At 35.9% G+C, this 72,089-nt stretch overlaps 3 protein-coding genes across 3 annotated transcripts; 2 read left to right on the top strand and 1 right to left on the bottom strand.

Moving 5' to 3' along the window:
* The first annotated feature begins 27,800 nt into the window (after positions 1 to 27,800).
* Positions 27,801 to 28,368, top strand: LOC139844073 (histone H2B.3-like). The gene has a single exon (XM_071834287.1). The coding sequence runs from the start codon at positions 27,842 to 27,844 to the stop codon at positions 28,265 to 28,267; it is 426 nt and encodes a 141-aa protein (XP_071690388.1). The 5' UTR covers positions 27,801 to 27,841; the 3' UTR covers positions 28,268 to 28,368.
* A 2,988-nt stretch (positions 28,369 to 31,356) lies between these two features.
* LOC139841941 (zinc finger CCCH domain-containing protein 15-like) lies at positions 31,357 to 38,848 on the bottom strand. The gene is given in 5 exon segments (XM_071832127.1): positions 31,357 to 31,662; positions 32,556 to 32,735; positions 36,877 to 37,001; positions 37,004 to 37,207; positions 38,833 to 38,848. Coding segments are annotated over 5 exon segments (831 nt in total).
* Positions 38,849 to 38,862: 14 nt separating this feature from the next.
* LOC139844072 (DNA ligase 1-like) lies at positions 38,863 to 44,951 on the top strand. Its single transcript, XM_071834286.1, has 16 exons — positions 38,863 to 40,437; positions 40,521 to 40,637; positions 41,554 to 41,655; positions 41,739 to 41,855; positions 41,931 to 42,161; positions 42,253 to 42,347; positions 42,432 to 42,519; positions 42,650 to 42,781; positions 42,861 to 42,973; positions 43,066 to 43,167; positions 43,255 to 43,388; positions 43,885 to 43,958; positions 44,079 to 44,135; positions 44,253 to 44,330; positions 44,430 to 44,507; positions 44,660 to 44,951. The coding sequence occupies exons 1-16, from the start codon at positions 39,646 to 39,648 to the stop codon at positions 44,729 to 44,731; spliced, it is 2,382 nt and encodes a 793-aa protein (XP_071690387.1). The 5' UTR covers positions 38,863 to 39,645; the 3' UTR covers positions 44,732 to 44,951.
* Positions 44,952 to 72,089: the final 27,138 nt, after the last annotated feature.

Genomic DNA, 72,089 nt, shown 5'->3' with positions numbered 1-72,089 from the left:
GCAATGTCCCCTGACATGCTTTTAATTATGGTCTATAACGTGTCGGATGCAATTACTATCCTTTGTAGGAGCAATAGTAAAGCTCACCCTTATAATTTTTCGGTCTGGCACAAGGTCCTGTCTTTGACCATGCTATGCAACCACCGTTCTTATGGTTGACACCCGATTTGGTTCAGGTGACCTAATGAATTCCAGGTGAATTCCTAGGATTTTACGTTCAATGGTAATGAACGCATTGAAAAATGGGTTTTCAGAAAACAAATCGGTTTGAAATTTTGATCAAAATATTTTCTCGTTCAAGCTCGAGTTTAGATATCATTGAATTCCATGAGTTTGTAATTCTCAATCTTTAATGTCAATCTCAAGGATTGAGTAATATCAGTCTTAAAAGCTGATTTTTGATCTTTAAAGGAGATTATCCTTTCTGGGGATCTGATTCATTAGTCTTATCCAGCTAATTTGCACGGCGTCCTCCTCATTTTACAAGACAGATCCTCTCATGGTTAGGATAAGTCTGACCACTTGGCGACCCTGTTTGATTCTGAGGTCCGTGGATTTCCTGCTGATTTTAGAGATGACTTTTCTAGATTTTTCGTCAACCTACAGCTGGTCTGGACGACAACTTCATGACCTAAATCAAGAGGCGTGTTTCTTTTTCGGAAGACTTTACTTCCTTTTAATGATGGAATTGATTCATCGTGTAGATCCATCTTTCTTTCAAATATAATACAGTAAATCGGGTAAAACTTATTAAAATCGTCCAAAACAAAAGTATCTTCAATTATTTGTTACAAAAATATGTGACTTATGTTTTAAATAACTTGATAAATTTTTCCACACTTGGCTTTTATTTTCTTTTATTTGCCTTTTTATTGTCCTCTATTCCATTTTAAATGAATTCTAACATTTTGGTTTGTTTCTCAATTTATGTCCTTTCCGAGGTAACAATAATTTCGGTGTTAACACCTAGTTTTATCGTTCATAAATATGTATAAACATGATTTTGAGTTCATTTAATTGAAAATTTTGAAAATTTTTACTAGAATTGGGTAGTCAGTATATAAGACTAGGGCTGTTCTTTATTATCAGAGAGTACTAGATTCTAATACAACTACTGCTTTACTAGTATTTCTAATGGTAACCAAGTGTTTAAGTTAAAAAATTTAAAATCCGAAAGAATTTAACCCCTTCCCACACTTGAGATCTTGCAATGCCCTCATTTGCAAGAAATTAGTAACAATTTAAATTATTGAGGGTGATTAGCGTAGAAAAATGATTAAATTTTACCAAAGTTTCCAAACATATTGGCGTTTATTTGCTGAATGATAAATGGTGCACATCATTTGTTCATTTCGTCTTGTTGTTACATCACATTTATTTTTCATCTTGTTGTCAAAATTACTAGCTTTTGCTGAACTTAATGCCAGTCTTTGAAAATGCGCTGTTTTACCCTGTTTTGTACAATCGACAATATACATACATACAAATATAAACATGCATGGCAATTTGAAATGGGACTTAATATCCCACTTTCAAATCCTAAATGTGAAATACTAGTACACAATAATAATAAAAATGATAAAAATTACATAAATATATCCAATAACATAAGTTTAAACATGAATAAGTAAAAAGATAAAAACATAAAAATCATAAAAATAACCAATGGAACCAAATCAGTCTGGATAGGGGTTCCAGTTCATCTCGTCAGGTGGGTTCCATTGTTGGTTATAGGTGTTCTGATAGGCTTGGTTATAGTCATACAGTTAAAGGGTGGTCGGATGTCGGGGTTGTGTGGCGGAAAATGAGCAGGTCGAGTAGGCAAGTAATTATTTGGTACCTGATATGATAGCTGGCTCATGATTTGGTGCTGATGAACTAACCAGCTATCGTGTTGGCGTCGCCTATAATCCTCGTATACTCGCTCGGAGTTCCACTGCTCGTACATACTATGTCTGGCCGTGCTCGTCATTGCTTCCTCATCTATACGAACGTGGACGTCAAGAATAGCATCTCGAAAGACATCCCTAATGTCTTCCGCTTTCTCTATTTTCTCGTCTGAGCCTCTCTCTACCTGAGGATTATTACCTTCATAGGGCAATGTCTGGTTGCGTCTACTCTTCAATACCTTAGCACCCACATAAACCCGCAATCCTATGGTCTCATCCTGTTCTCTACAAATCTGTAATGGACCCCCTTGGTTCCTATCAACACCTAAATACTCTCCAATGAGAGTAACAAAAATACCTCCTCCTATTATACTCCCGTCCTGCATTCCTTCTACCATTTTAGATAAATAAAAACCAACACAGTAAGGGATATTAACAAAGCTTCTCGGGTCTCGAATACACTTTAGGTAAAATAAATCATGTAAGGTCATTTTCTCCTTATTGTGACCTCTCTGTGTAATTGAGTTAGCCAAAAATCTATGAATTACACGAAGCTCGGCTTTGTTAATATGTAAGTAGGAGTGTTTTCCTCCCAGTATAAAAACATTATAGTTTGACATACGCCTCCAAACGGCGTTCGTGTCAAAGTTCCTATCTACCCTTTTACCACGATAAATCAAACTCATACAATCGGGTAGTAGCAATTCACTAGGAGTGTAAATCTGTAATGCCCTGACCATGTCCATCATGGACATTCTGTACATCCTACCGCCAAAGATAAATCTAAGAAAACTTATATCATCTAACCTATCTACATCTACATTTAACGCTATAGTACTCATCAGCTCAACACACCATTCCTTATATATAGGTCTACGAATAGTGAAAAGACGTTCCCAATCTGTAAAAGAAGAACTGCCATACCTTTGAATCAAATGCTGTCTAACACGGTCAGCTAGATGGACCGTTTCCAAAGGATTCCAATCAATTACTCTCGGCACCTCTACCTCTTTTGTTACCAATTTAAATTTATTACTTTGATATGATGGGTAATCTCTCCATCGTCTATCGAATCTCAAATTAGGATGCAATGTGTGTTCAGGAATCGTTGGGTATTCTACAGGTGGATGTGGCGAAAATACTATGAATTCATTAGGTAACTGTAGCGGGTCATAATAAGGTACGTACTGATCAGGCTGTTGTTGTGGTTCCTGTTGTGGTACTTGTTCAGGTTCATATTGCATTTCTGGTTCTGGTTCTGGAGCTGGAGCAGGTCGTCTAGATGATGATGATCCTGAACCTCCAGTATCGGCTTTCTGCAAAACACATTAAACACAAAATTTTGCATCCAAATATGCATTAGTGTTAGCAAAATAACAATTTAAAACAATCACAATAACATGTTAAATCAAAATTAAACTTATACACATTTTCACATTTTTTACAATTCTATACTTTTTCAAATAAGCACATATGGAAATGTAGACAAAGTTCATAAGCATTTAACTCAAATAATATGTCAAAATAGTCATTACTAACAATTAAACAAATCTCAAATGGCAAATATATCAAATTAATCAAGTTCATGAATTTTCGCCTAAAAAGTCCACTTTAATCTTTAAAAATCATGTTTAGGATCAATGTTTGGATCATTTAACTACCTAAACATGTTACACTACTCAATTAAGCAATAATTCATGACAAAAATCGGCCATAACCTATTTATATCAAAAAGCCCCAAATTGCTCAAGAACACAAACCCTAGATTTCTAAAAATTTTGAAGTTTTTGGCTTCAAATCATGTTAAATAGCATCAATCTAGGTTATACATGCATAAAATACTAACAATTTATCACTAATTACACTAGAAATCAACAAAATTGCATTAGGTAAAATATTGGTAATTATCACAAAAACTAGGAATTTATAGAGTTTAGGGGTGTAATTTTTACCTTCTTTGAAAAGCTTCTGAACAATTTCATGATTAGAGCGAAAAATTTGACGAATTACGGTGAATTTTGGTGAAATTTTGAGAGTATTTTGGGGTATTTTCGTGTATTTGTGTGTGTTGTGGTGTGAAGAACAGCTCGCTGATAGTTTTTGATCCTGGCCAGTTTTTCAGCTCCATGCGATCGCATGGAGTTGAAGTGTAAACCCCATGCGATCGCATGGGGGTCCGGGTACAGTGAAAATTGTTTTTTTTTTTTAAACCTTATACTAAATAAAACATAAAATTAATAAAATTTTAAAAATTTATTTCTTTTTAGGATGAGGGCGTTTCGGGTCGTTGTCCTAGTCCGTCCCTCGACAAAATTTTAAAATTTGTCAATTCAAAGCGCGGTTTTTAAAAGTAAAGATTTTTTTGGGTTTTTTAAATATTTTTGGCATACTTTAATTCAATAAGATTAAAAATAATGATAATAAAAGTTCTCGTCCCTCCATTGGGTAAAGCAATTTCGGTTCAACGACCTAGTCTTCAACTCACGACGAATTTTAAGAATCATATTTTTAACTTAGCGAAATAAAGTAAATTTTTGTTTTTAAATTCACATCAAACTTAAATTTAAAATGCATAAAATTAAAAATTCATATTAAAAATTTACACCAAACTTAAATTATATTTTTGTTTTTATACATACAAACTTATATTAAAAATATTAATTTTTCAAATATTTACAATTTTAAATATATTGATTTAAAAAGTTTACAATATTATTTTAATATTAATATATTAATTTTAAAAATATGGTAAAAATAAAATTGAAAATCTTTTTGGTCTTTTATCCCACTTTAATCAATCAAATATTATCAAAAATATACGCCCCTATTTTCGGTAAAGTAATTTCGGTTTCATAACCTAATTTAGCTCATGACGAATTTTTGAAATATTTTGGGTTGATTGATTAAAGATATTTATACCTTAAGAATAAATGGTAAATTTCGCAGTGATGTAATAAATTTTTGTATGATATCAATAATTTCGGTCGTAAGACCTAATTTCATCGAATACCAATTTAATACTTTATAGCGAACAAATTAGCCTTTATTATCAAAAGGTTAAAAATAAAAATAAAAATGAAAACTGTACATACTTACCTGTGAGAAAGATTTCTTAATGATATGCTCTAGCCCACTCATAAGATAGTCGGACTAATTGGTTTTTCATGGCTACATAGGCGTAACCTCGAGCATTTAACGTTTTTTCTTCTAAACATATAAACGGTCCGTCTCTGCATAAAGTAACGAACTCGGTATTGGAATATGTCTTATTCGTCGAGCATTTTCCTTCGTGTGACCATTTTCCGCATTTGTGACATCTTTCAAGGTATCGTGCTCTTCTTTTCGCTGCGGATTTTGATTTTCCTTTACCAAATTGTAACTTATTATTTTCGCATCTGGAATCTTTTCTTACTCCGTCCAATTTACCTCTGATTAATGATACTATTTCACTTGGAAGGGTGTCATTATTACGTTTAGTGATCAAAGCGTGTAGCATTAGACCATGGTTTAATTCACAGGAAGTCTTCATCTCATAAAACCTATAAAAAAAAAAATCAGAATGGGGGGAGAAGACTAGTTCTTTAGGGTCTGCTAGGGAAAGACCATTCGGGTTCCATTTTTGAGAACTACACGAAAACAGAAAATCTAACTCTAACAGAAATACATATTATCCTTTAAAGACTTGATTCTCCCCACACTTAGTTAGCTGTGGTGTTGAAATTGTGATTAACTTCGTTGTCAACTTCCATCGGACTATCTATGTAATGTTTAACTCTGTGACCATTAACCTTAAATTCAATCCCATTTGAATTTATTAATTCTACTGTTCCATATGGGAAAACTCTTTTGACTATGAATGGTCCAGACCATCTTGATTTCAATTTTCCAGGAAATAGCTTGAATCGTGAATTGAAAATAAGAACTCTGTCTCCTTCTTTAAATTCTTTTGAACTTCTGATTCTTTTATCATGCCATTTCTTCGTTCTTTCTTTATAGATTAACGAATTTTCGTATGTTTCATGTCTTAATTCTTCTAATTCGTTTAATTGACTTAACCGTAGACGTCCAGCTTCATGTAAATCAAGATTACATGTCTTCAAAGCCCAAAATGCTTTGTGTTCAATTTCTACTGGAATATGACATGCTTTTCCGTAAACGAGTCTAAAAGGTGTGGCTCCAATTGGAGTTTTGTAGGCTGTTCTAAAAGCCCAGAGTGCATCCTCCAATTTTATGGACCATTCCTTCATATTTGATCCTACGGTTTTCTCTAGAATACGCTTTAAAGCTCGGTTGGTATTTTCAACTTGTCCACTTGTCTGTGGATGATAAGCAGTGGAGATTTTATGAGTTACTCCATATCTTTTGAGAACTTTCTCAAGTTGATTATTACAAAAATGAGTTCCCCGATCACTTATTAAAGCTTTCGGTGTTCCAAATCTTGCAAAAAGACGTTTTAAAAAGTTGACTACAACTCGTGCATCATTAGTCGAGAGAGCTTGTGCTTCCGCCCATTTAGATACATAATCAATGGCAACGAGAATGTAGAGATTATTATGAGATTTTGGAAATGGACCCATAAAGTCAATATCCCAAATGTCAAATACTTCACATACTTGAATGACATTTTGTGGCATTTCATCACGTTGACTTATTTTTCCGGCCCTTTGACATGCATCACATGATTTGCAAAGAAGGTGTGCGTCTTTGTAAATTGTAGGCCAATAGAATCCAGCATCATAAACTTTTCTTGCTGTGAGTTGAGGCCCATAATGCCCTCTTGTTAGTCCTGTGTGACAATGGTTTAAGATTTTACTAGCTTCATCTCCGAATACACATCGGCGTATTATTTCACCGGGACAACTTTTAAACAAATGTGGATCTTCCCAGAAATAGTGTTTTATATCACTAAAGAATTTCTTTCGTTTTTGGTACGACAATCCTTTTTCAAGGAATCCAAATACTAAGTAGTTTGCATAGTTTGCAAACCATAGAATTTCATTATAATCTATCTTCAATAGATATTCATCAGGAAAGTTGTCTTGTATGGCCGATTCATTTAGAACTTCTAATTCGGGATTTTCAAGACGAAAAAGATGATCAGCGGCGAGATTTTCTTCTCCTCTTTTATCTCAGATTTCAATATCAAACTCTTGTAAGATCCAACGGATTAATCTTGGTTTGGCATATTGTTTCGAAAATAGGTATCTAAGAGCAGAATGGTCGGTATAGACCACCGTTTTTGCTAGAACGAGATATGAACGAAATTTTTCAAAAGCAAAGACAATAGCAAAGAGTTCTTTTTCAGTAGTTGAGTAATTTGTTTGTGCTCCTTGTAACGTCTTACTCGCATAATAAATAGGTTGAAATCGTTTTTCAATCCTTTGTCCTAAAACGGCTCCCATTGCAAAATCACTTGCATCGCACATAAGTTCAAACGGTAAATTCCAATTTGGTGTTATCATGATCAACGCATTAGTGAGTTTTTCTTTAAGAATATTAAAAGATTTGATACATTCATCTGAAAAGATGAATGGAGCATCCTTTTCTAGGAGTTTATTCATAGGAGTGGCAATTTAAGAAAAATCTTTTATGAAACGTCGGTAAAAACCGGCATGCCCTAGAAAACTCCTAACTCCTCTAACATTGGTAGGATGTGAAAGTTTAGCAATTACATCTACTTTAGCTCTATCCACTTCAATTCCTTCTTTTGAAATTTTATGTCCAAGAACGATGCCTTCTTTAACCATGAAATGGCATTTCTCCCAATTAAGAACTAGATTTGATTGTTCACATCTAATAAGCATTCATTGAAGATTAACTAGACATGATTCAAATGTATCACCGAAGACTGAAAAGTCATCCATGAAAACTTCCATGCATTCTTCTATCATGTACTGAAAAATTGCCATCAAGCACCTTTGAAAGGTTGCAGGGGCGTTGCAAAGTCCAAATGGCATGCGTTTGTAAGCAAAAGTACCATAAGGGCACGTGAATGTGGTTTTCTCTTGATCCTCGGGTGCTATTGGAATTTGAAAATATCCGGAAAAACCATCAAGAAAACAATAGTAACTGTTTCCGGCTAATCTTTCCAACATTTGATCAATAAAAGGTAAGGGAAAGTGATCTTTTCTGGTGGCGTCATTTAATTTTCTATAATCAATACAAACACGCCATCCTGTTACATTCCTAGTAGGAATAAGCTCATTTTTCTCATTTGTAATGACAGTCATGCCACCTTTCTTAGGCACTGTAACAACCCAACATTGATTTACCAAAAACACGACACAAAAAAAAAATCTGTGACTGCCCATCTGGACGGCGTCCAGAAATCGGGACAGCATCCAGCCTTTACAACTGGGACGGCGTCCAAGGATTTGGGACGGCGTCCCAATGAACTAAAAACTACTGATCAGTTTTTGTTTACACGCGAGCGAAAAACTTGCTCCCCAACACTTTTCAACGAAACCATTTTCACAATATGACATATTAAGTAAAACTAAGATATTGCCACCATAAAAACAAGTTTTACAACCTCGGGCTCACAATGACCCGTTTTACAAATAAAGTAGCAGTTTTGACCCATTTATCTCTTTAGACGGATTAGAACTCTACAACCCAACCCGATACCAAGAGCATAATCCCGGGGACTACCAAAACCCCCATCCGCGTCCAATTATCCGAAAGCTACCCCATCAAGCCCAACCGCTCCTGCACGTCTAGTCTAATAACTAGCTAGCATCAATAACACAATACCTGTAAAAAGGTAAACGACGAGAGGGGTAAGCCGAGGCTTAGTGAATGCAATAATTATACACATACATATATAATATACCTACTTGCAAACACTTACTCACATACCGCATACATGCTAGCAACACAATTAGCTTATCATCACAATTACAAGCTATAACCTCCAATAATCAAGCTAGCATAACAAAAGCATATATAATATGAACAAATATAATATGCTTACGCTACAACACAAATAACCATGGTTAACCAATAATACAAGGGAACGGCGCTCGCGAAAACGCCATCGGTGTTCACAACATCCGTTAGGTCACTTAACACCTCGCACCACTAACCCCTAGGGTGGTACCTTAACACCTCGGCACATCACCCCGAGTGGCATCTTAACACCTCGATGCAACACTCATTATTTTACGGAGTGGTGTCTTAACACCTCGACACTACACTCCTAGGTGGCATCTTAACACCTCGATGCTACACCCGAGTGGCATCTTAACACCTCGATGCTACACTCTTCACGTGAAACATGGTGTCTTAGCACCTCGACACTACACATTTCACGCTACAACAAATAGACACATTATATACCTACACATATAATTATTCCACTCACCTTATCACGTCGGTGGTGATTTAGCACTTCCGCATGCTTCGAGCAAGGTACCTAATACATAAGTACACATTCAATACACAACTTGTGGAATTAACCACAATACTCACTCACACCCAAAACCGCCCATAAAATGGCCAAGACTCATCTTTAATTACTAAAACTAGTGATGTAAGTCTACTAACACCAATTAGCACAAACTTAGGGTGTTTCATACCCATTTCACCCAATTAGGTCAACCTTAACTCATTTGACCCATTTCAACACTTATACATACCATTTTAGCCAAACATGACCCATTTACAATTCTTCCATCATTTACAAGTGTATTAATGACTAATCAACACAATTTAACACTTACAACTTCAATTCACATGGCCAAACCCTAGATCATAGCTATTAGGGTTTTCCTTATCTCAACATAACCCAAATTCACCCATTTTACCCCCAAATGGGTCTTACAAGTTCGAACACTCCTAAAATCACTAATACTAGTGATTATACCCCACTTACAAACCTTAAACATGCTTAAATCATTAACCAACCCAAAACCCGCAAAATATCAAAATAGTGGGTTTCCATAAACCCTCTTCATCATCTAAAAGGGTTTTACAAATAACAAGCTCAAACCCTAAATGTACACAAGAATCTTAACAATGAAATTCGGAGTTGAGACTTACCAATACTATCAAAATGTAGCCGTGAATGAAAGGAACAACTTTAACTCTCGAGCTTTGACCCGAAATGCTCATCTTCTTCACCAAACCAAGCTTTTTCACTCTAAATTAACCCTCTCTCTCTAAAATAAGATGAGAGTGTTTTGTGTGGGTGAGAATGAGCTCCAAATGGAGTTCTAGATCATTTTTGATGATCCCAAACCGACCCCAAGTGAAAAGACCCAAATACCCCTTTTAATTTGAGTAAAATAGAGTTGCTGGCCCGTCAGGCCTTCTGGACGGCGTCCAAAAAGCTTGGACGGCGTCCTAACCTTCATTGTTGGATGGCGTCCTAAAGTCTGGACGGAGTCCCAATGAACTGAGTCTGAAACTGAACTTGTTTTTGTCGTAACTTTCAAACCGTAACTCCGTTTTCGACGAATCAAATATCGTTGGAAACGTAATGAGATTTACTATCCAATGGTAAGGTTTTAGAACATCAACTCCAACTTTATTTGGGATCCAAATATAAACTTACATGCCTCGTATTTCGAATGTTGTTCGAAATAACTCGTAACTGAAAAACGGGTGTTACAACTCTCCCCCACTTAAACTGGATCACGTCCTCGTGATCCGCACCTATAATAGAAGTTAAGCAGTTCTCCCTCGAACATCTCCGCTTCCAATGTGGAGTCACACAAGTAGTACTTGCATCCGCACTCTCGCTTCGTGCACTAATGCATCATAATACAACAATATTGGGTAATCAACCCACGAGTCGAAACAACCGTAACCGTTGCTCCTACGCCGAGTATCCAAACTCATACCATACACTTCACAATCGTCCTAAGAGTAGAACAATTTGCCGACAAACATCGTCGTCACGTCTCACGATATTACGAAACACAACCAAGCCCGACATCCATAACATCTTCTACAAATCCGAAGATCTAACCACACGCTAATAATCACTAGCGTGCACTACCGCAACAAACGATAACTCATACACTCAACGTCCAGAGTTTCCATATAGGAAAATACGAAAATCACTACATATACCTTCAAGTTCTCTCGGCTACAACTCACCACAAGCTACGTCCGTAACCATATCACTCAATCAGTCAATCCGCACACGACCAATCCGTCACTGGATTAATCCAGGACAACAATAATACACCATGTGCTGAGCAAAACATCAACACTCGACGAGGGTTCCTCCTCTAAACCCTACGACACAACCACACCAGACGGCTTCCTAGTACTAGCATGGAGACTAATCATATACTAGAATCCCGTCAAGGCGAATTATCATCACAAAATTCCACAATTCGCCACACGATTTACAAAAATATTTACCACGCCGGGTGAACTTTCCTACCTAGACCGTCCGTTAAGGATGGTCTCAACATTTCAATGCAACTAACAGTCGCATCACTAGGGAGCACACTCTCGCAAACAAATAACATATGCGTGTCTCGATGTGAGACAGTCAAAATCGACACTCTTCGCCTCACATTCGTCCATAAAGTGGAATAATCCACTGACAATCTTCACGATTGCGTTTCCCGACAGGGAAAATACGATATTCGCCACGATATCGAACTCGTTCTTATTCAATTATACTGTCCGGGTTTCACGACAACCCAGATTTTTCACTACGGGAGCACCCGCAACGACACTTCATTTTCTCACTCCGGGATCTCAAACTTCACATTTGGTCTCATACCGCACATTGGTACTACACGACCACCTTACATAGGAAGTCTTACACTTCCTTCGATCCCATCATCACAATCTTCACGCATAACATTCTTGAGTTGTAACTCACAATCGTAAAGCACGATCTCGAGTCGACATTAGCAACCCGTCACTCTTCCTCGTTAGGAGCTTCGAATACCCATTGAGGCTTAGCACGGTACGCTCCAACATTTCACTATACATAACACCACTGGAGTTTTCCTCGGGCGGCAGTAAAAACTCCCCCACTTAGGATTTATCTCCCTATTCTCACCGCCAAGATGATAACATCCCGCGGAATTGTAATTCCACGTCACACATGACCATCCTCATAGTTGGTCATAAACATCAATTCAACGCAAATTCGCTTTAGGCTCTCAGAGCCGACATGCACAATCACTTGAGACGTCGTACACGCGATGACATCGCACATTCATACCATAATTCACAACTAACTACCTTAATTGTTTGAAAAGCAAACTCCACCAAAGTCCTACATATGCCTCTAAGCCTAGGCATATGTCACGCCGCTTACTTAGTCGTGATTCTCAGTCGAGATCACCCGACCTTCCACTCAACGAACTTTTTCAACAATTGCTCACTCTCATGGAGAAGAGTGACCAATTTCGACACCATAATTGCGTCCACCACAATGTCAACACTTCATCATATCCTTCGGACTAACCGACCATTAAGTCCGTCACCGGCTCACCGGTCATCTCTACCCGTCTATCACTTAAGAGCAACAAGATTCGCTCACCCGTCACTTCATAAGAAGTATTCGTCACAATGCTCTTAAACTTTGACTTTTGCAACCGTCGAATTACCATCACCCGTCGATCACTATTATAATCTCCGATGCTTCCAAGGGTATCTCACGGGCACCCTAAGCACAAAGTGATCACACCACTACCGGAGTTGAACATTACACTAGCAGGTATAAAAAGACACCTGACGCAGTGTCATGCAGACTCCTACCACAATCAAATGAATTTTAGAAAATCGATCTTTAGGTTCCATACACCCGATGTCACCCATCTCTCTATAATAATGACCCGAAGTCATACCTACCCGAAAACCTTACTGTTTATTGTCTTATCGAAAGTTCCTAGCGATCACACGATACCCGCAATTTCCACAAGGCCAAACGATATAGCCTAATGAGGCCCTTCATCTAACACAAGGAGATGCTCGGGGATACCAAGTCTTACACCCTTCTACATCTCGATAAAACCACTACTACAAGGGATATTCCATTAGGAATGTTGCCCTATAATCTACAACACACTAACGCAATCAACATTACATGGGTCCCACTCCCATGAGTTTAACGACCCGAAGACTCCTCGATTCGCCAATTCCAAGGCGACTCACAATTAGAATCCTAACACGATTCTCTACCCACACACTCTACCGAGTGTAACTCAAAACTACAATCATTAGACTTGTCGCATTCCATTACGGAATTCAAGTCCTCGTCGCACACACGCAAGCGTAAATCGGTCATCCTAGTTACGATGGGTAACTAAAACCAATTACAATCTCAATAATGCACCCACTACTTAGGGTGGCTAAGCACGCACCAAACTCGTGAGTTAGCTCGCTCACTTAACTAACCGATTCCATCGTACACTTCCCGACTCACAAAGAACCTGATGTGATAACAAGCACATCACTCGAGACTACTATCACTTAGGAATTAATAAAGATTCCTCATTTATCCCGAATCTACCCCAACCATGCCACGTTTCCTCCGTTCGGTACTCATCATGTCATGCTTGATGTCAAGATACACTTTCGTAATAATGGTGATCGGTCACTATTACAAATGCGTACCTTACCATTTCCACATGGTCACGCAAAGTACTTTACCCGGACTGACGCAACATTCACACAAAATAACACGCGATAACTCCTAGTACCCGAATGACCAAAGTCCTTACCGTGAACTTGATCACTCAAAACCGCCAAACATACGAATCTCCCCAATAGATTCATCCCTAGGATACCGCACAAAAGATACCTGTATATATACACCTATATACAACATAATAATAAATATACACAAGTACACCGCAATAACACGTCATCCTACAGCCTAGGTGACTATCACTAAAACAACGTCCCCGTTCGCCTACTTACCTTAGGCACTAGCAATCTAAGGCACTAATTTACACGCGAAATAAGGCCCCCACATAATCACACTTTGGACAAAAACAAGTCCTAGTTAGTCACCTACTCTAAGGCACTAACAAATCTCAATCCGACCCGTATTCCTACAAGTCCCGCAAATAACGCACAACTGCCAATAAGTCTAAGACTAGGCACCTATTCCAAGGTCACCTAATTCCCTTAGACTATGCTCTGATACCACTTGTAACAACCCAACATTGATTTACCAAAAACACGACAAAAAAAAAAAATTCTGTGACTGCCCATCTGGACGGCGTCCAGAAATCGGGACGGCGTCCAGCCTTTACAACTGGGACGGCGTCCAAGGATTTGGGACGGCATCCCAATGAACTAAAAAGTACTGATCAGTTTTTGTTTACACGCGAGCGAAAAACTCGCTCCCCGACACTTTTCAACGAAACCATTTTCACAATATGACATATTAAGTAAAAGTAAGATATTGCCACCATAAAAACAAGTTTTACAACCCCGGGCTCACAATGACCTGTTTTACAAATAAAGTAGCAGTTTTGACCCATTTATCTCTTTAGACGGATTAGAACTCTACAACCCAACCCGATACCAAGAGCATAATCCCGGGGACTACCAAAACCCCCATCCGCGTCCAATTATCCGAAAGCTACCCCATCAAGCCCAACCGCTCCTGCACGTCTAGTCTAACAACTAGCTAGCATCAATAACATAATACCTGTAAAAAGGTAAACAACAAGAGGGGTAAGCCGAGGCTTAGTGAATGCAATAATTATACACATACATATATAATATACCTACTTGCAAACACTTACTCACATACCGCATACATGCTAGCAACACAATTAGCTTATCATCACAATTACAAGCTATAACCTCCAATAATCAAGCTAGCATAACAAAAGCATATATAATATGAACAAATATAATATGCTTACGCTACAACACAAATAACCATGGTTAACCAATAGTACAAGGGAACGGCGCTCGCGAAAACGCCATCGGTGTTCACAACATCCGTTAGGGCACTTAACACCTCACACCACTAACCCCTAGGGTGGCACCTTAACACCTCGGCACATCACCCCGAGTGGCATCTTAACACCTCGATGCAACACTCATTATTTTACGGAGTGGTGTCTTAACACCTCGACACTACACTCCTAGGTGGCATCTTAACACCTCGATGCTACACCCGAGTGGCATCTTAACACCTCGATGCTACACTCTTCACGTGAAACATGATGTCTTAGCACCTCGACACTACACATTTCACGCTACAACAAATAGACACATTATATACCTACACATATAATTATTCCACTCACCTTATCACGTCGGTGGTGATTTAGCACTTCCGTATGCTTCGAGCAAGGTACCTAATACATAAGTACAAATTCAATACACAACTTGTGGAATTAACCACAATACTCACTCACACCCAAAACCGCCCATAAAATGGCCAAGACTCATCTTTAATTACTAAAACTAGTGATGTAAGTCTACTAACACCAATTAGCACAAACTTAGGGTGTTTCATACCCATTTCACCCAATTAGGTCAACCTTAACTCATTTGACCCATTTCAACACTTATACATACCATTTTAGCCAAACATGACCCATTTACAATTCTTCCATCATTTACAAGTGTATTAATGACTAATCAACACAATTTAACACTTACAACTTCAATTCACATGGCCAAACCCTAGATCATAGCTATTAGGGTTTTCCTTATCTCAACATAACCCAAATTCACCCATTTTACCCCCAAATGGGTCTTACAAGTTCGAACACTCCTAAAATCACTAATACTAGTGATTATACCCCACTTACAAACCTTAAACATGCTTAAATCATTAACCAACCCAAAACCCGCAAAATATCAAAATAGTGGGTTTCCATAAACCCTCTTCATCATCTAAAAGGGTTTTACAAATAACAAGCTCAAACCCTAAACGTACACAAGAATCTTAACAATGAAATTCGGATTTGAGACTTACCAATACTACCAAAATGTAGCCGTGAATGAAAGGAACAACTTTAACTCTCGAGCTTTGACCCGAAATGCTCATCTTCTTCACCAAACCAAGCTTTTTCACTCTAAATTAACCCTCTCTCTCTAAAATAAGATGAGAGTGTTTTGTGTGGGTGAGAATGAGCTCCAAATGGAGTTCTAGATCATTTTTGATGATCCCAAACTGACCCCAAGTGAAAAGACCCAAATACCCCTTTTAATTTGAGTAAAATAGAGTTGCTGGCCCGTCAGGCCTTCTGGACGGCGTCCAAAAAGCTTGGACAGTGTCCTAACCTTCATTGTTGGACGGCGTCCTGAAGTCTGGACGGAGTCCCAATGAACTGAGTCTGAAACTGAATCTGTTTTGGTCGTAACTTTCAAACCGTAACTCCGTTTTCGACGAATCAAATATCGTTGGAAACGTAATGAGATTTACTATCCAATGGTAAGGTTTTAGAACATCAACTCCAACTTTATTTGGGATCCAAATATAAACTTACATGCCTCGTATTTCGAATGTCGTTCGAAATAACTCGTAACTGAAAAACGGGTGTTACAGGCATGCATTGAACTGGACTTACCCATGGACTATCAGAGATTGGATAAATTAAACCTGCATCAAGCAGTTTAATAATTTCTTTCTTAACAACATCTTGCATATTAGGATTTAGTCTTCGTTGGCATTGCACATACGTTTTATGACCTTCTTCCATAAGGATTTTATGTGTGCAATACAAAGGACTTATTCCTTTAATATCATGAATCTACCATGCAATGGCTGGTTTATGAGCTTTTAGCACAGAAATGAGTTGAGATTTTTTCATTTTTAGTAAGAGAAGAGTATTATTACAGGTAATTCAGATTCACCATGTAAATAAGCATATTCCAAATGGTTTGGAAGTGGCTTTAACTCTAATGTCGGTGGTTCTTCTATTGATGATTTATATCGATATCTGTCTTCTTCTTTTAGCATTTGAATTTCTTCTGTTGTTGGTTCATATCCATTAACCATTAGTGTAGCTAACATTTCAGTTTCATCAATTGGTTCAGTTCCTTCTCCTAAAGAACATTCTCATGTTCCTTGTAATTCTAAAAATTCTTCTAACAATTCTGCATGTGAATCTATAGTTTGAATATAATAACATGTATCATCTGCAGATTGCGGTTGTTGCGTTGCTCTATCAACTGAAAAGGTAACACTCTCGTCCTCTATACTTAGGGTTAGTTTCTTACCAAACACGTCTATCATTGCTTTAGCCGTGTTTAAGAATGGTCTTCCTAATATGAGAGGTACTTGAGAATCTTCTTCCATGTCCAGAACAACAAAATCTACTGGAAATACTAAAGTACCAACTTTAACTAGCATGTTTTCCATTATCCCTCTAGGATATTTTATTGATCGATCGGCTAGTTGTATACTTATTCTTGTTGGTTTCAATTCTCCAAGGTCTAGTTTAGCGTATAGTGAATACGGCATTAAATTTATACTAGCACCTAAGTCGGCCAATGCTTCTATTGAACTAAGACTACCCAGAAAACATGGAATTGTGAAACTTCCTGGATCAGATAGTTTTTCTGGTATCTTATTCAACAGTACTGCAGAACAATTAGCATTCATAGTAACAGCCGAGAGTTCTTCTATTTTCTTTCTATTTGTGATTAGATCTTTCAGGAAATTTAGCATATCTAGGCATTCCTGAAATCACATCAATGAAAGGAAGATTTACATTTATCTGTTTAAACATATCCAAGAATTTAGATTGCTCGGCTTCAAGTCTCTCTTTTCTCATTTTACTCGGGTAAGGAAGTGGTGGTTGGTATGGTTTAACATAAGGTTTAGCCTTAACTGTGTTATCTTCATTAACCTTTTCAACTACCGGTTCTTTTTCCTTATCTTGTTCAGGTTGTGGTTCTTGTGGAGTAGGAATAGCTTCATCAAAAATTACAGGTATTTCAGGTGGTTTAAGTGTAATACCACTTCTTGTGGTAATGGCTTTAGCTCTTTCATTCCGGGGGTTAGCATTTGTATCACTAGGTAAACTTTCCGGTTTTCTTTCACCTATTAACCTTGCTAGGTTGCTCACTTCTTGTTCCAAATTTTGAATAGAAGCTTGTTGATTTCTAAATGCTTGAGCATTTTGTTCATTGGTTTGTTTCTGAGATGTGAAAAACTGTGTTTGAGATTCAACTAGCTTTGTCATCATATCTTCTAAATTTGGCTTTTTATCATCGGTTTGTGGTGGTTTGTTTTGAAAATTAGGTCTTTGCTGATTGTAAGTATTATTAGATACTTGTTGATTGCTAGGACCTTGTTGGTTGTTGTATGGAACATTTTCGTTATAATTCTGGTTTTGATTATAGATTGGTCTTGGCGGTTGATAATTATTCTGATAATTATTTCCAGGCCTTTGATTTATGTATGAAACATTCTCTCTTTGTTCCATTGTTAATTCAATACTGAGACAATCTTTTGTCAAATGTGGTCCTCCACACTGCTCACAACTAATTCGTATTGAGTGTATATCCTTAGTCATCTTTTCCATTCGTCTTTCGACAGCATCTATCTTTGCAGAAATGGAATCTAAGTCATGGCTAGAATCGGCTCTAGCTGCTTTAGATGATCTAACGATATCTTTTTCTTGATGCCATTCATGTGAGTGGGAAGCAGTGTTATCAATAATTTTGTAAGCATCAGTTTCGGTTTTCTTTATAATAGAACCACCAGCTGCTATATCTATGTCTTTCCTTGTAGTGATGTCGCATCCTTGGTAGAATATTTGTACTATTTGACAAGTATCTAAACCATGTTGCGAACATCCTCTCAATAACTTTCCAAATCTGGTCCACGCCTCATATAGAGTTTCATTTGGCTTTTGTGTGAACGTAACAATTTCTCCTTGAAGTCTCACGGCTTTAGATGCCGGAAAGAATTGTTTAAGAAAATTTTCAACTAAAACGTCCCATGTATCAATCGCCCCTTTAGGTAACGATTCTAACCAATCTTTGGCTTCTCCCTTTAAAGTCCAGGGAAATAACATGAGATATATCTGTTCATCCTCCACTTCTCTTATTTTAAATAGAGTGCAGATCCTATTAAAGGTACGAAGATGTTCATTTGGATCTTCCTTCGGCGCACCACTAAATTGGCATTGATTAGTTACCATGTGTAGAATTTGTCCTTTGATTTCATAATCTGGCGCATTAATGTCTGGTTGAGTAATTGCGTGACCTTGGCCAGTGCGTTTAGCTCTCATTCGGTCTTCCATACTTAGAGGTTCCAGATTCTCCATGATTGAATTTGTTGAATCTGAATCACTATAGAATTTTGATTTAATGGTAGGTTCCTCAACAATCTCTGTTTGAATGATTGGTGGTTCCGGAGGAAAGATTAGTGGTTCAGGATCTACGAATTGTCCCTGAATATTCTCCGGATTCTCAATTGTGAGGTCGGGTTCAAAAAATGGATTATCGGAAATTTGAATTGGAGTACTTGGTCGACTGGATGACGATTCTAAAGAAAAATCAACGGCGACAATATTTGCTAGATGTCTTGATCGAGTTACAGGTGGTGAACGTACAAAAGGTGGTGAACGTTTTGCTCGGTGCATTCACTGAATATCCTATTAGTTTTTTAAAAAGAAAGAAAAATTATATAAGTTATCCAATTAATAGACTTTTCTGATTTTGCCCACGTTTTGAATAGCCAAAAGATGCAGCAGAGGGGCGTGATTCGTTTGGTCTCAATATAATTGAGTACTGTTTGGCTCCAATAACCCGGTCCACGTACAAATCCAACTATTACTACGAACCAGAAAATTTTGATGTCTATCAATTTAACCACTTAAAATAATTTTTTGTAATTTAAAGAAATTTTAGATAAGAAATAGAAAAATTCTATGTCCTAAAAACTAGAATGACGAGAAATAAGTAAGAAAAAGAGCGCGTCGAAAAACGTTGAAAAAATAAAAGATTGAAAAATAATAGGCGTCGCAAAATAAAAATAAGAAAGTAGCGTGTCGAAACTTAAAAAGGAACTAAAAACTAAGAATTAAAAGTTGCGTCTTAAAATATTAAAGCTTAAAAGTAAAACTATATCCCAAATGATAATAACTTAAAAAGGTACTAATAAATAAAAACAGCGTCGCAAAATTCTAAAGCACCTAAATCTTAGTCTAAAGAAAAAGTACTTAAGGAATTTTACGGCAAAGCCTAAAAATCTAGAAGTAAAAATAACTATGGCAAAAACTATGACTTAAAACTAAATACGAGCGAAAAATACAAAAATTACGCTAAAACAAATAAAAAGGAACAAAATATAAAAATAAACTAAAAGTTGTAAAAATTACAATTTTTATAAAAATATTATTTTTATATTATTTATTTAATAAAACTATTAATTTTATAAATTATTTAAACTAAATATACAAAATAATAATAAAAACTAAATTATATAATAATAATACCCTAATTAGGGTTTAAATTAAATAATAATAATAATAATAATTACTCCGTAATGATTGCAGTGTTCAGTCAAATGTCGCGTGTCAGCAGGGCTCATGCGATCGCATGAGTTCTAAGTTACCCAGCCATGCGATCGCATGGGCTAGGGTTTCGGGCCAAAGAGTGGGCTGCTACAGTACGGGCCGAATGTTTTTATTTTTTTTTATTTTTTTTCTGTTTTGCTGTTTTGATTTATATTAAAACAAAATATTTAAATAAAATTTATATTTTTACAAACTAAAATAAAAATAAAGAAACTTTATAAAACTTATATATTTAACAAACTCTTAAAAATATTTATATTTTTGTTTTTCTTTTTATATTTTTGAATTTTTAAAACGTATTTTTACAAAAGCGTATTTTTTTATAAAAGTAAACTAATTTTTTTTTATATAGCGTTGCGCTTCCGGCATTTAAGCAGATATGTTCCCCGGCAGCGGCGCCAAAAATACTTGATGCTATGCTAGGCGTATATGAAATAGTGTATATTTTACTAGGAAAAACTATTAAATACGATACAATTTTACACAAGATATTTATTTATTTATAGAATGGATATACCTAAACCTTGCTACAACACTTATAAGCAGTGTACCTAATCGTACAGTAGTGTAGTTTTTAGTAAGTCCGGTTCGTTCCACAGGGAAATCTTTAAACAAAGCTTAACGCTATATTAGTTTTAATATATAAAAATACAAATATATATATATATATAAGTAATATTATTATTATAAAAGGGGGTTTTTACCGTTTAATGACCGGTTTGTCGATTTTTAAAACTTTAGTCACAGTTAAAACCTAATGTAAAATATTAAATAAATAAAAGACTTAATTTAAAGCGTAAAATAAATAATGATAATGAAATTGCGATAAATAAAAGTGCGATAAAATAAAATTGTGATAATTAAAAAGTACGGTAATTAAAAGTGCAATTAAATACGATGGCAATAAATAAAAGTGCGATAATTAGAAGTGCAATTAAATATGAAAATAAAGGAATTATGCTTATTTAAACTTCCATAATCATGATGTTTGACTTGTTGATTTTAGTTTATTCCCATGGGTTAATTGTCCTTTGTCCTGGATTATTTAATATGTCCGTCTGGTTTTTGTCCATAACAGTCCATCAGTCATAAATATAAAGTGCGAGTGTCCTCGTCAAATTATCCTTATATCCGAAGTCAAATATTCCAACTAATTGGGGACTTAAACTGTAACAAGGTCTTAATACTTTGTTTAATAATTACACCAGGATATCGACTGCGTGTAACCCAAGGTTTTAATACTTTGTTATCAATTATGCCAAGTGTCCTTGTACATAATTTCACCCCTGTTTTAATAATTCCATAGACTATTAATCCATTCCCGTGTCCGGTTAAATGAACGATTATTCGTACATATAAATATCCCGCCCATCGTGTCCGATCGAGTGTATATGGTTATTTATAGGGACGTCCAATTGTAAATCTTTATATTAAAATCAACAAACTATCATTTAGTTAAACAAATATAAAGCCCATTAATAGCCCATAGTCTAATTTCCACAAGTGTCGTTCTTTTGTCCAAACCCCAATTATGGTACAAATCCCAATTACCCAAATTTAAATATTTAGCCCAACATCATGATTACTTCGGTATTAAATAAGCATAATAATAACTTAGCTACGAGACATTAATGTAAAAAGGTTGAACATAACTTACAATGATTAAAAATAGCGTAGCGTTACACGGACAGAATTTCGACTTACACCCTTACAACATTCGCTAACATACCCTTATTATTGGAAATTAAAATTAAAATTATAATATATATATATATATATATATATATATATATATATATATATATATATATATATATATATATATATATATACACACGTTGAGAGAGTTGGATGGAAAAAGATGTGTTAAATGATGCACCAAAGCTCGAAATTTATAGGCATGTGAGCTGAAAAAGGGGCTCATGCGATCGCATGAGCTTTGCTCTTCAAGGCCATGCGATCGCATGGCCAGCTGGGGAGGCTCACATGTTGTTGTTTTCTTCTGCCGACGGTTTTAATTAAATATATACAATATATAAATAATTTTAAGAATTATTTATATATTATATTATATTTATGTGCATAGTTGACTTGTAATTATTAATCCGTTGCGTCGAGCGTTGAGAGTTGACTCTGGTCCCGGTTTCGGATTTTCAAACGTCCTTGCGTATAATTTAATATCTTGTACTTTGCGTTTCGCGTCTTGTACTCTTGTAATTTTGAGACGTTTCTCATCAATAATTGGAACCTCTTTGATTGTACTTTGTACTTTTGAGCTTTTTGGTCGTTTGCGTCTTCAATTCGTCGAATCTGTCTTTTGTCTTCACCTTTTATTATTTTAACGAATATCACTTGTAAATAAAACAATTGCAACTAAAAGCTTGTCTTTCTTGAGGGATAATGCTATGAAATATATGTTCGTTTTTAGCATTATCAATACTCTCCGTAAGTACTTCAGATTTAAGTTGAGATCCATGGTAAAATTAACAAAGTAATGTCCCTGTTGTGCCTCATACTATTGTCTAATATGTTGTACCCAATTTAGTGAACCTGCAAATCAATATCGATATGCTTAAATGCACTGTTCGTTATCACAAAAAAATTTACATGTAAAGTTGGCTGAGTTAAAAAAAAAAATATACTTGGACTTACCTTATACTTCCCGTACAATGAGCTTCCTTATTTCACAACGGTCAAAACAAATCATAAAACCTTTAGTTATATGCTAAGTTAAGCAATTACTAAATTTAGGCTCAGACATGTGCATAATATCATACGGGAATAGAATGTGATTTGTCATGACTGCAAACAGTAGGTTGCCACGTCAAGATACGTATTCATCTTCCCTCCTTCATTAACCATCTTATCACATGTTTATCATCACAACCAATATGAAAGTATTTACTAAAGCAACCGAAATACCCTCAAAAAATTGTGAAAGGACAACTCATGACAAAAGAACAGTAACTAACTTTTATAAATAGTATATTAGGATAATAATATATTTAGGGCTCAAACATGTGTAAAAATTAAGCAACAAATAATGAGTCGTAACGGCTGCAACTTATGTTGTCTTGCCAATTACAACCCCATTTATTATTATTGCTTAATTCAGCTCCCACATGTTCATCATCATTGCCCATGTAGGTGATACAATTAATAATTCAAACATTGAGCGAAGGGATCATCTTGGCTGTACCAGATTTGTTGTCGTGCCAAGATATGACCCGACTCCTGTCCATTTTCGGGATGTAGTAATAAGCATTCGTCATCGAGGATGGCTCCAACCGATATGCCTAGCTAAGATACACGTCATTTATAAACATGAGTTGTCATGGCTGCAAGTCAGTTGCCCCAATCTGAACGTTACCCTGTCAGAACAAAAATTCGTTCAATCTTATTGCCAAATAAAGGAGTCACGAATCTGAACGTTACATCTTGCAAGTTTATTTCAGGAAGAAACCCTACACATGCATCAATCTCAAATAACAAAACAGTTCAGCAAGTGTATCAAGTTCTCAATTCTGAATCAAAAGATTATAATCAGAAATATGTAGCAATATAATTCATATAAACACTCCAGTACACACATAACAAATCCATTTAACCTATTATATTCTACCAAGTTCATATAATCTAATTTACCCTAATATATATATATATATATATATATATATATATATATATATATATATATATATATATATATATATATATATATGTATTTAAATAAAACATTTAAGATATATATGACACTACACACATTACAGCAGCGAAAATATCAGGCATAAGCATGATAAAGATACATTCGATTCATATATATTTTTTATACTATACTATGTACTTTATTATTACTTATAACAATAACAATAACAATTATAACAAAACCACTCAGTGCCAATTTGATTGACAAAATATACAATAGTATCAAACAAATCTAATCATATATAAGTTGCATACAAAAATTTCTAACATAAGTACATTCAAACCCTAAATAATTTAAATCACTTTAAAAAAACCCAAGTTAATTATATAGGTTGCATATATACGAAATTTCTAAGATAAGTACATTCAACCCCTAAGTAGTTTAAATCACATGAAAAAACCCCAAATTAATTAACAAAGTGAGTGATGAAATTTAACATGGCCAGCTTTATAGAAAAATCTTTTAGTTGAACCTTCCGACAATGAATCCATACGCCGATACAATCACAATCATCAGGGTTTCAATCGATGTTAGGCGTGAACCGATGATGTATTTCAGTTTGTTTGCGTCAGTTTCCGATAATGAATCCATACGTGGATACAATTACAACAATTAGGGTTTCAATCGATGTCAAGTGAGTACGATTTCACCGGCATATAAGCCAAATCCGCGAAGAAACCGAAGGTGTAAAGAAACCCACCTTAACCGGCAAAGGAGTAAAACCGGCTGAGAAACCGAAGAGTGGACAAACCCAACGTACCCACATTGTGAAGGTATTGTGTACGGAGACTGTGATTTCACCGGCAAAGAAGCGAAAACGCCGGAGAAACCAAAAGGGTTCGACAGAGAAACCAAAGGGTGAGATGAGCCTCACCATTTGAAGTTAAGGATTAGGATTATAGAACGAAGGGGGGAAAATTAAGCGGGTCATGGAGCGGGTTAAAATTGTTAATCGGTTTGAACAGTTACCTTGGCCAATCAAAATGGGATACCATTTACCACAATTAGAATATTGAGTTATATACGAATCAATAACAATTTTAGACTTTTCATAATTTGGGGTCTTGAACACTCGCACACCATCTAAGAGGCTCCTGGTAAAAAGCCCAGATTAAACCAAAAAAGCGTCTTAAAATAAAGTTGGTGTAAGGTGCGTAGGGGAAACAATTTGAGACCTTTGTGAAAGATCTTGATTTACTTGTATGCGTTACTTTGAGTCGTTTCGGCCTTTGTTAGGCTTACTTTTTATGTTGTTTCTTTTGTTGATTCTACATTTGGTTTTATGAGTTTTTATTGTTTGGTGTTTCGTTTTAATTTAGTTGTTTTGTTCTAATGTTTGAGCTCGGGTTTGCATTGTTAGCGTTCAGTTGAGCTCGTTAGATTTTCTTTCTTCGTTGTTTTTTGAGCTTTATCTCTTTAACGAAGTAGATAAGTTTTGAACTTTTGATTATATATATATATATATATATATATATATATATATATATATATATATATATATATATATATATATATATATAGTGGTAGGATCAAGAGCGAAGTAACCAATCGGGGGGAAGTGGGGGGAAGCAAAAACTTTTTTTTTTCGTTTTTTGAAAAAACTTTGTTCACGAACATTATAGATGAGATGAAAATATGGACATTTAGTAGAGACACTTTGTGATAAATGTTCTTATTTTGACGGGAAAACGCTCGAAGAAGTAATATATAACAATTATCGTGTTTTTTGAGCATATGTTGAGGTTTTAGCTATTGGGGCTTAGATATTAGGGTTTAGATATTAGGGTTTATAGGGTTTAGATATTAGGGTTTAGAAATTTAGGGTTTAGATTTAGGGTTTAGATTTAGGGTTTAGATTTAGGATTTAGATTGAGTTTTTAACACGAACGGTTTAGAGTTTAGGGTTTTGGGTTTATGGAATATATATATATATATATATATATATATATATATATATATATATATATATATAGGGGCAGGATCAATGGGGAAGTAACCAATCGGGGGGAAGTGGGGGGAAGCAAATTTATTTTTATTTTTTTCGTTTTTTTTGGATTTTTTTTTCCGGCATCAAGATCACATTAAAATATGAACATTTAGAAGAGACACTTCGTGATAAATGTTATTATTTAGGCGGGAAAACGATCGACAAAAATAACATTCAAGATAATATTGTTCGTGAAGAATATAACGTTTTTTTCCATGTTTTGTGAAGTAAAATTTAGCCCGATTTAGAGTTTATGGTTTAGGGTTTGGTGTTTTGGGTTTATTCCATAAACCCAAAACACCAAACCCTAAACCCTAAACCCTAAACTCTAAACCGTTCGTGTTAAAAACTCAACCTAAATCCTAAATCTAAACCCTAAATCTAAACCCTAAACCCTGAATTCCTAAACCCTAATATCTAAACCCTATAAACCCTAATATCTAAACCCTAATATCTAAACCCTAATAGCTAAAACCTCAACATACGCTCGAAAAACACGATAATTGTTATATATTACTTCTTCGAGCGTTTTCCCGCCAAAATAAAAACATTTATCACAAAGTGTCTCTACTAAATGTTCATATTTTCATCCCATCTATAATATTCGTGAACAAAGTTTTTTCAATAAACGAAAAAAAAAAGTTTTTGCTTCCCCCCGCTTCCCTCGATTGGTATATATATATATATATATATATATATATATATATATATATATATATATATATATACATAAAGTTCAAAACTTTTCTGAAAGAAAAAATAACAGAAAAAGAAATGGTATTATGTAGTTAGACCGACCTCTATCCATTTTTGGACCAAGCCCTATAACTTAATTATTATGGTGCGTTTGATAAATCTGAATAATTTAGCACTGAATGGTTTAGAGATTTTGAATAACGTTTGCTCTGAATGAAAATAAGTTGTTTGATAATCGTTTTAAATGAACGATATAAATTGAGTAAAATTACCTTATTAACGTGTTACATGAATAAAAAATATAATATATTTGTTGGTCACACGTTTTGGATGTGATTTGAAAAGAATATTACAGAAAAATTAGGCTCTTAATAGTTAAGAGAGTGTTTTAACTCTGAATGGTTTAACACTGAATTTTGAACCATTCAGCACCATATGTCATTCAGAGGTCAGAAAAAAGACACTAAATGATGAATAGTTTAACATTCAACGTTGAATTATTTCATTAAGAGACAAACAAACCACCATTAGGCCACTCCCTATCGTAACTAAACTATTCATCCTCTTAACCTTCTACATCAGCGCCACATCAACACCAATATCCTATAACTAACTCATAACTAAACACTCCCTATGGCTAAAACAATATTTCTCTTAATATACAACGTACAAGCAATAAAGCATCAAGTCCAACAATAAAAAGCACTTAGACCCGCAATTTCTATAACTCTTCCGTTAAATCTATGGTGAAAGCGGGTAACTAACGCGGGTAACTAAGTGGTGCCTATGGTTAGTTACGGGTAATGAGCAGGTAATGGGCGGGTAACTAAGTGGTCTTACTGTATATACAATTACAATTACGGAGTATTATGTTTTCCCCGATCCCTGTCAATCTATCCGTATCTAGATCACCACACAACAAAATCAACGGACAATATTCCCAATCCACCACAACTAAAACCACCCAATCACATCACACTATCCAACAAGTATATAAACACAACACGGCACCCCCAATTTCATCACATCACGCCTTGATAATAAAACCTCCAAACTTTTTTTTGTTCTCTCTAAAACAGCAGAAATGGCGCTAAAAGCAGAAAAGAAGCCCGCCGCCGAGAAGAAACCAGCCGAAAAAGCTCCTGCTGAGAAGAAACCAAAGGCTGGAAAGAAGATACCAAAAGAAGCCGGCGCCGGTGCCGTTGATAAGAAGAAAAAGAGAAACAAGAAATCTGTTGAAACGTACAAGATCTACATCTTCAAAGTGTTGAAGCAGGTGCATCCTGATATCGGAATCTCAGGCAAAGCAATGGGGATTATGAATTCGTTTATTAACGATATTTTTGAGAAACTGGCACAAGAAGCTTCTAGACTTGCGAGGTATAACAAGAAGCCGACGATTACATCACGTGAGATTCAGACGGCTGTCAGATTGGTGTTACCTGGTGAGCTTGCGAAGCATGCCGTTAGCGAGGGGACTAAAGCTGTAACTAAATTTACAAGCGCTTAGAATGTGGGTTTTAGGGTTTGGGATTATGTTGTTTTAGGGTTTTTAGAAATTTAATGATAATGTGATTCGGAAGTCATGTGGTTTTGTAATCGAACAATTGAATGGAATATAGATTTTATAATTTTTCGATCATTCATTTTTATTACGGAGTAGTATTTTTATATTAACTGTTAACTGTTCTTATAATTATAATTGGATTATTGATATCAGATAAATTTGTCGACATTCAAAGGTTATTTGAGTAGTATAACTAGCATCCTTAAATCATGTCCTGGTGCTGCAGTTACTCCATGCTCACTAAACCTCTGTTTTTGCACAAAGTTTAGTTAGCGAATGATCCAAATACTACCAAAATCTATTTGATCGCCTAGTAGTGTGTTAACCATGGGGAGCTAACGGCATTTAGGTTTCACCTTGCTCATGCCGAAATTCGCTTTCAACACTGATTAGTGCTATGTTACATCTATTTTGTTTTTACATTTATTTATTTTGTCCGTTTTGATTGATATGCTATAAGTAAAACTCATATCTATGTAGGCATGTAGCATCTGTAACAAACAATTAAGCAACAAACACATACAAGAACTAGCTTAAAGGGAAATAGGTTATTTGAGTTCTATTATACACGTGTCAACTGTCAAGTAAAACAACTAGCTTAAGGGGAACTGCTCAACTGGGCCAAACTCTGTTTCAAAGTTACCCAACGTCTACAGTTAATGGATATAACATCTTAAATTATTTTATTGAATTGAAATAGAAACTATATTGGTTATCATAACAAAAGAAAAACGAACAGCTTGTTTTGGCACCAAGGTAAGTTTTATACACTGCTTGTTGACATTGGGTGAAACCTTCCATTGACTGCGACAAAATTTTTTTTTACTTGACCATAAGGTACAATCATATCTCCAATATTTACCTGACCATAAGATTCACCGGTTGATACCCTTTACCCAAAAAAAAAAAAAAAAAAATATATTTATTTACTTAGTTTAAAATCCAATATTTGTGCCTGCGTGGGAATAACCTGTAATGTATACCCATTAAGTAAAGGGACGGAGCTGGCAGCCTGACGCCAAAACACAGGTTCAAAATAATTACTTACTAGTAGCATGTAGTTAAATTTCATTGATGTCGTTTGACAATTATCTATCTGTGTTACTCTTGATAAAGATTGACAAAGTTGATAGATTCGTTTTAATCTATACTAACGAGAAGTGTTAATTTTGACCCAGCAGGTTCCTTAAATGTACCAATGACACCAGGGAAAACTTACATTTACACGAATACAAGTTGATCGTTTTGTATCGCTTGCTAGAAAATTGGCTTTAGATGACATGGCAAAAGTCATCCTGGGAGGTACTGTGGTAACGCCAATATCCAATCACCGACCTCCACATAACATTCCAAACATCAAGTATCCAATCACCAACTTCCACATAACATTCTAAACATCAAATACTTGAGAATTGACATCTTGACTACAGGTGGAAATAGCAGCGTCGGATTGAAAGAATCATATTTTAGTATGGCCGAATCAGTAAGTCGTGGTGTAAGGTGTGTGGACTAAAGATTATAAACATACATTTTACAACATCAAACCAGTGTGACCTATTTGACATTTCCGCTTTTAGCTAGTTTTTTTTAACTCGACCTATTAGAGATAAACCGAGCTCCAATTGACTAATTTATCATCGAATAACGATACAAAGTACCGATAATATAGACCACAGGAAGTCATGATAACTTGAAATCATGAACTAATATTCCATTGCCCAACCATATTGTTTCACATTAATACAGTGCCAGATGGCATAAACTTTTGATACCGGTATGCTATATGGCACTACATCTACATCTTACAGAAAACATCAAAACCTCATACCCCAACACTCGTGAAATTGTTGATAAGACCAACCGCCTCCCCACGTATCCCAAGTGTACGTGAATTTTCAATTGGGGCTTTTTATATACTTGCAGTTTTGTCATGAACAAGTCCCTCGAAATTAAAAGTGGGCAAAATGGGCGGGTCAAGATATTTACTTCTCTAATAATGGTCAACCACATTTTCACAGTTATAAAAGAACACAACTAACATGTTAAGCGCTCTCATATCCCAAAGAATGCCATATAGAAGAAGGTAAGGTAAAGGGTGCAACCTTTCAGACTAAATGAACAATTGAGCCCACCCTTTTTGTGATCTGGACCAGTTTCACTCACTTCCAGTTTAGCTAAATCATTAAACCTATAGTTACACACCTGAAATAGTTGAGGACTACATTGTACAGCTCAGTAGCTTATTCAAATACAAACTAATATTTTTAGTCACAGAGTGATTACCTAAACGTGAGATAATATAATCATGGATGCTTAGAGACTAAGAAGGTGTATACCAATCAAATAAAGTTATATGAAGTCCACATAAAGCACAATTTCTTGGGCATTTAACCAAATACAAGATTGGGACTAAGTTTGTCCAATAGTATAGACCTTCGTAGTCTCTTATTCGGTCTACTAAAATGGGTTTAAGCCACAACTATACCCAAAGTTATTCGACCTTAAATCTATAACTAATACTCTAATGCAGTATGTCAGTATCAATCATGTGACATTCATCTCAACTAGTTTTTCATGTTATAACAATGTTGACATTCTAAAATCCATGTAGACATTCTACGAGTTTGATAAATATTTATGTCTATCACATTCAGAAAACAAGTATCATTTAGAAAACAGTTAAAAAATAACAAGTTAAGAGACGATGATTCGATGAATGATACCACCAAACAAATTCAATCGCTTACCATATTTAGATATTACAGAACTTCTTTTAGGAATCCCTTTCAACTCAATTGACGGTTTAATGAACACATAAAAACTGATTACTAACAAGAGTTCATGCATCTCAGCTTTATATTTACTTCTGTATAACAGTTCTTTTTTTAGCTTTATTTTTATTCATTTGTTTAGTCACTATAAAAAGGATCTACTTATTAAGAAATATAAACACCTGTAGTTTGAGTTGATGAACTTAGAAGAAGTAGTTCCAGTACCCAATTAGAAATACAAGGCAAGAGAGGTAACAGTAGTCAGTTATTGATACTGCAACTCATGAGTTTCTCCTCCTCAGTTAGAGCATGACGAAAATGACAGCGGTGGCCATATGGGCACGGGTCGCCAGCAAGGACTATTCGACAGACTTCTGTTTTATAGCGTGGATGACGAATGACTGGACGAAGTTCTTGAATGCCATGAGCAAATTGACAGTGATCTCCATATGGGCAGGCACCAGTTTGCTGCCATTTGTTGCAGAGTTCAGTCTTGGTCATACCCTGATTGTATAATTGAAGTTCCAGTGGTTGCTCCTCTTTCTTTCCACGTACATAAACCCTTTGCTGCGATTATAAACATCACAAACATAGAGTACACAAATGAACAAATAAAATAAAGATGTTTTGAATAAGGTTGCAATAAAAGAATAACTTTAATGAGTACAGTACTAGTCATCACAGAACAAATAAACAATTCATAATGATACACAGATTACAAGTTCTCAATGTCATAGCACTGTATCTGTATGTGATGAAATCAATTAAGGATTTTGACACTAGGATGCGGCATGACTAATACTGTAAAGATCAGTTAGCCAAAAGATAGTACAAGACCTACTGCATTTTAAGTTGTTTAAATTGATGAATGTCATACGTAGGATATACATGATCCCTATTTCGGTATCTACTGATTGAAGCATATCATTCTCAAATACATTTAGAGCCAAAAGATATGACACAATTTGGCACTATTATCTTCTTTACCTGATACCGACAAAACTAATGTGCACTTTCCGCATAATTCAAACCTAAGAAAATGATCTTTTTGGACCGAAGTAGCCTTGCAAGGTGCATCGATAAAGAACTGCTTTATATGCTAAACAGATGTCAAGAATGTTGCACCAACTCTACTTTAATGATTGAAATAAAAAACATATGTGTCACATCCAAATATTTAGCTTTTGCAGGAACGCTAAATAAACTAAAATCGAAATTGTCAAAGACCCTTACCAAATATGTAATCATGTCTATCATTTTTAGATACTTATTGTTGTTTAAGGTTAATGGGAAACTTAACCATTAAAAAAGTAAAAGACATCTGCGTAATCAAAATAGTCGGTTCAAGCCACAGACAAAAACAATTTGGTAATGGGTCAGCTAATAGCTTACTCATGAGGTCAACATCTTTAACAATATAAATTAAACCGAAATATATATGAATAGGACCACTATATTACCATTTCAGAAGCTTTTTTAACCCGATCCTCAACATGAGCCCGTACAGTACTTCCACCAGCAACTTGAGCAGTTTTCAAGTATCCATTAGATCGAACAGAAATACTTTTAGGCAACTTAACACGCTCCACATCAGTTTTCTTTATCGGATCCACATTCTCCACTTCAAGTGCCCCTTGTTTCTTATTTACATTCATTCCTTTCTCTCAGATTCTCATCCTCCCAAAAGGATCTATATTAGAACTGATCATGCATATTTTAACCGTGGGGTTTAATATGCCTGCTCAATACATAAGGAGGGGTTTAAGGATCTTAGAACGTGGCTCTCCGGTCCGGCTACCGTGAATAACCCTGGCCGACATGACGATGTCGGCGGGGTGGCCAAGTGATTAAGTCCACCTCTGATAACGGTCGTCGATCAAGAGGCCCCAAATAAGGTCGTAGGTACTAGCTTACGAAAGACTAACCTGTTAACCTTGAAGAGATGCTGAATGCTGCGTCAATTACACGCTGATAGGTCGCGCCAGCATTCTTTAAACCGAAAGGCATCTTCGTGTAACAATAAATACCCTGCGGCGTATGAAAAGCAGTCTTGTCCTCATCTTCCGCAGCCATTAAGATTTGGTGATAACCCTTGTATGCGTCCAGAAAACACTTGTACCTAAATCCCGATAGTGATTCTACCTTCCAGTCTATCTCCGGGAGAGGGTAATTGTCCTTGGGACATGCCTTATTAATATCTTTGAAATCAACGCACATCCTCCAGTTACCGTCAGCCTTTTTTACCAATACAGGATTTGCAACCCATGTCTGATAACGCACTTCCCGCAGAATGCCTGCTTTGACAAGGTTGTCCACCTCTGTGCACAACCAATCACTGCGGTCTAGAGCCATATGCCGCTTCTTTTGCCTAACGGGTGTCAATGATGGATTAGCATTTAACTTATGTTCCGCAATATCACGCGGAACCCCAGTCACGTCTGACTCACGCCACGCGAAAACATCTGCGTTTGCGGACAAAATTCCATGCAATTTGGCCTTTGTTTCGGCTTACAAGCCTGCGCCGATTTTAATTCGCTTATCCGGATGCAAGCGATTTGCTATGACTGCACAATTTGCCAGTTGTTCTCCCACGCTAGGAGTGCTTATAGGCGCAACTGAGCCACACAACTCGGTTGTGTGATGTGACGCAACCGTGGCAACGCCTCCTACTGAGGGGAAACTTGATCAAACCATGCACTACCGATGGTATGATGTTGAAACGCCGTATGAAGTTTCTCCCTAGCAGTGCTTTATATCGTGAAGTTGAACGAACCACATAAAAATCGACCAATTCATGCCTGATCATCTGCGGGTTCCTGTCATCCGCAAGCTCTACCATTAATTCTATTCGGCCTAGCGGCCACGAGTTTTCTCCGGAAAACCCTGATAGCGTAATATCAGGCTGGCGTAACTGCGCTTTGACTTCTGCCGGAAGGAAACGATAACAATGCTCATACATAATATCGACACCGCTGCCAGTGTCAACATGCATGCGCTTAACCTGGATTCCGCAATCAGGGATGCGACACTTGATGATAATGGGCTCATTAATAGAATCAATTGACATTACAGGAGGGAAAGTGATTGGGAGAAGCTCCCAATCTTGGTGATCATTGTACTTTCTCCGCTGGCTGATTTTCTCTGCGTCAACCATGTTAATGGTTAAGTCGGAATTTTTCGCTTTGTCAACTTTCTGCCACGCGAAAGTCTTAGACTTCGAAGCTTCTTCTGCGGCCTTTCCCTTGTCCTTTTTAGGTGGTTTTAGATGATCCAATTTGCCCGCGCGAAGCGCCTCCAGAACCCGTTCCATCAAGTTTTTACACCGATTGGTGTCGTGACCATAATCGTCATGAAATTCACAATACTTTGTTTTGTCCCGCTTACCAAATTCCGTAAGCGGAGTTGGGACCGCAAAGGTCGCGCACACCGGTTCGGTTGCTAAAATTTCTTTTGGCGTTTTGGACAAACTTTTAAGCAGCGCATAGTTCTGATTATTGATGCCGCGCTGATTATTGTTTCGATAATTGCCACTTGATTTCCCTTTTTCATTCCTGATGGGACCACCGCTAGGATACCTTCCACGAGAGTTGTTACCACGATTTTGATCGCGCGAACGATCATCATCGTCCTTCCTCTCGTTGCGTGAGCTAGCTGTTGGAATGTCATTATCTTCGCCACTCCGCATATAGTCGTGGCATTCATTAAGCGCCCCAGCATAAGTTGTTGGGACTGTATGGCGCAGACGCCTTACCAGTGTTGGATGACGTTCTGAGTTTATACCATGTATGAGTCCGGAAATCTGTTGCTCTGATTTGAGATCTGGTATACGCAGGCACTCATTAGTATACCTTGTGAGAAATTCGCCCAAAGATTCCTTGGACTTCTGCACGATGTCATGGCATTCAATGTGAGTGCGCTTGCGTGGTCTCTGATTCTGATATTGCAGCAAAAACTTTGTCCGCAGATCCATAAACCCTGCAATACTACCCGCCGGCAACTTATTATCCACTCACGACCAATACCCTGTAGTGTCATAGGAAATATCTGACACGCAACCGGATCCACCCAGCCTTGAGTGCGCCTTGCGCCTTCGAAACACTGTAAAAAATCATCTGGATCGGTCAGGCCATTGTAAGTACCCAACGTGCTAGGTATCTTTGGTGCTGATGGAAACGGGTATGCGGATATATGCGGAGGAAACTTTTCAAAGGTGGTCGGTAGCTCGAAGGGTGGTTTAACAGGATCCCCTTTCAAGTTTGCAAAGAAACGCTTCATCATGTCCTGAACAAAGTCAGGTTGTGAAAATAAGTGAACCATATCAGGAGGTGCGGCCTGCATGAATTGACTTGCAAGATTTGCCTGCCCTTGAACATTTTGCCAAGGTTGACCCTGCGTCTGCGGATATAACCAAGGCTGCTGCGTTGGAAAAGAGGGATAACTTGAAGACGCAGAGTACACAGGTGGCTGTAAAGGAAGCGAAACCTGTGGCGCAGATATCTGCGAAACTTGAGGATACACACTTAAAAGCCCAACTGTATGCGCTGTGCTTTGCTGCTGCGCTGTTATCGGCGCCCAATGAGAGTTTGCATCTGGGATGACACCAAATCCCCAACTATTAAGTAACGCCTGCGCATCCGCAGGAGTTAAAAATTGTGAAACTGGGCGCGGTGGTTGCCAAGGTTGCAACGGTGTAAATGACGAATTCTGCTGAATGTTCTGCGTATGCAGAGGTATTGAAACAGTGGTACTGTAAATAGGTACCTGGCCGCAGCAAACCACATGCGGCCCCTTTGTTCCACCGCTAGTGCCTGCAAAGATGACCCTTGGATCCACTGACGAAAAGTCCAGCCGCGTGGTTGTGACTGGTGAGTTTGCTCTTGGCGGTGTAACCTCGTCTGAATATATCGGCTTGTACCTCTGAAAGGGTTCGCCGGATATAGGTGGAGGGTATATCGTGTACCCCACCTGAATAGCGGCCCCCGTAGTCATAACCGGTGTATGTTGACTACCAGACGGTGCGTTCTGAACATCTGTTTGGGTATGTTCCGATGATTCCTCGGAAGTCATGATACTATTAAAGAAAAAATTCAAAAATTTTGTAAATAACGAGTCATACAATTCAAAACCTTAAAAGAAAAAGCAATTAAACAGTCTTGAATTAATTCGACTCTCAATGAAAGCACCACTTGATCATGCATATTTTAACCGTGGGGTTTAATATGCCTGCTCAATACATAAGGAGGAGTTTAAGGATCTTAGAACGTGGCTCTCCGGTCCGGCTACCGTGAATAACCCTGGCCGACATGATGATGTCGGCGGGGTGGCCAAGTGATTAAGTCCACCTCTGATAACGGTCGTCGATCAAGAGGCCCCAAATAAGGTCGTAGGTACTAGCTTACGAAAGACTAACCTGTTAACCTTGAAGAGATGCTGAATGATGCTGTTTTGCGTAATGTATCTCGTGTGTGATAGTTACGTAATATGCCGTGTCTGGTAAATGATGATTAGGGTTGTATTTATAGGCAAACCCTAATTCTAGAACCGTCCCAGATCACGTTAATCTCATCCATATCTGACTCCCCCGAATCACGAATATAATTATGGAAAAGATATTTACTTGACAGCTAAGCAACCGCCGTACCGGGAACAAAGGAATCAGATACAATCCGCATACCGCATAGCGCACACAAGCACACGCATACGCACACTATTAAGCGCCCGCATGCATATGAGGTGCGCATGCGGGTTGCGGTATCATTAAGAACTTAGGAACACATTCACATTAGCATGAGAACTTGAAGCTGCTGCATGATGTTGCTGTTGCAAGTGAGACATTTGCTTGCTTAATTCAGAATTCCTCACTTGAAGATTCACATTCTCTTGACGCAGCGCTTCGGCTTCTTTGCAGATAAACTGAGGTTAGTTAGGCACCAGTTACATCGCTCGATTAGGTCTTGAAATGGCGCGAAATCTTGTGAATAGTTACGGTCGTATTCAGATACAATCGGTAGTAACGTTAATGGTGCGGTTGTTGCATTTGGTGGTACGGAGAAGTGACGTGGAGGTGGAGTTGTAGGAAAGATTGATGAGTAAAGTTGTGCGTCGAAAGTATCTTTAAAGCATAATAATTATATAAAATAATTATTAAAAGTGAATTATCAATCGTTTCGTTGTCTTAAAGACGTTTTTCCGGTTTTCACTAACCGTACGTCTTTCTTGCGTTTTCTAAGTTTCTCGCATACTCCTAAACCAAAGTTTGAAATCAAGTAATATGTAGCACATATTAAAAATAGTATTTTCTAAGAAAAAGTTCTGGCTTATAAATTCATAGAATTTAACTAACGGTCGTTAAGTATTTAACGAAAAAGTTAACGGAAAAAGTCGGGTTGTTACATTTGGGTTAGACAAAATAATTTTTTTGACAAAAGGTTATGAATATTTGAGAGTATAAGTGATGAAGATGATGGTAAAATGGTGTATATGTTTATATAGAAAATGTAAAATGGGATATATTAGTTTTTTGGAAAAGAAAAAAAATAACAAACGGTCGCATGACCGTTGGGGTCAAACAAGAATCCGAACGAACCAATAATACGTCGCCACGTGCCACTAACAAAATTTATGGTTTCCGTCAATTAACTAACTAACGCCCAAAGTTAACGGAAACTGACGGCTCCGTTAACGGCCGTCAGTTTCTGTCAGATTCTCCACCTCATCTGACGGGATGGATCCGACGCCCCACAAGGATCGGTCTAATATTAGTAGTAACTAGTCCACTAAAATTGTTATATACACTAAATCACAACAGATTGCTCATTTTATCATTACTTGAGTTATTTTATCATGTCACAATACAAAATTTGATAACTATAATAGCATTTTTCTTCTTATTCTCTCCTTCATTGCATCTCTTTCATATAATAAACAAAATTAATAATCTATCTATCTATACCCCTTATAAATAGAAAAAAACACTCAGCATTTTTGAATAATATTAACGAGAAAACCTCATGCTTATACTCATTTTACATGGTTGAAACAGTTAAGTGGTTTAGAACTACTGAAATATACGTTGAAGTTTTTTTGTACATTTAAATCTTAGTAAGAGTCTTTGTTATGGAATTAGATACTCCTAGGTATATTTGACAAAACTATTTGGTAGCTGGTAACTGATAGTTTTTAGCTGGTAGCTTGTTGCTGGTAACTTTTTATATGTATTTAGTCGTTTAGCAAAGTAGATGAAACTATTAAAATAAAGAGTAAATTGATAAAAAATTAGAAGCTAAAAGCTAAATGCTACTTCTAGTTGCTTTTAACCTTTTCTTTTCCTCAAAAAGTTTTAATCAAAAAGTTTTAAGTTCTCTAAACCAAACGAAACTTTTTATTTAAAAGCTAAAAGTTCCAAAAAAAACCCCAAAATTTTTTAAAAAGCTTGTTGTCAAATATGATCACTAGTAATAAAGGACCGTTTACTTTTTTTCTCCATTAAGTTCTGTATAGGTGTAGCTAGCAGTATGGATATAGATGTCAGTATGAATATGATCAGTGAATAATAATTGTTGTTTATTTTTTGTGCTGAATAAAAGTCTGAATAATAAAATTGACTATTTTACCCTCAACCTAAATATTAAGTATGTCTACTTTGTTTTATTATATAAAAATAATGAACATAATGAAATTGGAATAATAATTGATAAAATTTTGCCATTGTATATATGGGGTTTTCAGAATTTGTACAGTCAGTATCCACCATTTGTACAATCACGAATTCTCCACAAACTTTCAGTTCATATCCCAACCACATTCATATTCATATATACTCTGTATATATAATATTCACATAAATAAAATTCATACTCAGCGTATAGCACTATCTTGATAACAATAAACAATTCCAATTCGTTACAATTCATACTTAAGTTACCATCTGATGCTATTGCTACCTAATTGCTCCGTTTCCTTCTTATTCTTCGAAGATAAACATGGAAAAGGTTCGACCTAACCTCAAATCCAAATCAACCATTTTTATAACCTCCATCGCAACTTGCAATCCCTAATTAATCTTTAATCATTATCACCATCATATATAATAACTTCAACCCCAACCCTAGCACGTGACAGTTACCGGAGGATAAAGTGACCGAAACCAGTGGAACAGGTGACGACATCCGTTTGGTTGAAAACCGTTAGCGTCCAAGGTTCACGTTTTGATTTTAAAGATGATCGTTTGAAGATGTGGATTGATTTTGATTGTTGTTGTTTTTTGTTTAGAAGCTGTGAATGTGAGTATCGAGGGTAAGAGGTGAAAATCAAATGACCATATGGGCACAACAGCCCTTTATTTGGTTTGGTGACTATTTTAATTTTTAACTTCTACGGAGTATGTCATATGTAGTTTATTTATTTTTATTTCCATCTTATTCACAACCCCAAATAATCAGAAATTTCCAAAGGGTTGAAATTAGGGCATCAATTCTCCCGCCAAACTCTAAAACCTTTCACCCAAACCCCAATTTTCACCACCACTCACCCTGCAGCTGCAGCTGATTGATGTTATCACTTCGGTCATACTGTCATATCGTAACCCAGACCACCATAACCACTGCAATTTCACGCTCAATCCCAATTTCATTTCTTAAACCATCATCATTAAATCTACCATTCACAAAGCCATTTTCACATTCCATCTTCAAAATGTCATCATCTCGTCCATCAGCATTCGATGCACTCATGTCCAACGCACGTGCGGCTGCCAACAAAAACAAATCCCAATCATCATCTTCTTCATTTTCCCCCAAAAAACGTAAAACCCTAGATTCAAAACCCCTAATCAATTCTACCCAAATTCCCAAACCAATTGAACCCAAACAGGAAACAGATTCTATTTCAGACCAAACCGAACAAAAGCCCCATGACCCAAACGGGTCTAATCAGGATCCCCCAAGCTCTAATTTGGAAGAACAAAAGAGGCTGAAGAAACAGAAGGTGATAACTGTTGATGATTGTATTACTCAATTGAAGAAGAAATCTGTTAACTTTGATCCTAAAACGGCAGCGTATTGGAGTGAAGGAGAAAGAGTGCCGTTTTTGTTTCTTGTTAGGGTTTTTGATGAAGTATCGAACGAATCGGGTCGAATTGCGATTACTGAAATGGTATGTAATATGCTGAGGGTTGTGATTGATACAACACCTGATGATTTGGTTGCTGTTGTGTATCTTTTGGCGAATAGGATTGCGCCTGCTCATGAAGGGTTAGAGCTGGGAATTGGGGATGCTTCGATTATTAAGGCGTTAGCTGAAGCTTGTGGTGCTAAAGAATCACATATCAAAAAACAATATAAGGTATTAAGTCTGTAATGTTTGCGGAAATTGGTTGTTGGGTTGATGGAAAACTTATGTTTGTGTTGTTTTTTTTATTATTATAGGAGTTGGGAGATTTGGGGCTTGTTGCAAAAGCGAGTAGGTCGTCGCAATCGTTAATGCGGAAACCACAACCGTTGACAGTGGCTAAAGTTTTTGATACTTTCCGGGTTATTGCAAAGGTTCGATTCATGCACACTAAATTGTTGTATGAGCTTGTTCTTGAACATTTCGTGTTTGCTTGTATGGTGAGCCTAGAATTACAAACATCTTATATATGTTTAGAATCATTATCCATAACAAAATGTTTTTGGATGAGCATTTTGAAAGTGATTATCCGGTATTCAGTAACCAACAATAAATAATCAGACATAGTGTAAAAGATTGTATTTGAATATGTTTGTGCTATTTGAAGTTGTAATGACCTAAAAATCAAGTGCTTGGAGAATTTGATAATACCTGCAGATAATATATCAAATAAACCAAGATGTGCATTATTGCGTAAAGAGTGAGGTGTATTCTTAAAATGGTAAATTATAGTTTACCATTTGATATTACCTGCAGATAATATATCAACTGATTATTTGGATTTTTTTTTTAAACATTGATGATTTGGACTCTAAATACTCAGATAGTAACAAACATAGTTGCAGTTGATGTAACTTGTTTCAGTTGATGTAATTAGATAATTAGCAGAGTTGCGGAACTTGGAAAAACTTGTTGAGTACTCGGTTAAAAGTTTGAGCCGAGTAATTGGTTAAAACTCGTCAAAATTTGGTCAACCCTCGTTCAACGGGGATTACTCGGCCAAAACTTGAGATTACTTGGCCAACACTCGAGATTACTCGGAAAATCGGTCAAAGTCAAAATTGGTCAACACCCGATTACTTTCTGAGCACCCCCCGAGTTGCCGATTACCCTCTTAAAATTCCCGACCAAGTCCCCGAGTAGTGATTTTTTTGCAACCTTGATAATTAGTTGTGGGTGTAGCTATAAAATGCTCTCATATCAATTTAGTTTGTTCTGGAGATCTTTTAATGTTTGGAAAATTAAAGGATAGTCAAGATTGAAATGTTTCTTCGTTTTATTCGTTAAAAGGAATCTGGGAAGGACAGTCAAGATAAGAAGAAGAATCACATAAAGGGGCTACTTGTCGCTGCAACTGACTGTGAACCTCAATATTTGATACGTCTACTTCAGGTTACATATATATTCGTATTTGAGAAAACTGTATTATATTTTTTGATATTGACTAAAAACTTCTGACTTTTTTTTTTCTTCAGACCAAATTGCGAATTGGTTTAGCAGAACAAACACTCTTGACTGCCCTGGGGCATGCAGTTTTCCTTACTGGAAAACACCCGTTACCTGCATCACACACAAATTCATCTATAGACGAGGTCAGCTTACGTTAACTATGAAACACATACTTTAAATCTCAATTCATTAGTAACTTACTTGTATAACATGTTCAGGCAGCCAAAATTGTGAAACAAGTGTATTCAGTAATTCCTGTATACGATAAAATTGTTCCTGCTCTTCTTTCTGCTGGTGTATGGGATCTGCCCAACACGTGTCACTTTTCGCCCGGTGTTCCGGTGGGACCCATGCTAGCTAAGCCTACCAAAGGAGTGTCTGAAATTTTAGATAAATTTCAAAATATGGAGTTCACTTGTGAATACAAGTATGATGGGGAACGGGCACAGGTAATATCTTATTTAGGCAAAAAAGCGCTGTAAAAAAGCAACTGTTTTTATCGTTAACCAATTTTTTTTTTTTTTTTTTTTTATAATACAGATACATTACTTGGAGGATGGAACGGTTCAGATTTATAGTAGAAATGCAGAAAGAAATACTGAAAAGTTTCCTGATGTTGTTGTTGCTGCTTCAAGGTACTTTTTAGTTTGTTTCCCTGTTTTCATGATGTATTGGGCCTTTTAATTGATTTTTCAACGTTGTCATAATGTGGTTTGCAGAGTTAAAAAACCCAATGTAACATCATTTGTTCTTGATTGCGAACTAGTTGCGTATGATCGCAATAAGCAAAAAATTCTCCCATTTCAGGTTACCCGTTCTTCTTTTGTGTTTTCTTATCATGTTAGATTTGGTCAATATCTGCTGTCAAGTATTGACCTTTTATAGTTTTGAAAATTCGTTCACGTGTGACATTGTATTTGCTTATAACTGTTTATAGATTTTGAGTACACGTGCACGCAAAAACGTTGTCATGAGTGAAATCAAGGTTGATGTATGCATCTACGCCTTCGATTTGTTGTATCTGAACGGGCAGCAGCTTTTACAGGAACAACTTAATACTCGTAGAGAGGTAATGATCTCTGTACCCATATTACCACGGTGTAAACCCAACCCATTTTTTTACCTCGTTGGTTTATTGCTTTTTTCAGCGTCTATACGAATCATTTAAGGAAGAACCTGGATTTTTCCAGCTTGCAACAGCCATAACGTCAAATGATCTCGAGGAAATTCAAACGTTTCTAGATACTGCTGTGAATGCCAGGTAATAATACTAATATGCTTCCATTTAGCTCTAAAGTCCACTTTGGTTTAAGTACAGTATTTTAACTCCGAATTTTCCCGTTCTTTTATCAGTTGCGAGGGACTGATTATCAAAACTTTGACTAAAGATGCTACATATGAACCTGCAAAGAGATCTAATAACTGGCTCAAGTTAAAGAAAGACTATATGGACAGGTATTCAGTATCGCTTAATCGCTTATCTTGTTGTATATATTCTCCAATACGGCTTAAGTAAAACGTTACACATTATGTTTTGTACAGTGTCGGTGACTCACTAGATTTAGTACCCATTGCTGCCTTCCATGGCCGAGGAAAGCGTGTAGGTGGCTACGGTGCCTTTCTTCTTGCATGTTATGACACCAATAAGGATGAATATCAAACCATTTGTAAGATCGGTAAGCACCGTTTTTCTTCTACGGGAGTTGATTGAATAATTAATTGAACGTATGATTTGGAACTAATCAATGAGAATTAAATAATAAGTTGATATAAAATGTTATGTAAGAGATTGTTTTGTACATGCTTTTTTTTTCCGCAACAAATATGATTATTTGATGCATAGTTACCGAGGAAGACGGTTTTGCAAAAAAGAGGAGATACGTTGATATGTGATTAGTAGTCTCTCTAGTTAGATTAAAAGATGGGTAAATAATTGTTCTTTAAAAATCGGTTTGGTTGCAATCTGATTATCTTAAACGGGTTGTTTGACACCCTTGAAAATAAAGATATTAGAAGCAAATTTTATTTATCAGAGCTTACATGTCACTTTTAATATGCTAACCCAAACACACCAATAGCTCTCAAAAAAAAAAAAAAAACTTTTTACAGTTTTTTTTAGGCATTATATTATAAATAGTGATTACAATTGAAGCAATATATGTTTTTTTATAGGCACTGGATTTTCGGATGCCATGCTTGAAGAGAGATCTACTAGTCTTCGTTCTAAAGTGATCCCACAGCCGAAGGTTTTGTTACTTCTTATTATACTTTTTATTATTATTATTAATTTTTTTGTTGTTGTTGTGTATCATGCACCCTTTAAGCTATTATATGTGTGTTAATTGTAATGTATAAATTTTTGCCAGTCATATTACCGATATGCAGATTCTACAGATCCAGATGTGTGGTTTGAAGCAACCGAGGTAATTCATTTATTGCTTTCCATGATCCACCCTCACATATTTGTCTATTTTTTCATGAAAGTATTATATATATTACATGCATACACAACATTTATAGATGTTTTGGCATTGTTTCAGGTTTGGGAAGTTAAAGCTGCAGACCTGACTATCAGCCCTGTTTATTGTGCCGCAATTGGCGCTGTTGATCCTGATAAGGTTCACTAGTTTAAATTCATATTTTAGTAAATTAATAAAGAGGAGTTGGACAATTTTGCCCCCGATTAACATGCTTGTTATTTCGTTGTCTTATGAAAGGGCATTTCACTTCGATTCCCACGATTATTACGTGTCCGAGAAGACAAGGGTCCAGAGGAAGCTTCAACTTCAGAGATGGTAAGGAACCACCACCACCACCATTTACTACTAGTTAATTATAATTATTTTAAAATATTAAAAGTTAAAAGTTTAAGTTTATTAGTAATTAACTTACTGTTCTGGAGTAAAATAGTTGGAGATTTATAATTAGTCAGTGATATTACTTTCAGGTTGCTGACATGTATAATGCTCAGAAACATACCCAGAATAATAATACTAAAGATGCCGATGAAGATGAATGAGAATACACGCAGGCAAGTTTTTAGCAATCTTCTAAGCAAAGTCTTTCATTATTGCTTGTTTCATTTCTTGTATACAGTTAAAGTAGTAATAGTATTTGTCTATGTTTCAATATAACATTCGGCCATTAAACTGAGAATTTTGATTATTTATTTTAACCTCAATCGACATTATCGGATCATAGGGTGCGGCATGACAGTCTTCTCTTGCTGACTCTTAATTCCCTCTAAAAACTTAACTATTTGTGAAATATATTTTTGCATCTATGTAATATGAACTTGTGTTCTATATGCATTTTTGGTCTGTTAATTCTATAGGAGGTAATGTGTGTCAAGTCAAAGCAATCAAGTTTTAGAATCTAATTACCCCTAAAAGGGGAACATAACAACTAGTAGTTTGAAATATGGGAAAACAACTTTTGGTAGATAGGTTGGTGCTTTAACATCATTATACTGACTAGACTTGAAGAAAACTATTACCATGCACCTCTCTAAAAATTGTATGTATGTAGTTATCATAGTCTTCCAACATCTATTTATATTCATGGAGATGGAAATAACACAAGGATTAGTTTGTTTTAGTTACATATTTAACCTTCAAGTTTTTGGTATATACATTGTTAACACTTTGTTTTACTGTTGCTGCATCCAAGATCCATGGGGTTAAAACTTTGTTTTTCACGTAATCCTAACGAAACGTTAGTTACATAGGGAAAAGAAAGTGTATTTGTACAATTATTATTTTATCATTTTTATACATAAGAAGTGAAGTAATGGAATGCAATAGCAAATGGCCTTTACATTAGATTAGATTTTGATTCTGATTTGTGGGTCCAACAATTCTAACCTTCCGGTGGTTTGCCCATTTATCATCATTTCAATTTAACCAATAGTATCCGAAGCCTAATTTAAGGGGTGTTTGGATTTGCGTTTTGAAAAATGATTATGCGTTTTAGATAATTGTAATCAAATAATCAGCTGTATCAAAACGCGATTTTAATTAATGGTGTTTGTATTTAATTATACCATTTGATAACGTAATAATCAGATAATCAAATTTTGGGTATTTGAGAATTCAGGTTATTTGATACTTTAACAAATAAAATTACCAAATGGCCCTCATTTGAAATACAGTAAGATATATAAGTCTAAATGTAATAATACATTTTCTATAAAATTGTACAAACTAGTAATAAAGATTTTTTTTTTTTTTTAACGGCAAAGAAAGTATGTATTATATATATCAACACGAAATAATTACAATAATGTCACGCTTACAAAAACGGAACTACATATAGGAAAACAAAACGACAAATATATAACCGAGATAGTAAGACTCCACAAGTGTGCAGGAAAACGCCGTAGTCCGTTCATTATCATTAAGGTCGAGATTGGACTTGAGAAGAATTAACTAAACAAGCTGGAGTGGGGACAGAGCACAGTGTTGGCAATTCAACGACAAAGCCCCCTGATCCACCTCAAATTCTCTCGACCAAAACGACTACTCCAGGAGTGGGGCAAAAAACCTGCGTGGAGAACAATTAATTAACCTATCCCGGATCTCCTAGACGATAAAGCTAGCGAATCATAACCTCGTGGATTTGCAAGCCAGACATCCCATTCAATATTGGTACCTTTGATCCTATTAGAGAACCATTCGAAGCATTTAAGTTGGATGTCTTTGAATACCATTGCGCATGTCGGTTTTATCTTAGTGAAAGTGAAAGCGTTCCTACTTTTCCAAATCATGTATCCCGTAACCCATTCCGTAGCTTGCCACAACAGTTTTCCCAAGTCGGAGGTGAAGTTATATCCATTTCCAAGAAAAGATTCACTTATACCCAAGTTTGTAAAAGGGCCGAGCTTCCACCAATCATAGACACGATTCCAAATGTCAAAAGCGAACGTGCATAAGATGATGGAGTGCTCTACTGATTCCAAACCATTGTCACAAACCGGACAACGTACCGTACCCAAGTCCATACCTCTCTTGTCGAGTTCAACTCTTGTAGGTAACCTTTTGTGTCGAGTACGCCAAATAAACAACTCAACTTTGAGGGGGACCAGTTTGTTGCGGAGCGACTTTATGCTCACGGTTGCGATGTCAGGGCTGCTCCGGACCAGAATATCCGTAAGCTTGTGAACCGAAAACGAGCCATCCTTACTCCAAGACCATGACCATTCTTCTTTACCTGAGCTACACGGGACAAAACTAGATAAAAGATTAGTAAGAGTGGTGAGGTCCCCAGCCACCCTCCCCGAGATATCGCGGGACCAACACCACGTGGCATGAAAGTTCCCGCCCTCCCATCTCGCCCGGTCTAGAATTGTGGCAAATTTATTTGTGTCAAGTCTATAAAGCCTATTAAATTTGTCTTTAAGAACCATATCCCCGAGCCATAAATCCTCCCAAAAACGTGTACTAGACCCATTTACGACTCTTTTTTTGAAAGAATTAGCAAAAGCGGAGTTTGCATTAAAGATATTTTTACCCACCTTAAGGATACCCGCCCAAGTAGAAGAGGCTCGTGAGGAAGGGGGAGAAAAAGAAGTGCTAAGGCCCCCGTCCTCCCCGTAAATATTTTTAATAATAGACACCCAAAGTGAGTCATTCTCATGTTTAAACCGCCACCACCATTTTGCAAGTAAGGCACGATTTTTAAACGCAAGAGGGGCAATATCTAACCCACCAAATTCACGAGGCTTAAGACAAGTATCCCATTTAACCCATGCCATTTTTGAGACCTCGGAAGATCCGCCCCAAAAAAACCGACGTCTCAACCCCTCAAGTTTATCAATAACACAAGACGGGGATATGTAAAGCGAAAAGAAATAAAGAGGTAGACTAGATAATACCGATTTAATTAATGTAAGTCTACCACCATACGAGAGGGATCTAGCTTTCCAATCCGCCAGCCTCTTACCAAACTTGTCAAATACCGGATCCCATGACCTCAAGAGTTTCATCGACGATCCAAGTGGAAGCCCAAGGTAGGTAATAGGGAGTGTACCTGCTGCGCACCCAAGCCAGGCCGCCATATTTTCCGTTTCTACTTTTGAGACCCCGAGTCCATAAACACAGCTCTTATGAAAATTGATTTTTAGTCCCGATGTCAATTCAAAGCACTTAAGAATTTTAGTAAGATTTTGCACATTACGCCTATCCCATTCACCAAAAAATATAGTGTCGTCCGCGTATTGCAAATGCGTGACCCGTAAGTCCCTCCGCCCAATTGGGATCCCAGAAAATCGGCTATGAAGTGCAGCAGATTTAATTAGATGGTTCAAACCTTCGGCTACCATGATAAAAAGATAAGGGGAGAGGGGATCCCCTTGCCTCACGCCTTTCTGAAGAGAAAATTCTTTAGTTGGGGAACCGTTGACCAAAATCGAAATGGAAGCGGAAGAAAGGCTTGCGAAGATCCATTGTCTCCATCGAAGACCGAATCCCATTAACTCCATGATTTCCATTAGAAAGTCCCAACTAATGCTATTAAAAGCCTTCTCAAAGTCAACTTTAAAAAAGAAGCCTTTTCTTTTGGTTACTTTGATATCATGAAGGACTTCATTCGCAATTAACACGCCATCAAGAATATAACGATTTTTAATGTAAGCACTTTGTTCGAAACCGATAACCGAAGAAATAACCCTTTGTAGCCTTTTGGTCAAAACCTTAGAGAGAACTTTATAAAGGCTCCCGATTAAACTGATTGGACGAAAATCACCAAATCCCTGTGGGTCATTTTTTTTCGGGAGTAATGCAACAAAAGAGGAATTACAACCTTTAGAGATCTCACCAACCTCCCAAAAACGAGTGAATACCGCGAGAAGGTCTTCTTTGACAACGTCCCAATATTTTGAGAAAAATTTCATGTTAAAACCATCGGGTCCGGGGGCCTTTTCACCCCCACATTCTAATATAGCAACATGGATTTCAGAGAGTGTAAAAGGAGATTCAAGGTTCGACGCCTCCTCATCATTAAGTCGTTTGCTCAGGGGGCCACGAATTTTGAAGGTACGAGAGTTATGTTCACTAAAACGATTTTTGAAGTATGTGAATGCCGCCATTTTGATGTCCTCTGGGTTCTCGATCCATAAGCCATTTGAATTTATACCCCTTATGTTGTTTTTGTTTTGCCTCCTTTTAATACACGAATGAAAAAATTTGCTATTTTCATCCCCTTCCGTAACCCATTTAATCCTTGCTTTTTGTTTCAATATATCAACTTTCTCCTTATCTTTTTTAAGCCACTTTTTTTTCGAATCTAACCAAGATGCAATTTCAACTTCCGAAAGGTCACGAGTACCGATGATGTTTTCCCACTCAGAGATTTCTTTATGAAGTGAGTCAATTTCGGCATTTAGACTATTATATTTAGGATTACATTTTTCCTTCAACACCCCTTTTACGCTCTTAAGTTTATCACGAAATACACAATCAGCCCTTGGATTGCAAATGGTAACTTTCCATGCATCTTTTATCAAATCATCACATTTATCATCTTCGAACCAGTTGTTGAAAATCCTAATAGGTTTCGGCCCGAAGTCATTGTTCATATCCTTCAAAACGATGGGGCAATGGTCGGAGTAATCCCTATCGAGAGTACATGCAGAAATTCCATCCCATGATGCATAACACGCTTCCGAGACTAAGAACCTGTCAAGTTTACTATATTTCAAACCGTCGTCACTAATCCTAGTAAACTTCATTCCTCCCAATGGAATTTCAATGAGATTAGCCTTGTCAATGAAATCGTTGAACATCTTTGCTCTACTTTCGATAAATTCGCAATTTTTCCTTTCCGCTTTTCGCCTTACTTCATTAAAATCGCCACAGAAAACCCAATCATCAATATCCACCTGCATAATATTGTCAAGACTATCCCAAAATTTATGTTTCAATTGATCATTATGTGGCCCATAAACGTTTAATATAATGGAGTCCGCCATTTTGCCCACCCATCGACCTCGTATACCCAAGAAAAATTCTCTTTCAACCGCCCCGGACACACAAAATCTAGTAGGGTTCCAAATTAAAATTGACCCGCCCGATAACCCCACCGATGGTTTAAAGATATATTCAAAATTTTTATTACCCCATAACAACTCAATCATAAAATCAGTAACACGTTTTCTTTTGGATTCTTGAATTGCAAAAATGTCCGGATTATGAAAACGAATTAATTTTTTAATCCAATTAAATTTTTCTTTTTCAAGTTTCCCGAGCCCACGTACGTTTAACGATATTATCTTCATTTTAAACACATAAATAAAGAGAAAACGAAAGAAGGGTAAAGTTACTTCCCTGACGGAGCCCCGATCCACTCAAGTCCAATGTCGTGGCCAAAATCTTTTAAGCCCAAGCTACAATTCGATAGCGATTGTTCGTTACTAGAAGTAGGATTGTTTGGAGCTCTGATCCTTGAAACCTTACATTCCTTCTCAGAATTAATTGAACCGGTCCTATTGGAACCCCCATTACAGTCGTTTGCTAGATTTTGATCAACAGGACCCATGACAGAAACATTCGGCTCAGCCTGGGCTGGAACACAATTAGTATCAGTTGGAGTGTTGGAGTTGACATCTTTATTATTCATGGTGTCATTGATCTCGTTGTCACTTTCTTTATCTCGTTTATGTAATTCGTGCGTATATCGTGGGGTCGGTTGAAAACCTGGAGGGCAGTCAACATCCACATGTCCCACAACATTACCTTGAATGTTATCGTTATCACCTGTAGGATTAGGGATAGAAGTGTCCTTTTTTTCAACGTACGACACATATGGTGAGTCAGGTGTGAACTTAGGAATGGGAGGAGGCCCGTCTTGAAGTTCAGGCCCGTGAGAATTGTTGGGCTGGACAGTTGCGATGTTCTCGCCACCTTTTGGAACATTATCGAATATTATTTGTTCCAACACAAAATTATCGTTGACAGTAACATTTCCCGAACCTGTAATATCACCGCAAGCCCTCTGGGCCAGCCCTTCAGCAGACATTTGGGCTAATCCAATATCATTCATTTTTTGGTCCACCTCATTTGAATGTTCATTAACAGAATGATTATCAATATTGTTAACAGAGGATGTACCATTCACATGTTCTTTAATAGGACCAACAAATGAGCTTTCAGCCACCCAACATTTTGAATTATTATCACCTGGTTCAACCTCGTTAGTCTTTAAATTCGGTTTATGACTAAAGAAGTCATCAGAGAAGTCTGATTTTGATTCATCATCAAAATTTGCATATTCGACATTACCCGGTAACTCAGACTCCGATATCCCATCACTTCCATCACTTTCCACGTGATCTGGGTTAACATTAACTTCGAAAATCCCATTGGTTTCTTCCATTACATAAGCAAAAAAGATGGAACTATCGGATGTGACACGCACAATGTCATGTACCAAGTGTGCATCTCGTAACTTAACTAATACTTTTGCTATAACGAGATTTTGGTTACCTTTTAAAGAACAATTCGAGAAGTCAATAGGTTCGCCCCACCATTTTGCGATGGCAGCAAATGTATTTTCGTTCCAAAACTGGACAGGAATACCCGTGATTTTTAACCATGTAATTCGACCTTGGTATGAGTGGTTTTCATCCCATTTACGAATGTTGGTCATCCATTTGTGGATACAATGGTGTTTCGCATTAAGAATAGATGAAGCTTGCTCCTCGGATTCAAAGATGAACATAACTTCCATCCCACCAAGATACTTTACCTGAACATTATCCAGATTCTCCATTTCGCACAAAAATAAGATATGTTCAAGATATTCAAGTTTGAGGATGGTACCGATAATAGCTTTATTCAGGATTTCGGTGTCATTATGTTTATCCACAACGGAGATTTCTCTAAATTTACCATTGCAGTCCCAACGATTGAACCACCCGATGCTAGTTAATTCTTTCGTGATATCACTAGAGTATCCGTCCATATTCCCAACCACCTTGTTAAACGGACGCCCATCAGTGAACCCCTTATTCGGAATGGTATGATGATTAGGTAAAGACGATGAAACGGGTTTTGTAGAAGGGGGTTGTATAGGTTTATCATTCGAGGCAGAAGCTTTTCGATCAAGGGCCTTATAAGCCTTTAGCCACCCATTACCAAGATTTATGGAGTTTAGTCGTTTAAGCAAGAAGTTAAGGTCGGTAACGTCAATGAATTTAACAAAAGCGAATTTATTACCGTTTCTTAATCTTTTCGTGAAGGGTATGAAGATGTCGTGTACATTCCCATACCTGCTAATGAAGCAACGGAGATCAATCTTGCTCCATGAATCTGGGAATCCGAAAACCATAACCGATGTGATAGGCGCTAATGCCGGGACATGTTTTGGGGAGAAAGGTTCGTGAACACGAGAGCTAGATTGTTGGTTCAGTGCAATGTTGTTAGGAAAAGTGGCTGCACTTTTAGGGTTTGTAGGTTTGGTTGCTTGTTTAGGGTTTGTGGTATTAGGGTTTGTAGTATTCTCTGTATGGTTAGGTTTAGGGTTAGCCGATGAAGATGGCACCCATTTCTGTTTGTATACCGGATGATGTGTGTTTGGATTACCAAAACGGTGGATCAGGTTTCTTGCAAACGAGTGATTAGTAGAGAGTTTTTTGTTGGCTTTTCGCCTTCTTTCGACCAACACCCACACCTCATCAGCCGAGGGATTAGGAAAAGTCGATGACGGATTGTGATTATTCTGATGGTTATATTGACGGGATGATTGCGCAGGTAGTGGATGAAGACGACGACGGCGGCCAACAGTGGCCGGAGTAAAAGGCGATGTTGGAATATTAAACGCCATCCGAGCGGCCATGAATTGCTATTTTTTGTTGATTAGAATAAAACACAGATCGATTTTTTTTTTTTTTTGATTAGATTCCTTAATTCATTGTAGCTTTCGTGGATCTGATCTTGAAAATGCAGTCGTAATCTAAGCCCGTAACTCCTACCTGTTCGTTCCTGTTCTTCGAGCCCTTCCTAAATGTTCTTGGTGTTTTTTTTTTTTTTTTTTGATCACTAGAGCAGTTCTATTTTAATAATCCGAATGCAAATTCTACATCTACATCTAAACAAATTGATCATATTTGAATATGTAATACTCCGTAATACATTATGATCAGTATGATAAACAATAATTAACAAATATACTAGCAGATCTATATGTTATAAGCGAGAATACGACTTCAAATAATAAAAATCAATGAAACGGAAAGTAAAGCCCGAATCAAACTCGAATCAATTGCGTAGAACATAATTCAAGCAGATAAAAAAGAAATAATAGCATTTTAATGTAGTAAGAAGAATACCTCGAGTAATTTGGATGGTATATCAGAGAGAATTGAAAATAGGTTTAACTGGATCGATTACCTAGAGAATGTAAGGAATGAAATTGGTGAAGAGAAGTACAGATCTGATGTTGATTTACGCCGTGTAGTTCACAGAGACTTTTTCAGCTTCCATTTTGTGTTGATCTTGATTTAATTACCCATTCACCTTAAAAGGAATTCTAGATGATGAAATCAAAAGAATCTTGTTTGCTTAATATCAATTAGAACAACAAACGAGTATTACAATCATTTAAACATATTGTAATAAAGATAAGTTACAAAATTTCAACATATTGTAATTACGTATAATTCAACATAATTCTAATGCGGTAGTAATAATTTATTGTTTTGTACTGTCATTAAGTGTTCTACATAATAAGATAAAAAAAAAAAAAACGTAAAGCGTAAATATTGATATAGAGGTGAAGTAGGTAAATATTAGTGAAATACCACCGAGCTTCATTAATATACGGAGGATTATTGGATAATTTTGACCAGAGACCAAAACCACGATTTTGGTGCAGTACCTCTCATATCACTTTTTCAAAATCGCGTTTTTAACCCACTAAATCGCAATTAATCAATTTTCAAATCTTAGTTGCCAAACACTAGTTTTTAATTATTTACGTTTTGTAGTCGTGATAATCAAAAAATACTAACAAAACGCAACCCCAAACACCCTCTTAATCTTTGTAAACGCGTGTAACTTTTTATGAAAGTTACCTCTATAGATTAAAACTAGTGCAATGACCCGTGGAATCACGGGTTTGTTTAAACGAAACAATTTAATAACAAGTTGTAAGTATTACGTGAATGTAAATGCTAAAGTCATTTATTTTAATGATCCATTTGACTAAGAAACTTGTCGTTGTAAAGTAAGTTGTTGTTTTTACATTATCATAAAGCCACAAATATTTTAAACTTAGTTGGAGAATTGGACAAATCTAATATATCATCTGTGGAGTATGTTTTTGATCATTATCCACTCCAATGTCCGGAATGCCCATATCTGCAAAGTGTGACAAATGATAAATTTCTCTAAAAATAAGTAATATAATATTTTCACCTGATATCTAGATAAAATGTAAGCCATGAAAACTAAAGAAATGTCATTTGAAACAAACGAACAGACACACATTTATATCTATTAGGACGTATCAAAACTTATAGACCTATCTTTTTAACTTGATTATATATCGACAACATTACAAAAATAAATCTTATAAATAGCACAAGATGCTTCAGTTGTTTAGTTCAGAACAAACTCACATAAACAAAAGCATTAACATATAACAGTTTAAGCCAACTTAGAGATACCATACACGGCTTTTATTCCCAACTTAAAATTAAGGGTGCGTTTGTTTACCTTTTAATGAAATGGTTCAGCACTGAATGGTGAACCATTCAGCATTCAGTGCGTTTGTTTCTGACATCTGAATGACATATGGTGCTGAATGGTTCAGAATTAAGCTCTGAACCATTCAGAGCAGAAACACTCTCTTAACATTAAGAGCCTAAATTTTCTGTAATATTGTCCTGAAATCATATCATGATCACTTAACTAACAAGTATATTATATTTTTTTATTAATGTAACACGTTAATAAGGTAGTTTTACTCAGTTCATATCGTTAATTTTTAATGATTATCAAACAGCCTATTTTCATTCAGAGCAAACTTTATTCAGAGGCTCTGAACCATTCAGATTCTGAACCATTCAACACTAAATCATTCAGTTTTATCAAACGCACCATAAGTTGTCAAAAGTATATTTTCCCTTATTTTCAGTACTTCATCCTGCAAGAATTATCATCTACATCCACATTGTATATTATAAACATTAACTAATTAATGATTCAACAACCGTAAAGTTATACTAAAAGAAAGAAGCATCAGCATTCAGCAAGGAAAATACAAATCAAACTTTGAACTAAAAGTCAACTGCATATTAAATCGAAACTTACCAAAGCATATGAGGTTCCAGTAATGAAGCTTCGCAGGCAAGTAAGCATGTCACTACCTATTAGCAACATTTTTTTTTTTTTTTGGGGGTAACGGTGGAACCCCAACTACGAAGCAGGCGCATTGGCCCCAACGCAGCGGGTAAACCCCCGGGTAAACCGCAAGCCGACCCTCACGGTTACCAGGTAAAACATCCTCAGGTGAGCTCCCTTTTTGAACGAGATGGCAGTGCCAAGAATCGAACCCGGGTGGCTCCCTTCACTGGAAGTGTCGGTGGCCATCCAGGCTATGCCTGGATGGTTTATTAGCAACATTATTATGATAGGCAATTGCAAAAAAAAATTATAAGCAACAAAATAACATTGTAGTAGGCCAAGACATGATTGCCGTATAAAGTAGTTTAGTAAGAAGTTACTGCACATATTGTAAAAACTAGTTGTGGAGCTCTCGCTTCGCGCCGGGGCTCCGTTTTGAATGCGAGTTAAAAAAAAAGTCTTGATCTATTTTGTAAAAAAGAATTTTTTTCGACATCTAACATTGAAGGGTTGTTCCTTTTGTGAAAGTTGCCTCTTTTAGCGTTCGTTTTTTTTTTTAAAGTTAATCTATTTTGTAAAAAAAAAATGTTTTTCGACATCTTTTGATAGCATTGAAGGGTTATTCATTTTATGAAAGTTGCCTCTTTATCGTTGAGGAAGAAAAGAGAGAAAAAAAAAGTTAGTTGATTTTTTTGTAAAAAAGAATTTTTTTAGACATCTTTTGGTAACATTGAAGGGTTGGTTCTTTTACGAAAGTTTCTTCTTTTATCGTTGGAGACAAAAAAAAAAGTGAAATGACGAAAATACTTCTGGTTACTATTGGTGAATAGTGCTACAATGTTTTGTCTATTAGTTATATTGATAATGATAATATTATGAACTAAAAGAATAAATGGATCAACATTACCATCTAGATTAAAAATAGATAGTACACAAAAATTATTGACTTAGATGATATCACCTAAAGGAAAGATATTCTAAATAATAAAAATAATTATGTCACAAAACGAACTTGTAACTATATATACACTTAATTGCAGTAGTACTTCTAAATTGATATATGGTTTAAGAATCTTGAAAACAGGGCTATACAAAATAAAAAGAAAAGTTAGCATGACAAAAATAATAACTCATCATAAAACTAAAAAGAAAAAAAAAACAAAATCGAAGCGTTACATATCATTTACGTAAATGCAAGAAACCAGTGTTGTAAAAAACCCGATTACTCGCCGATTAATCCCCGATTAATCATTTTTAGGAGCAATCCGTTCCGATTTCCAAAAATTTGTTTAATTAAACACTCAACGTTAATTGATGGATCAAAATCGAATTTGGTAATCAAAGTTATTCAAAGTAAAAAATGATTAACATTTTAACATGAATTTAAACTAGAATTTTATAGTTTTGAAGCAAAATGAACAATTTTAGACAATTATGTTAAAAATTATCTTTATATTTATGATTTTTTTCTATAGTTACACATATAATTTTTAAAATTTAATATTTAAATGTATACAGTACAATCCGATTAATCTCCGATTAATCTCCAATTAATGCCCGAATTGCAGATTAATCCTTTCAAAGTCCCAACCGATTAATCTCCGAATAGCGAATTTTGCAACCTTGCAAGAAACTGTTATACCAACATTCGTGTTGACATGTTTTTGAAGAAAGTTCATATAATTCATCCCAATATAGATGGCCGCCAGATAGTATTAAAATGTTCTCCACATTCTTTATCATAGCTTCCAATCTTAAATAGTATGGAACCATGTAACTAAATAAATTATAATTAAACATATGATATTAACAATCAAGTGTTAAACAATATATGAATATCTCAAACAACCATATTCAAGAATGCCTCTCAATGTAACTATTTGACAATGTAACCCTCTCATTGACATAATCATCTCCATATCTAGAAAAATGCCAAACTAATGATTAGACTTAACCAAATTTAATTATTATACCATACTTTAGAATGAACACATAATAATAGAAGTAATACCAATTAAAGATATATGACTTGAGCTCACTTTCAGTGACTTCATCAGCCATCCAGTATAGTATAAGCTATTAAGACATCTTGTTTCTTTACTTTAATGTCCCAAGATGAATATGCACAAACAGATAGTAAATTCAGGCAAGTCATTTCATCGAATACCTTGCATGCGTTCATGAACTACGTCGATTTAGCAAAAATTTAATCCATTCAATTCATATACCAAAAGAAATTCCTAAAGAGAAATACAAAATCAAAACATACAAATCAAGAACCCATATGCGTTTAAATTCGAGCTTTAAACCTCAAAACTATAACTAAGTTAATTTAACTGATAGAGATCGATTCGTGAAGCTACCAAGAAATACAGATGAAATTATATAGTCGTAAAATAGAATGCAATAAGTAAAAAAAAAAAAAATAGAAATTAGGGTAAAAATATGAAACAAACAACAATCTTATAGGTATATGATGAGCAGAATCAACGAAAGGGAGAAACGGATTAACATAAACGATGAAGACAAATTAGGGTTATGTTAAAGGAGAAAGGAGAAACTCGTTCATCTAATCTAACAAATATATACGGAGTATATATATCTAATCTAGTAAATCTTAATTTTTCTAATTGTAATTAAATTGTTTAATGACATCATCAAGATGTCCTTTAATTTTTCTTTTTTTTAATGAAGGAAAAAGCTTATTTATGATGTCATCATTTTAGAATTTTAATAGAAATTATAGATTATAGATTAGGCTAGATGCAATCAACCGTGAGCCACTCCCGCCACTGACCGCCACCCAGTCACCACCATTACCAGCAAATCGCCACGGGCATCGCCAGTGGCTCCTGCAACAAGCCTAACGGCTTGTTTTGGTGGGCCCCACATTATTTTTTGTTTTTTTTCTTTTTCAATTTCAAATGGCTATTTTCTTTTTGTTTTTTTTTCTTTTAATACACAACTAATATATTACCACTTCAAACAAACAAAATCACACCAACCTTTCATTCATATTTCACAAACAAATACAAAAAAAATATAAATGGATATGGATGATTTATTGAATTCTCAAAGTGAGAGCGTGACGGATAGTGATAGCGCATAGTCCGATTCCGATGAAGATTTAATTCAAGACGGTTACAACACGCTTAACTTACTCGATTCGCTTGATGCAATGGACGAAGAAGATGAAGCTCAAAACTCTCTTACAATTATTAAAAGACGTCAGTTACAAAGAGATCGGATTGAGTCCGGTAATCGTTTGTACAACGACTATTTCTCGGATAATCCAACATTTCTGGGTGATTATTTTCGAAATCGATTCCGAATGAGTAAGTCATTGTTTATTCGTATTGGTCATGCTATTTTATCATATGAGCCAAAAAATTTAAAGTTTAAACGTTTTCAAGAAGCCGCGAGAAAAGACGTGGAGCGAGCATTCGGTGTTCTTCAAGGTCGTTGGGTAATAATAAAACATCCAGCAAGACCTTTTAGTATCAATAAAATACGTCGAATCATGTACACTTATGTTATACTTCACAACATGATCACCAAAGACAACGCGCGCAACATATGCGACCTCGAAGAGGATTATCTTCGAAATCAAGAAAACATGCCGCGACGTACTTGGGCGGAGAGAGTTGAGCTCCAAGTTCGGGTGGACCGAGAGATGCAAGATCGAAGAGCGCATCATGTCCTTCGCAACAATTTGATCGAACACATTTGGACACTCCCGGATGATTATATTGTTCGAAACAATTAGCGTTATTTATTGTGTTTTTATTTATTTATGTATTGTGTTTTATTTTTTAATTATGTAATTTCTTAAATTTTTATTAATGTAATGTTTTAAATTTTATTAAATAAAATGTTTTTTGTATTTATTTATTGTATTTAAGTAATATTTTAAATTGGTTAAAGTTTGAAATGTAGTGTATTTTTTTCGAATAGCAAAAACTAGTTGTGGAGCCCTCGCTTTGCGCCGGGGGCTCCGTTTTGAATGCGAGTTAAAAAAAGTCTTTCCTTTTGTGGATCTATTTTGTAAAAAAGAATTTTTTCGACATCTAACATTGAATGGTTGTTCCTTTTGTGAAAGTTGCTTCTTTTAGCGTTAAAGTTAGTTGATCTATTTTGTAAAAAAAAAAAAAAAAAATTCAACATCTTTTGGTAGAATTGAAGGGTTGTTCCTTTTAAGAAAGTTGCTTCTTTTATCGTTGGAGACAAAAAAAAATGTAGCACAGTAGTGGCCTATGTGGGTCCTACTGTTTTAGCGCAGTGTGATGCCCCGTACAAAACCATCGTTTACGAATCATCAACAACAGGATCATTACAAGGTCAAATACTATATGCTGTTTCAAAATAAGTTTGCATTCATGAATATAGGTGACGTCTTAACCAACGTCAAATGTTTAACATACGAAAGTGTGCTTCTACGAATAGAATGTAGTGACCCGAACTTTTCCATGTTTATATATATTAATTGAGATTGATATTTACATGACTAAATGTTTCCAACGTGTTAAGCAATCAAACTTGCTAAGACTTGATTAATTGAAATAGGTTTCATATAGACAATTGACCACCCAAGTTGACCGGTGATTCACGAACGTTAAAACTTGTAAAAACTATACGATGACATATATATGGTTATATATATAGTTAACATGATTTTATTATAAGTAAGTATCTCATTAGGTATTTTAACAATGAGTTATATGCATAAAAATGAGACTATTAAATTAAGAAACTCGAAAACGATATATATAACGATTATCGTTATAACGTCTTACTAGGTACATATGAATCATATTAAGATATTGATACACTTGGTTAATTATATTAAATGATAAGTAAATATATCATTAAGTGTATTAACAATGAACTACATATGTAAAAATAAGACTACTAACTTAATGATTCCGAAACGAGACATATATGTAACGATTATCGTTGTAACGACATTTAACTGTATATATATCATACTAAGATATATTATATATCATAATATCATGATAATGTAACAATTTAACATCTCATTTGATATAATAAACAATGGGTTAACAATATTTAACAAGATCGTTAACCTAAAGGTTTCAAAACAACATTTACATGTAACGACTAACGATGACTTAACGACTCAGTTAAAATGTATATACATGTAGTGTTTTAATATGTATTCATACACTTTTGAAAGACTTCAAGACACTTATCAAAATACTTTTACTTAACAAAAATGCTTACAATTACATCCTCGTTCAGTTTCATCAACAATTCTACTCGTATGCACCCGTATTCGTACTCGTACAATACACAGCTTTTAGATGTATGTACTATTGGTATATACACTCCAATGATCAGCTCTTAGCAGCCCATATGAGTCACTTAACACATGTGAGAACCATCATTTGGCAACTAGCATAAAATATCTCATAAAATTATAAAAATATGAGTAATCATTCATGACTTATTTACATGAAAACAAAATTACATATCCTTTATATCTAATCCATATACCAACGACCAAAAACACCTACAAATACTTTCATTCTTCAATTTTCTTCATCTAATTGATCTCTCTCAAGTTCCATCTTCAAGTTCTAAGTGTTCTTCATAAATTCCATAAGTATAGTTTCATAAAAATCAAGAATACTTCCAAGTTTGCAAGTCTACTTCCAAGCTTTCTAATCCATTTCAAATAATCATCTAAGATCAAGAAACCTTTATTATTTACAGTAGGTTATCTTTCTAATTCAAGGTAATATTCATATTCAAACTTTGATTCAATTTCTACAACTATAACAATCTTATTTCGAGTGAAAATCTTACTTGAACTGTTTTCGTGTCATGATTCTGTTTCAAGAACTTTCAAGCCATCCAAGGATCCTTTGAAGCTAGATCCATTTTTCTCATTTCCAGTAGTTTTATCCAGAAAACTTGAGGTAGTAATGATGTTCATAACATCATTCGATTCATACATATAAAGCTATCTTATTCGAAGGTTTAAACTTGTAATCACTAGAACATAGTTTAGTTAATTCTAAACTTGTTCGCAAACAAAAGTTAATCCTTCTAACTTGACTTTTAAAATCAACTAAACACATGTTCTATATCTATATGATATGCTAACTTAATGATTTAAAACCTGAAAACACGATGAACACCATAAAATCGGATATACGCCGTCGTAGTGAAACTAGGGGGCTGTTTTGGTTTGGATAATTAAAAACTATGATAAACTTTGATTTAAAAGTTGTTCTTCTGGGAAAATAATTTTTCATATGAACATGAAACTATATCCAAAAATCAAGGTTAAAGTCAAAGTGGAAGTATGTTTTTCAAAATGGTCATCTAGACGTCGTTCTTTCGACTGAAATGACTACCTTTACAAAAATGACTTGTAACTTATATTTCCGACTATAAACCTATACTTTTTCTTTTAGATTCATAAAATAGAGTTCAATATGAAACCATTGCAATTTGATTCACTCAAAACGGATTTAAAATGAAGAAGTTATGGGTAGAACAAGATTGGATATTTTTGATCTTTTTAGTTACGGGAAATGTTTAACAAATCTATACAAATCATATCCTAGCTAACTTATATTGTATTATACATGTATTCTAATATATTATATAATCTTGGGATACCATAGACACGTATGCAAATGTTTTGACATATCATATCGACCCATGTATATATATTATTTGGAACAACCATAGACACTCTATATGCAGTAATGTTGGAGTTAGCTATACAGGGTTGAGGTTGATTCCAAAAATATATATACTTTAAGTTGTGATCTAGCCTGAGACGTGTATACACTGGGTCGTGGATTAATTCAAGATAATATATATCGATTTATTTCTGTACATCTAACTGTGGACAACTAGTTGTAGGTTACTAATGAGGACAGCTGACTTAATACACTCAAATCTTTAAAACATAATAAAAATGGTTGTAAATATATTTTGATCATACTTTGATATATATGTACATATTTGTATAGGTTCGTGAATCGATCTGTGGCCAAGTCTTATTTCCGAGGAAGGAAATATCTGTGAAAGTGAGTTATAGTCCCATTTTTAAAATCTAATATTTTTGGGATGAGAATACATGCAGATTTTATAAATGATTTACAAATAGACACAAGTACGTGAAACTACATTCTATGGTTGAATTATCGAAATCGAATATGCCCCTTTTTATTAAGCCTGGTAATCTAAGAATGAGGGAACAGACACCCTAATTGACTTGAATCCTAAAGATAGATCTATTGGGCCTAACAAACCCCATCCAAAGTACCAGATGCTTTAGTACTTCAAAATTTATATCATATCCGAACGGTGTCCCGAAATGATGGGGATATTCTTATATATGCATCTTGTTAATGTCGGTTACCAGGTGTTCACCATATGAATGATTTTTATCTCTACGTATGGGATGTGTATTGAAATATGAAATCTTGTGGTCTATTGTTACGATTTGATATATATAGGTTAAACCTATAACTCACCAACATTTTTGTTGACGTTTAAAGCATGTTTATTCTCAGGTGAATACTAAGAGCTTCCACTGTTGCATACTAAAATAAGGACAAGATTTGGAGTCCATGTTTGTATGATATTGTGTAAAAAACTGCATTCAAGAAACATATGTTGATGTAATATTTTTCTATTGTAAACCATTATGTAATGGTAGTGTGTAAACAATATATTTTAGATTATCATTATTTGATAATCTACGTAATGTTTTTAAAACCTTTATTGATAAAATAAAGGTTATGGTTGTTTTAAAAATGAATGCAGTCTTTGAAAAACGTCTCATATAGAGGTCAAAACCTCGCAACGAAATCAATTAATATGGAACGTTTATAATCAATATGAACGGGACATTTCAGCTGGCATCAGAGCTGGTATAACGCCGTCCATGTGTGGCGGGTTAGTCGTAAAGGATGTTCTCACAGTGTTACCTGTGATAAAGCATTGGCTCTTACTCCTTGCGATCCCTTACGAGGGTTGGCAGTAGCCGAGAGGCAGGCCCTAAAATCAGTATCTGAGGTACACTCAGTGGTCACCAGGTGGTTAGCTGGGAAGGCACTGGGTGGGACGATGGTTGTCCCCAACTATATTTCAGTTGGTATCCGAGCGTTGGTCTTAGAGAACCAGAAAATTTTCATTAGTGTATCTTATCGAGTTTGTTAGGATGCATTAGTGAGTCTGGACTTCGACCGTGTTTTCTTTAAAAATGATTGCTTAACATTTTTGTTGGAAACTATATATTATTAACATGTAAATATTATGTGATATATTAATCTCTTAACATGTTTGATATTGTGTGATAGATGTCTACCTCTAGCACAAATCTCATTGACTCACCTAATAATAACGAAGAGTCGAATATATATTGGCAAGATTCACAAGTTCCCGAAGAACCGGAAGAAGAGGAAACGGAACCGGAAGAAGAGGAACCGGAAGAAGAGGAACCAGAAGAAGAGAAACCGGAAGAAGAAGAGGTTCCAGAGGGGGGAATAGTAGGAACTACAGAAAACCGGTCAAATAAAAGAAAATCCTCAGCCAATGGACCAAAGTTAATAATGGTCAATGGTGTTTCCGCTAAGGAAGCAAAATATTGGGAAAATTACCAATTTTCCGATGAATCGGATCCTGATGAGGATTCCGATGATCTTATAGAAATTACCCCGACCCAATTTATGAGGCAAAAGAAAATAATAAGGGAAAAGGCATCAAAATAGAGAAATCTGATTCCGACCCCGATGAACTTTATATGTACCGTCAACACCCGTATTTTCAATATCGTGACAATAACCCGGGAACCTCTAAACCACCAGGTTTTTCTAAACCAATGTAGAAAACGACGACTCGTATTAGAGGAACATCATATATCCCTAGAAGATTAGGAAAAAGAACCAAGTCCGAAGAAGAAGAAACCAGTGATTCAGATTAGAGGGGTGTGAGCATGTTGTGTAATAAATGTATTGTAGTGTGCTTGTACTTTTATGTTCTATGTAAATTTTTTTTGTATTGTTTGTTTTTACGAATCTAATCCTTGTCTATTTTACAGTATAAAAACAAGATGGACGTTAAGGGTAGACAACCAAATATTTTAGAAGACCTACCAGAGGATATGATTGAGGAAATCTTGTCTAGAGTCGGTCAGAATTCATCAGCACATTTAGTTATGGCGAAATTAACTTGTCAAACATTTGAAAGACTTTCCAGAAATGCCTTAGTTTATAAAAGGCTTTCCTTTGATAGGTGGGGTATATCACATTGGGGAGACTTTAAGTTACGCCGTGTTTTCTTTAAAGCGTTAAATGCGGGGAACCCAAATGCAATTTTACGCTACGGGTTAAGAACCTATTTTGACTCAACATATCCCAACATAGGATTTCATGAATTAAAAAGATCTTCTAACATGCAACATAAAGAAGCATGTTATGCTTACGGGTTAGTGATGTTCGCTTCTTACCAAAGTGAGAAAAAGAACATCGGATTGCAGCTTTTAAATAAAACTTTCCCACAAGTGACGGATTCAGTAGTTGGGGTGAGAAACAGGGTTTTTAGATTATTACGGGGCTGTAGGACATTACAAAACCCTCGTCCTTTTGACGACATTACAACATGCTGCCTAGCTAATGGTCATAACGGTTATTTTCCACAAGACCAAGGATGGGAAGTCGTCTTAGTAAAACCAGAATGCATGACTTGTTTCTGGACTTATGAATTACGTGTCTTTATTTCCTTTGCTGAACAACTTGCGTATTAACTAGATTTATCTTCAAAACTGTCCTGTATCATAGTGTACTATATTTCATGTTATATGTAATATAGCGAAGTTGTAAGTTTGAAGAATATTTGTATGTGATATATTATTATAATCAGTTTTTCATATGGAATTGTAGTAGTTGAATTGTATATTAGCTACTAAGTATGAACTTAACGGGTAGGTAGTACCCGAATTTAAACTTATAAAACGCTAATATGAAGAAAAAGCTTTTATAAATGAGTTCATATTATGCTACGAGATACTATTGACTACTCTTAATATTCTGTATGATTAAATTGTTTCATTTGACTATTTTGAAGGAAATGGCACCGACTACTCGACACACCTTGAATATGAGCGAAGAGGAATTTCGTTCCTTTCTTGCTTCAAACATAGCCGCAGTACAGGCCGCGCTACATACCAACAATAACTCTGAATCTAGCAATACAGCTAACGGCGCAAGAAATCGTGTAGGATGCTCCTACAAAGAATTCACTGCCTGCAAACCTTCAGAATTTGAAGGGACCGAAGGACCAATCGGATTGAAACGGTGGACCGAGAAAGTTGAATCAGTGTTTGCCATAAGTAAGTGTGCTGAAGGAGACAAAGTGAAGTACGCTACGCATACCTTCACAGGTATTGCGTTAACATGGTGGAATACCTATCTAGAGCAAATAGGACAAGATGCTGCTTACGCGCTACCGTGGTCAGCATGTAGCGACCCCGACAAATCATCAATTGAGGGCGTCGACTACTTAGGTCCTATTGCGTGGTCATAGGTCTTTAACGTGACATTTGACCAAAGATATGTCGCATTCCTTTCAAAAATAAAGACTGTTTCAAAGTTTACAAAAATTTTTGATCCAAAAGTTACGTTACAAGGTTATAGTTACATGTGAAACCTATGCGACACAGTTTTAAAGAAAGTCAAAAGACGCTCCATGAAGTGCATGTATACTCGACATCCAATGCAAGAATCAAATAATGAGCGGAAGCATGTTTCACATAGCGTCCAAAGACCTGAGAAAAACATAGAAATCTGTCAACGAAAACGTTGGTGAAATCATAGGTTTAAGTAAGTAAGTGAGTAAAAGTAAGTCGAACCACAAGATTTGCAACATTGATAAAATAGTAATACATTCTAAAAGTTAATATTCACGAGCACCCAATTATCAAGGCTTAACATTCCGTCCGTTGAACCCCATTAATAGTGCTAGAACAACACTGTTTCTCGAAAATATATTTCATCCGTAGACGGTAGCGAACCGTCCGAGATGAGGGTTTGTCAAACCCATATGGCCATACAACATAAGTTCACGCCTACACTTACACACTGCAAGAGTAACTAATGATAATCGAATTGAGGATTTTGTTCTAAACTCGTATGTAGAATGTTTGTTTTCCTCTACTTGTGTTCACTTAGTTAAAAAGAAATGTTTATGTTTTCTCATCCCAAATGTAAGTTCAAAAGAGTAAAAGTGGGACTATGATCTCACCTGGAGTGCGAGAGTAAAAAGGTACTTCAATAAGTAACGTGCAAAGTACGAACGCTAGTCTTGACCTAAACAATTAGGGTTGTATCAATAATAGTAAACACGATCGGTCAAAGATGTTCAATTAGTCCTATGGCTCGTTACGACTCGATTATGTAGCATGTGAAACAATTTGTCAAGTTTCATGCAAGATACAAGTATAGAAACAAGTTAGAAAAGATTGCATAATCATTTGTTTAAGTTTGACAAAAAGTCAAACTTTGGTCGGGTCAAAGTCAACAAAAGTGTAACGACCCAACCCGTATTAAAACCGGCCCATAATTTTTTTTTCCTTTTAATACGCTTTAGATAACACTTTAGGTCCCAATTGTGTTTCCATAAACATCTTTAATACAATAGAAGGTTTAATAAACCTTAAAACATTTACTACATTGATTAATTGTCCAAACGGACATACACGACCCGACTAGTTTAGTTTCCAACCAAAACCGAGCATGGTGATTTGGGACTACGCTACCCAATCCTAATCGAATACAAAAGCAAGATCTTCTTAGCAACCTAGCCAAGATCTCTAATCCCCAAGCTTACCCGAGCCGCCAAGCATGCGAACCTATAAAAATATCAACAACGAGAGAGTAAGCTAACGCTTAGTGAATGATAATATACTACATACATATATATGTATAAAATGGACACGCCACACAAAAATCAAATACCGCATACCGAAACATCCATGAATAAGGCAACTACACTAAGCATACCGTACGATCTCTAAGCAACAAGCTAAAGATATCAACAAAGTATAAGTTCACCAACGACGGTGTGAACAACGCCAATAAGCTACACCCGGAGGGTTAGCTACAACACAACATTACAATAATATATATATAACAATATAAAACGAATAAGGTTAACCCCTTAACCCATTACCGAATACCAAACGCCACAATGAAGATTGACCGAGCTACACGAGCCTTAGTAATTCAAACCCACACGAGATTACTATCCTCGCAACATCGAGGTTGGCCGAACTACACGAGCCTTAGTAATCCGAAACTACACGAGATTACTACCTCAATAAGATGACCGAACTACACGAGTCACCATGAATCCGAACTACACAAGATTCATCCTTGATAAGATGACCGAACTACATGCGTCATCGTGAATCCAAACTACACGCGATTCACTTCTCCAACTCAAACCCACGGTCACGGGATTATAAAATCCACCACATCGGGGTCATCCAAAACCACATCACAATATATGTGATAACGTACACACAAGTGTACACCTTGCAGAAAGGAGGTCAACCAAAACGCACAACCGTGCCAATTGGACCTATACACAAGTCCATCAAAACCACCTATATGTGAAGTGAGCTCTGTAGCCGAAAACCACTTCACCCGACCCGCACCCATCCTACACATACATATGAATATAGGATATTAACACTCACCTTGAAGTCTTGATGAATGCTTCCGAATAAATCCGCAACTCGTCAATGGAAAGTACCTATTCCATAATCATAAATATCACAACACAATTAGGATGGATTTACAAACCAACCCAATTTGACACTTAGTGCAATTTCGACCCAATTGCACTTTCAAGCACAAACCGTGCCCAAACTAACCAATAATCACTAACACGAGTGATGATGGTCCTAATATGCCAATTAAACCCGAACACAAGTGTCAAACACTTATCGTTCTCAAAATCGCCCATAAACTCTAATTTTGACCCATAAGGTCAAAATCTCACCATTTACAAGTTTTGACACCAAAAAATGTTTAACTCGGTTTTATACTTCAACTTAATCCATTTTAAGTTTACAAACCTCATCGAATCGACATTCGGGTCATAATCCTCAACAAACCCTAATTTTGACTCTAGTCAAAATTAGTCAACCACGAAAACCCTAAAAGTCTTCAAAACACCAATAATCACTAATGCTAGTGATTGTACACCATTTACAAGTCTTAAACATGGTTAAATCATTAACCAACACAAAACCCGCCTTTAACAACAATAAACCCGAATATTGGTGTTAATCTCCAATTAACAACTAACTGGGTTTCACCTATGAATCACACAATCAAAAGCCCCAAATTTGAATGATGAACACGAAAATGAAATTCGGAGTTAGAGCTTACCACTAGTATCACCGTGTAGCTAAGAACGAGGAGAACAAACTTATCAACTACGCCAAAGATCAAAACCCGCTTCTTCCTTTCCAAAATCCCACTTGAATCACTTGGGTGTTTGAGTTTTCTTGAGAGAAAATGAAAAGAAAAGATAAAAGAAAATAAGAAAAAGAATGAGTGGATGAGGTTAAAACCCCAAATCTGGCTCAAACGCAAAAAGACTAAAATGCCCTTGCTCCTCATTTAAAATTACACAAAATCGGTGCCAGTCTGCCCGTATTGCCGCGCCGCGGCCTTATTCGTCGCGCCGCGACGATTGCCTCGAACTGGTGGCTTTATTTACAAGCTTTCTGAACCTGATTCTAGTGTAATGCCGCGCCGCGGCCTTCTGTGTCGCGCCGCGACCCAAGTCTCGACTTGAGCCCTTCTCCCGCGTACAAGACTTTAACACCCAAACGCGTCTCAAATCCTTCAAACTCTAGTCGTACCTACACCATACACCTATATATCATGTATGGAGAAAAACGGGGTGTTACAAAAAGTCAACACGTTCGGGTCGGGTCCCGAACTATTTTTCTGTGCTAGTTATTCATATATAAGTATGTTAGAACAAGTCTCATGTGAATCGGAGGTCCATAGCGTGCCAAATATTTTTCTTATTTTGACCAAGGAGATCAGAACCTGGACACGGTTTATGCCGCGCCGCGGCCCACAATTGGACCGCTGCGACAATACACGGGAGCTGGTACCTGGCCAGTTTCAATTTTTCTAAGTCCAAACCAAAATCTTTTCATGCACAAAACACAAACCGCAAACACTTAGAACTCGCACCTTATATCGTTGGAAAGCTCTTTTGACAAGGAACACAACTAAACATGTTTCATAAAGCGAAAACATCATTTACAATAACCGATTTCTCGCCAAGTGGTCATTCAAGGTCCATTTTCAAAGTTTCAAGTTCTTGAAATGCATTACATGATTCGGGAATCCAATCCACACATGTGATATGCCGTTTCGAAGGTAATTACTCATGAAATACAACTAAACACTTACTAACAACATTTCATGGCATTCAAAGTATCAAAAGTTCATTTCAAGTTCATCAAACCCTAATCAAAATTCACAAAATCACTAATCATGTATTTGAAGTTTTACAAATCAACCTACACATCAAAATGAAGCTAGTGATACTAGTAACACAATTACAACATGAACTTTAACAATTTAACAACATTTAATCTTCCAAAATCAAAGATTAAGCAAACCCATTTTCAAGTTCATGCAAGTTACTCCAAAACAACAAATTGAGCATACAAGTCATATATTCATATTAGACTTGAGCCATAGACACTAATTAACAACTTTATAATTCAAAAACATCAAGAACACAAAATCTAGTGATTTTAGAAAGTTACCCAAATGAGATGAAATTGGTATCAAATTGTAGAGGATGAAGAGAGGATTCCAAATATGTAATTTGTTTTGATGTTAGCCTCCAAATCCGAAATTAGATGATGAATTTGTGTGTTTGGGTGTTATGGTTCAAAAATGGAAGTAAGAAGAGAGAAAGAGAGAAAGAGGAGGTGGAGGTGGAAATGAGTGGTGGATAAGGTGGGTTGACTAGTTGACCTAGTCAACTAGTTTGTCCACTTGGCAACCTCGGTCCCTCAAGTTTCAAAGCGGGTGCGGGAATTAACCAAACGAATTATTTTGAATTACACGAGAGTACGGGAGACGTTATAATCCAATAAAGAAAATATTATGAATGTTTGCTAACGGAGGTTACGAATCTAGATACGAAGAATATTATTAAAAAAAAATAAAATAAAAAAAAAGACGGCGTTAAAAATAATTTAACGGAAAAATGCGGGATGTTACATTACCCACGCCTTAAAAGAAATTTCATCCCGAAATTTAGTTGGAAGCAATAGTCGTTGTTTCTTACTCGAGACCTTATGTTGTAAATGCTATGGATAAGTGAAGATATGTCCTTGGGCATTTCCACGAATTTGGATAGTCGGGGTTTCACGTTGTATTAAGGCTTGGTTTACGATCCACCATTTCAACCGGTTTTTCCCATGGAGGGGAGTTTGTCACCAATAGTAGGTTTATCTAGAAGGATAGCATGTTCCTGTTCCGCAGGACACATCTCTAAGTTTGTTACACGAAATGTAAGGTAAACGGAAACTTTAATTGAGTCAGGAGATCTAAACGGAAACTTTAATTGAGATTGATATTTACATGACTAAATGTTTCCAACGTGTTAAGCAATCAAACTTGCTAAAACTTGATTAATTGAAATAGGTTTCATATAGACAATTGACCACCCAAGTTGACCGGTGATTCACGAACGTTAAAACTTGTAAAAACTATACGATGACATATATATGGTTATATATATAGTTAACATGATTTTATTATAAGTAAGTATCTCATTAGGTATTTTAACAATGAGTTATATGCATAAAAATGAGACTATTAAATTAAGAAACTCGAAAACGATATATATAACGATTATCGTTATAACGTCTTACTAGGTACATATGAATCATATTAAGATATTGATACACTTGGTTAATTATATTAAATGATAAGTAAATATATCATTAAGTGTATTAACAATGAACTACATATGTAAAAATAAGACTACTAACTTAATGATTTCGAAACGAGACATATATGTAACGATTATCGTTGTAACGACATTTAACTGTATATATATCATACTAAGATATATTATATATCATAATATCATGATAATGCAACAATTTAACATCTCATTTGATATAATAAACAATGGGTTAACAACATTTAACAAGATCGTTAACCTAAAGGTTTCAAAACAACATTTACATGTAACGACTAACGATGACTTAATGACTCAGTTAAAATGTATATACATGTAGTGTTTTAATATGTATTCATACACTTTTGAAAGACTTCAAGACACTTATCAAAATACTTTTACTTAACAAAAATGCTTACAATTACATCCTCGTTCAGTTTCATCAACAATTCTACTCGTATGCACCCGTATTCGTACTCGTACAATACACAGCTTTTAGATGTATGTACTATTGGTATATACACTCCAATTATCAGCTCTTAGCAGCCCATATGAGTCACCTAACACATGTGAGAACCATCATTTGGCAACTAGCATGAAATATCTCATAAAATTACAAAAATATGAGTAATCATTCATGACTTATTTACATGAAAACAAAATTACATATCCTTTATATCTAATCCATATACCAACGACCAAAAACACCTACAAATACTTTCATTCTTCAATTTTCTTCATCTAATTGATCTCTCTCAAGTTCCATCTTCAAGTTCTAAGTGTTCTTCATAAATTCCATAAGTATAGTTTCATAAAAATCAAGAATACTTCCAAGTTTTCAAGTCTACTTCCAAGCTTTCTAATCCATTTCAAGTAATCATCTAAGATCAAGGAACCTTTATTATTTACAGTAGGTTATCTTTCTAATTCAAGGTAATATTCATATTCAAACTTTGATTCAATTTCTACAACTATAACAATCTTATTTCGAGTGAAAATCTTACTTGAACTGTTTTCGTGTCATGATTCTGTTTCAAGAAC

The sequence above is a fragment of the Rutidosis leptorrhynchoides genome, chromosome 4 (assembly GCF_046630445.1).
Source record: "Rutidosis leptorrhynchoides isolate AG116_Rl617_1_P2 chromosome 4, CSIRO_AGI_Rlap_v1, whole genome shotgun sequence".
NCBI classification, from domain to species: domain Eukaryota; kingdom Viridiplantae; phylum Streptophyta; class Magnoliopsida; order Asterales; family Asteraceae; genus Rutidosis; species Rutidosis leptorrhynchoides.
The sequence above is the reverse complement of the archived record's forward strand: the minus strand, read 5'-3'. Positions and strand labels throughout refer to the sequence as shown.

What these genes read in the sequence shown, in the direction of transcription:
- LOC139844073 (XM_071834287.1), top strand. Translation starts at nt 27,842, where the DNA reads ATGGCGCTAAAAGCAGAAAAGAAGCCCGCCGCCGAGAAGAAACCAGCC.
- LOC139844072 (XM_071834286.1), top strand. Translation starts at nt 39,646, where the DNA reads ATGTTATCACTTCGGTCATACTGTCATATCGTAACCCAGACCACCATA. An exon ending in AACTTAATACTCGTAGAGAG is followed by an intron (nt 42,782 to 42,860) that starts GTAATGATCTCT and finishes TGCTTTTTTCAG; the next exon opens with CGTCTATACGAATCATTTAA. An exon ending in TCAAACCATTTGTAAGATCG is followed by an intron (nt 43,389 to 43,884) that starts GTAAGCACCGTT and finishes GTTTTTTTATAG; the next exon opens with GCACTGGATTTTCGGATGCC.